We start from the raw sequence: 60,948 nt of genomic DNA, 5'->3' as shown, positions 1-60,948 counted from the left end.
AAAATACATAAATTTATCATGAATTCTGTGTCATTAAACCTAAAAAAATAAGGCTACTAACCAACAGCAATACTTTGTATAACTTAATGGGGCCATGGCCCATTACCTTTTTAAGATAAATAGCATGTTAAAATTGCCACTTTGTAGGTCTGTGCAAAAATGTGCCGTCTGGGTGTGTCCTTCAACATGCAAATGAGCTGATGAAATTCAAACACTGATAACAATAATGGTGGTTTGATGCAATTAAAACTCAATTGTGCTTTTCTCTGCACTAAATGGCAGTGCTGTGGTTGGATAGTGCAGATTAATGGGTGGTATTATTATAATAAGAGCTCCTTATGACATCATAAGGAGAGCCAAATTTCAACAACCTATTTTTTCATGTGCTTGTAAAGAATGGTTTACCAAAACTACGATTCTGGGTTGTTCTTTTTCACATTTTCTAGGTTGATAGAAGCACTGGAGACGCAAAATGTCAAACAAAGGCCAAAACAATAGGTCCCCACAACATGATAATAGGATTTATGCCCAGCTGCACTACTTCCTGAACTTCAGCCAGCTCCTTGTTTCCTGTCTTCCATTATTGGACAAACTGATTAATCCAGGTGTGCCTGACCTCAGTAGTCACAATAATCAGACACACCTGGATTAATCAGTTTGTCCAATAATGGCAGACAGTAAACAAGGAGCTGGCTGAAGTTCAGGAAGTAGTGCCATTAAAATATAAATGTAATATATATTTTTTTTTCATGTAATGTTTTTTTTAAGGTAGTGTATTGTTACTCATACAGAGAAATGTCCAGCCACGAGACATGGTTAAATAACTCACTTTTTAGATCAACCTTTGGCGTGTCAAAGTCCTTCACACATACTTACACCTGCTAGATAACACCTGAGCAGACGCAGACAGCTGCCTTTATTATGCTGGGACACTGAGGGCACTGCAACTGGTGAGTGACAACCACTTTTATTCAGTACAAGGTAACAGTATAATTTTGCCAATATTAGAAATCTAGAACAGAGTTTAAAAGTGTTTATCTGCATAAATGTGTTTTTTTGCACTTTTATTTGAAAAAATAGAAACTATAGAATAGAATCTGATGCATTTGCTGAATGTCTGATGAATACGGCACACTTACATTGAAAAGTTTAGAATAGGTGGAAGAATGAGTTTAGGAAATGTCTTTCATCCATGAGATGTGCTTGCAATCACGTACAGGAATTTAATCACGTGGCCTCTCAGAAAATAGAACATTTTTTTTTTTCAAACTGCATATAGATAAAGGACAGATAAGAAACAATAACTGACAACCATTGATTATTAAGCAGCAAAAAAAGGTTATTTGGCTACAGTCTGATAATATGAAAGCATTAGCGGTCCATAGAGCAGTCGATGGAGCACTCAGGTGTGAGAAGTGTGCTTGAGCTCGCAGCTGATGTGTGAGCTCTTATGTAATTGATATGCCATCTATGGTGCATGAATTTGTTCTGGATGCTTGTGTTTTCACCTGGTCAAACATTAATCGTAATGAACCAGCGCTGTAGGCAATATTTTAAAATCCTGAGTGCGTGAACCTTCACCGCTGTTTCGTAAGTGTTTCATGGTTCGCGTCCATAAAAACACATACAGGGTATGAACAATTTAAAGCTATCATACATTAATATAAACATTTAATTATCATGCAGTCAGACTCTCTTGCTGTTATATGTCAGATCTATAATATTGTACGGTCTTTCCTTTAAAGTGCTCTCAGAAATAAAGGTACTAATGCTGTCACTGGGGCGGTTCTTACCATTTAACTCCCCCCCCCCTTAAAAAGTACATATTAGGATCATTTGTAAGGGTACCGTCCCAGTGACAACTTTTGTAACTTTATCGCATAGTAGTTGTATCGTCCCGTCTCTTATTATTTTCATTATTATCATGTATATATCTTTAAACCCTTGTCTTTGCTCTAGTCATTGTTTGCCGAACATGGTATGTTGTTCTTCGTCCTGTGATGTGGATTCCAGTATAATGTTTGACACTCCTCAATAAAAGCTGTACTTTGATCCAATCAAAGCCTATAATGTGATAGATGTGTTGTTGTTGCAGTGGTATAATGCTAATGTTATATGGTATATTTGCAAAATAATTATTTCTCAGAATTAATATTAAAATATTATTATTATTAGAGTATTATAATACAAGAAGAAAATACAGGAAATGTGTTTGCAGTATAAAAAAAAACGGATAAACTTAAGTGTCAAGTCAAGTTTGAGCTCTTAAAGTCAAATTCGAGCTCTTAAACCTAAATAAAATGAAATCCTAAAATCCGACTACTCCGGCCTTCAGGACTCCTCAGAAGAGTTCAAGATGTGTTTAAGAGAGGTCACACGAAATACTGACTTGCCAACATTTACTCACACTCATGTTGTTACAAACCTGTATAAACCAAACCAATTCTAAACACCAATGGTATTATTTATTCCTACTATGGAAGTCATTGGGGCCTCTGATTTGGTTACAACATTCCTCAAAATATCTTCCTAACAACATGAGGGTGAGTAAATAATGACAGAGTTTTAATTTTTTGGTGAACTATCCCTTTAAAAAGCCATTTTATTTTGAAAGCTATTTTAGTTTTTTAATACTTCATTACAGTTTTGTTACATTTTATAACTTTCTTCACCTCTGAAACTTTTTTTTCCGGATTAACCTCTGCCCTTCGATCATCTGCCCTATATAGACAACATCACAACCCAATCAGTTCCTAATGGATAAAGTCCACTATACAGATCTTTATTTTTTGCAAATATCCCATTTTACTCATAAAAATGTCGCCTTACGCAAGTAAAACAGATTGTAAATGCTATTTTGTATTGACTCCGCCTCAAGTGCACCCTAACACATACTGCTGATTCAGTGGCCTTTGGTAATTTTATATTACCTCACTTATCTGCTCCATTTCAGATCTTAAGATTACATTATCACGTCAACCAGGACATGTCAGCACTGCTCCACTTCCAGTGTCTACTTCGTAAAACATTTATAAAGATTTAACGTTAAACATCTTGTTATTATAAAATACAGTACTGAGACGTTAAGTCATTATACTTCATAAAGATTTACTCATTCATTATTAGCAACTGTTATCATTACATTCCTTGTATATAATGATGAAGTATGATTATTGCATATATGATAAGATAACACACTGAATGTGATTAAAAGCATATAATTACATGTTCCTAAGCATGAAGTTAACAGCCTATGGATGTTTCCCAATAGAAATATGGCTTGGACTAAACCACGCATCATTACTCTTACCAAGCGTGAGGGACAAAGCTATGGCTTCTACCTCAGAGTTGAGCAAGGAGAGGAGGGTCACCTGATTCGATCCCTGGAGATGGGCGGTGCTGCCGAACTTGCCGGGTTGAAAGATGGAGACCGCATAATCAGAGTCAACGGCACATTTGTGGACAATGTTGAGCACAGCCAGGTATGACAGACCTTTCTATTCATTTTAACTTAGTCTCAAATGTTGTCCATGTTTTGTTTTGTTTTTTATTAAAAGTTGGTTTTATCCAAAATCTTGGTGGTAAAGTTTACACCAAAAATCCACACTGGCAAAAGGTACAAACCCCAAAGTAAAGGATGACGCAAGTAATCGTCTCCAAAGTAAATCTCTTTTCTTGGACTACAACAAACACACGGTTTGTAGGCAACAAGACCGACATTATCATAATTCCACCCGCTTCAGACTCACAGCCTGTAAGTTTACTCCTGTTAGCATTGCAAAGTGAACGAATCTTTCAAACATGGTAAGGAGCGCCACATATACAGCTGATGTCAGAGGTATTCAGGCCAAACATAATGTACAGTTTAGCTGGCCAATCAGGGACCCAGCGCTTTTCAAATCTATTCGTTTTGTACAAAATCTCTATGTTTCAGGAAGAAAGTGAAATCTGGAGATACAAAAATGTACAGTATGTGTATTTTGAACCATAAACCACGAGAACACATTGTAATATACTAAATACACAAAATAATTTTTTTTTAGCAATGAAATAAGTGCACTTTAAATCTGACATCAACCAAACCATAAATTCAGTTTTTAAAGCTCAGCTCATACAATATGTGACTCTGGACCACAAAACCATAAAGGTAATAAAAAAAATTGAGATTCATACATCATCTGAAAGCTGAATATATAAGCTTTCCAATTAAGGATGGTTTGTTATGGCAATATTTGGCCAAACTATTTGAAAATCTGGAATCTGAGGATGCAAAAAATAAAGATTTTGTGAAAATCGTCTTTAAAGTTGCCAAATGAATATAATGTATATTTACAGTAGGAAATTTACCAAATATCTTCATGGAACATGATCATTACTTAATATAATGATTTTTGGCATAAAAAGAACAATAATTTTGACCCATACAGTATATTTTTGGCTATTGCTACAAATATATCTGTGCTGCTTATGACTGTTTTTGTGGTCAGTCATCGGTCTCTTCAGTAGTGTCAGCAGTGTTGTGGAAAGTTACTTTTAAAAGTAATGCATCAAAACATTAAGTTACTCCCCAAAAAAGTAACTAATTGTGTTACTTAGTTACTTTTCATGGAAAGTAATGCTTACGTTACTTTTAAGTTACTTTTAAGTTACTTTTAAGTTACTTTTCTTACTTGGCTGAGGCTTGATCTCTTTCAGGCCTTTGCAGGTGTTTTTTTATGATCGCAAAAATGTCAAGCTCTGGCCTTCCATCTTCGTTTCTGACCCAAACTGTTCCCGCTCATGCGCACAGAGTGCGTAATTCTACATTAATATGTTCAGTTTAATTCAGTAATTTTTTTTTATTGAATTAATTAAACTGAAAAGTAACTCGCATTACTTCTTTAAAAAAGTAAGTCAAATATTAATGTGTACATTTATAAAGTAATGTGTTACTTTACTCGTTACTTCAGAAAAGTAATATTATTACGTAATGCGCGTTACTCGTAATGCATTACCCCCATCACTGATTGTCAGTCTATAGTAATTAACGATTAGCTCTTTTAACTAGAAGTAGGGACATCTGTACCTAAAGTGACTGTAGTAAGCACTGCATATTCAAATTTAAAATAGCACACTCTAAAATAATGGTACTAAATAACACTAAAAGTGTTTCACTGGCTTATAATCATACTGTAGGGGAAACATTTTTTAGTGCTAAAAATAACCTACCTTTTTTTAAGTGAGAACAGTGTGCATACTTCATAATGTAATCATAATTATTAACGTCCATTAATAGAATACATTAAAACCTTTTTATATGCCATGTTCTCATGGACACAGACGAAAAATGTAAGAAGCATTTAGAAGTTAATTTAATTGCTATTTTACAAAATAATGAAAAACGGAGGGGAAAAATACACTTTCACATCGACAACTCATTTAAACGTTACATTTATGCACTCGTCAGTCACGTCTGTACTTGGCTGTAATGATCAACACTTTAAAAACAGGGAATAAAAAGAAACCCTTGATGCAACATAATTAGATCTTAATGTAATGCAGTATTTTGTTTATTTAAAAAAAAACTAGCCTATATTATAATATATTTATATAAAATTATTAGATGAACACATTTTTGCATCATATTTTGACCTCAGAGTCAAAGCAGATGTGATTCCGTGGCCCCTCTAGGGTTGAATCTAGATATAAACATTAGAAAATGGACTCTGAACTAATATCTTTGTACACAAATTAAACTGAACATTGCGGTAGCTGCTGCATTTTGAAAGAGTTGTGAGGATTTGTGATGGCTTTGTAATTTGATCAGAAAAAAAATGCACCAGTAGCAACGTGTCCGCGACTATGCACAATGATGGCACCAGCGCTGTTCTGTTGCATCTGGATTTGTAATTCATATAATAATACATGTGAATAAAACAGCGAAAATCTCAAAGTGAAGTGCAAAACTTGCCGCTTTTTGCCTATTAAACAGATGAAAGATGCTTCACTGATTTTGAGGTTGCATGCAAAAATCCGAAGAGGCACGTACCCCTTCATTTTGAATGGGCATGACGCCTCTGATATTGTGCTTTGTTGAACCATAAGTGGTACTATGCTTTATCATCACTTTTGGTTTTACAGTGGTGCTATGTAGGTGCTAAATATCACTAAAAATGGTTACACTGTCAGAAAAATATGGTCCCTTTGTATCACTGGGGGTGGTACCCTTTTAAAAGTACACCTTTGCCTCTAAAGAGCTTTTAAGGTACCTTAAAGGTGCATAATGGTACAAAATGTATACCTAAATGGTACATATTAAGACCTTTTTAAGTTTACTTCCCAAATGACCCACTCCAGCTTGGGGTGATTTTTTTCTGCCAGTCTAAATATAAATGTGCTGCACTCATTTTGTTCGGCCAGGTTGCAGAAATGGTGAAAAAAAGTGGAATGACTGTCACGTTTCATGTTATTGGAGAAGAGGCATACAAGCAGGCCAAAGCTAACGGAGTGAACCTTGCCGAACCTCAGTCCTCCACTGCTCAGAATCAGCCCACTATGAATGGAGTGTCAACACCAGGTCCTAAAGCCAAACTCTGTTACCTGCAAAAATCCAGCAGTGGTTTTGGTTTCTCCCTACGATCTGTCAAAGGTAGGCAGACTTAACCCTTGCATTTGGTAAATTGTATGAGATTCTAATTTGAAATATTTAATCTAACCTGTTCATCTCTCAGGCAATCCTGGCACATTCATGACAGATGTGATCTCTGGAGGAGTGGCCGATCAGGCTGGCGTGAAGACGGGCGACCGTTTGGTGCAGATAAACGGCGAAAATGTTGAAAGTGCCAAACATGATGTAGTTGTGCAAAAAGTTTGTAACAGCTTTTTATATTTAACCACATCAGGAAATTTCATTTTATAACCAATTCCATAAGATTTGCCCTGTATTGCTACAAATATATAATAAACTTAATTTTCTCTTTGGTAGCTGAAGGCAGCTGGAAATAATATTATGCTTCTGCTGGTGGACGATGACACTGATAAATACTTTAAAAACAAAAGTATTCTGGCAGGTGTGGCTAATGCAACAGTCAGGCACCTCCCGCATAAGCCACGTATTGCAGACATGGTGAAGAGAGAAGATGGTTATGGTTTTATGCTGAAGGCAGAGCCTAATCGTGCAGGTAAGTGGATGCTGGATATTGAGTTATTGAACATAACAAGACTGGGCACTGCTGTTACTATATAGGGGACATCGAAATGCATTTCCAATATAGCCGCTCTTCCAGTGAAAAGAAACCAATCATCAATCAATAAAGACTGATGCTTCTCTGTGGAAGAAGATTTGTACAGAGTCGCATGAGGTGTTTGCCATCATGTGCACATGTGCGGTAGCTGAAACAACCTTGAAAAATGTTAGTTTTTAGCGCATTGTGAACAAAAGTTATGGTCCAGTTGATATAGAGTTGGTTAACTTGAAAGCTCTCTGAAGGGTGATCACAGAGAAAATAGTACAAGATTGTCACTTCAGTTCCTGGGTCCTAAAAAAATGCATCCTGGAGTCAGTTGACCAATGGTGTTACAGTCTAGCATGATTCTGCCTAACAACTGATATTACAAGTTTATTATAGTTTTAAAGCAATGCTTGTCTTCATGTCTAATGAATAATTGACAATGTGGTGATAGTCTTTCACGAAGGAATTTTCATGACACTTTAGAATGATATGCAAAGGTTATCTATGTACTGAAATGGCTCCATAATGCTGTCATTTAAAAGATGATTAGCATTTCAGTGCTTAATACCACATTTTTACCAGTATGTGCTGAACTTTTTAGGGTATGAAGAGATCTAAACAAATGTAAAAATATATTATATATCTTATACTTATCAGGAAATACATAAATATATCAATAGTCCCATAGTCCACTCACTGAAGAATAAAAATATGTAATATATTAGTGTTTTCATTTGAGTGCTTTAAAGCCACAATGTGTAAGATGAAAAATCTTACAGAGTGTGATATTTTAATCCAATTTTGTACTTCTGTTATCCCAAAAGTTATCCCAAGAGAAATTCCTGTTCTCCCAAGAGAATAGCTCGTTGGTTGTCTCCCTTGTAATTGTCGGCCTTTTAGTGACTTAATATCTGTGCTATCCTCAGTTTTCGGTTGTAGAAAATGTGGCAACATGAGTGGACAAATGCTTAAGTGGCGGTTATACTATACAGTATCTAACACGCAGTGTTGTGCTGTGCTGCTAATGGCAGTGTGCGTTGTACTATAAAACTATGGTCAAAGTTAAAATAGTTAACTCAGTTACTATTTGTGAAAAGTAACTAAGACTAATTATTTTTTAAAGTAACATGCCCAACACTGATCACTTCATTTTTGACAGCAATAGTTGGCGTGGCCTGTCGTCGACATCTTAGCATCGAGTCACTGCTCATCAGTCTCGAATAACCAAAAATGGGTAAAGAGGTGGGATGTGGGTGAAGCTGAGGTGGCTGGTTGCTGAAACCACTCCTGCCTAGCTTGACTCTAGTGACAGCAATATCAAGGGCGACGCCCTTAATTATGCAGAACCTTTAAGGAATATTCCATTTTCTTAAAAGAAAAATCCAGATAATTTACTCACCACCATGTCATCCAAAATGTTGATGTCTTTCTTTGTTCAGTCCAGAAGAAATTATGTTTTTTGAGGAAAACATTGCAGGATTTTTCTCATTTTAATGAACTTTAATAGAGCTCAACACTCAATTCTTAACTCAACACTTAACCGTTTTTTCCAACAGAGTTTCAAAGGACTCTAAACGATCCCAAACGAGGCATAAGGGTCTTATCTAGCAAAACGATTGTCATTTTTGACAAGAAAAATAAAAAATATGCTCTTTTGAACTCTTTTAAACTTTTCGTCTAGGTCCGGTCCAGCGCGACCTAACGTAAATGCGTAGTGACGTAGGGAGGTCACGTGTTACATATATAAAACGCACATTTGCGGACCATTGTAAACAATAAACTGACACAAAGACATTAATTAGTATCAGTTGACATACAACAACGTAGGAACGGTCCTCTTTCAACACACTTGTAAACACTGGGGCGGAGTTTCGCGTTCGTCCTCTGTGACCTCTTGACGTCATGACGTATTGCGTGGGGTCGGCTGGTGCATCACGACCGGATCTACATGACGAGAAGTTGTGGTTTAAAAGTGCATATTTTTTATTTTCTTGTCAAAAATGACAATCGTTTCGCTAGATAAGACCCTTATGCCTCGTTTGGGATCATTTATAGTCCTTTGAAACTCTGTTGAAAAAAACTGTTAAGTGTTGAGTTAAGTATTAAGTGTTGGGCTCTATTAAAGTCCATTAAAATGAGAAAAATCCTGCAATGTTTTCCTCAAAAAACATAATTTCTTCTCGACTGAACAAAGACAGACATCAACATTTTGGATGACATGGTGGTGAGAAAATTACCTGGATTTTTCTTTTAAGAAAATTGACTATTCCTTTAAGGCTTAATATAATTTAAACAGATGAGTTACAAAAAATACCCCTGTAAAAAGTAATACCTAGATCTAACTTATAAAAAGTGAGGCAAGTGACTGCATGGAAAGTTTTAGGTTGAGTCAACTTGCAACCTTTTTTAAGTATATTGAACACACTAACATTACTTAATATGAATGCAATAAAATTGAGTTGAGTTAACTTATTGTACTAGTATTTCTCAGTTAGATAAACCTACTGCAGCTGTAAAGCGCGACATACTTCAGTATGCAGTCCATGCACAAGCACCAGTCTTCTGAACAATGGTAACTACAAAACTCAAAGAAGAAACGGAAACTCTTTCAAATATCGAAGATAAATGAACATTAAACACTAACAAGTCTTTCTTTTTAGTTAAAAACAAAACAAAAAAAGTTTCAATTCAAATTTCACTCTCCAAATGCAGTCCCATGCAAAGCATGCTGGGAACTGCAAGTCCACTGCCTAGTTAGTTGTGTTTACTAAAATAATTCATGTAGTTTTAACACAAAATTATTAAGTTAATTTCTTTTTTACAAATTTAAATCGATTCTAATAATAAAATTAAGTTGAATTTACTCAATAATGTGTTCATTTAGAATTAATCAATTTATTTCAATTTTTATTTTATTTTAACTCATATTTTGATTAAAAAACAAGAATTAAAAAATTTTAATACAGTTTACTCAATTTATTTTTGTTAAATCTACTAAGGCACAGAAACACTTTTTACAGTTGTCATGAAGGGCAATATTAGATATATACCAAAAACACTTTTGTACCAGGCATTAAACACATTTATTTCTGCTGTAAAATTGGCCATTTTAACATTTTTCTTATGTTGTCCACCGATTTTTCTGTTTTTTCCTACTTTTTTAATGTAAAGCTGCTTTGAAACAATTAAACAAAGCTATGTAAATAAATTGGATTGAACATGGGGGGTCTATGGGATTAACTCCCTTTTGGAGCCAGTCTTATAGCAGCCAGTTGATAAATTGCAGTTTATGTCACTTCCGTGTTGGCTTCACGATAGAGATCGGAAAGTTGCCCCTTGTAAAAAATCATACTGTACCTTTAAAGCTTCACCTTTTGCGCCCTCTAGTGGTGAAAATCTACATATTGTGGCTTTAATCATAGTAAACTGACATAAATAAATCTGTAAGACTTGAAAGGAACAGGAACTGATCTCACTAACATAGTGTGTATTATATTATTCATTATTAAACGCTAAATAAAATGAATTTGAAGAATAATAACATACTTTTCTGTGAAAACAGGACTAATATGCCTGTTACAGGTAACATTAACATTTTAAAGGAAAATGTAAAGACTTCAGATATGTCACTTGAAAAACATGTTGTGAGGTATGTTAGACATGTAATTATATATTTCTACATAAATAGGTTTAAAATGTGTATGTTAAATTAGATATATAATGTAAGCAATGATAATAATAATAAAATCATCAAGTCTCTGTAAACGTCTGCAAAGGTTTAAATCATTCAAACAGTTTAACATTCAGTATTGTAACATATGTTTGTATCTCTGAACTTATACCTCAGGTCATTACATTGGAGAAATTGACAAAGGCAGCCCAGCCGAGAAAGCAGGACTTAAGGAGGCAGACCGACTAGTGGCTGTGAATGGAGATGAAATACAACAGTGCACACATGAGCAGGTGGTGGATAAAATACGTCAACAAGGAAGCAACTGCTGCCTCCTTGTGATAGATGCTGAAACAGACAAAATGTACAAACTGGTGAGTCTCAAGTGGTTTCAACTGTCATAACCTGTACTTATTCCCTACAAGATTTTCTTATTACTAATAGTACTACATGGTTACATTTTAACTATAACAATATTTTAGTGCACTCTTCAACCCATGTTTGGGCAAAAAAATGAACAAACCCAACCATTTGGTGACCTTATTTAAAGCAACACTATGTAGTTTTCATGTAAAAATGACTTACAGCTCCCCCACGAGGTTGAAAAGCGCAACAGTGCCTGGTATCAGACACTCTTCTGCAGGCAGGTGGAGGGGCGGGGCTCTGTTTCCTACCCTCCACCGCCACTTTCAGAGTGTGCTTGTAGCAGCTAGGAGGCTGCTCGGATTGCAGCAACAGTACAATTTGTCCAGTTAAAAGTTGTTCTATCACTGAAATAATTTTAGAGACATTATTTAAAGGTAAAAAAAACTACATAGTGTTGCTTTAACCCAACCATATCTTGAAATAACCCAGCTTGTTTTTTTTTTTTTTTTTGTATTGTGTACATACTATAATATATGCATGTTTGTTGTCATTTAACCAAATTAAATTATGCTCACAAATATTGTGTATTCATACTTTTTATTGTACACCTAACATATCTACAATTTGTATAATTCTGTAATGTATCCTTGGAACAGACAAACAATTAAAGTAAAAAAATATTATTTATTTTTTTTTGTATTGCATAGGGTGGTGCTTCTCCACTCCTTTACTGGGAGGAAATGAGAGCATCTGTGCCCAGCTATTCAGAGTCTGAATCCACACCCGCTCCAACTCCAGCACCAGCAGTACCTATACCCATCCCAGCAACTCCTACACCCGTACCAGCGGCTGCCACACCCGTCCCAGCAGTTCCTATACCCGTCCCAGCAGAGATGGACCACAAACCTAAACTGTGCAGACTGGAGAAAACTCCTGCTGGATTTGGCTTCCATCTCAATGGCATCCAGGGATTGGATGGACAGTACATCAAAGAGGTGGAGTCTCAGAAATATTGTCTTTGAAGTGCCCTACACTGACATTTAAAACTGCGTTTGTCTAGATCTGTTTGTAGCATCAGTGTTTGATGTAAAAGTAGTAGTGTATCTAAACAAAATTGTGTCATCAGAACCTATTGACTTATTGAGACTTTTTAAGGAATATATAGTGGCAGCGTTTCACGAAAACCTATATGGCAAAAATTCTTCGTACATAAACTCTTAGTAAAACAGGGCTAAATCCAAAAACAAGTCTTACCTTTTGTCGTCGTGCAGTTTTTATTCCACAAGTCGCCATATTCAAAAACGCGCGCAAATAATTAATACAATTCACTTCGACTGCGCTAATTTCCCAGTGTAAGAGAACATGTTTATTTATCCACAGAGAACAAATCAATTTACTTCTGGAATAATGTGCAATATGCAATGCGCGAGTGTGGGGGAGAACCGTGAGTCTGTTTGAATGTTAAAACAAAAAAAGGAGTTTACTTGCGAAAATAAAGATTATAACAACAGCGGTCATCATGAAACCTCCTGCACAATTCAAGCTGCGCTGCAAGAATGACAGGCTGATGACATCAAAGTACCGCGAGGGTGAGGCGAGAAATCATCGGAAGAGTTTGCTTTCAAACCGCTCTCGCGGCACGTTGATGTCATCCACATGTCGGTTCCTTTATTATAGCATGAAGTCGAGCACACGCGTAAATTATCCATATTAGTGATGTACCAATGTTCAAATATGTTCTACTGAAAATATTTAACATTATTTTTCATGAGCTTCATTATAGCTGTTGATTTCTGGTGTTTTGTCTGAATGCTATATGCAAACGCCGCCCCTGGGAACAAATAAATTTTTCTATATAATGACTGAGATTTTTACCTCATAAAAATAATAAAATGTCAAATTTGAACTAAAAGCATGACAGCTCATTTGTTGGTGTACTATTCCCGTGATGGGTCCGTCAGGTGGTGAAAGGTGGAGCAGCAGATAAGGCCGGAGTGGAGGATGAGGATATTGTTGTGGAGGTGAATGGAGTGAATGTGGAAACCAGCACACATGAGGAGGTCGTGAACCTTATCCGTAAAAGCGGTGACACGCTGGTCCTACTATTGGCTGGAAAGGAAGCCTATGACCATCTAAAAGCTCAAGGGATCCCCATCACCCCTCAGCTGCTAAATGTAGAGCCCATCGCTGATATCCCAACACCAGCCATCACCCCTCAGCTGCTAAATGTAGAGCCCATCTCTGATATCCCAACACCAGCCGCTGTACAAGAGGAAGAGAGGGAAGAACAGCAACAGGAAACAGAGACAGAAAAACTTCCCAGTCCACCACGTTCAAGGGTCAGTACGGCTATCCAGCACGACTTATTCTGATTTAGAAAACGTTTTAAGCAAATACAATAAACTACATTATACTCAGGAATAAAAAAATTATATATTTTCCTTTTATTGTTTCATTTACTCCTTTTACTGTTAAACCTCTTCTCAATTTTTTTCCTGATATCCAGACAAACTATTATATTCCTGATCAAAATTAAAAGATACTAACGTTTATCTTCTTTTTATTTTAGAAATCCTCTTCTTCTTCATCATCATCATCATCAGCTGGGAGTGAAGACGAGAGACTCTGAGCTGTGTGCATTTCTCTGTACTGACAGATCCTTTAAATACTCTGATTTAGTGACAGGTCCATACTTACCTGATCAACTACATTAAGAAAACAGGAAAACAGCATTTGAACAATAGACTCGAAGACCAGTGATTAACAATACTGATGTATTTTCAATTTTAGAATATTAAGAGCTAAGCATTATTCATGTACTGTTCTGTTTTCTTGGGGTCTATAATCTATTTAAACATGCTTTAAACCTATGATGCATGAACAGGACAATGTGTTTTTAAATGAAAGCAGCTCAAACATGTATTTTAGTCTGGGACTATGATAAGCCCTGTCTGGGAAACCACCCTATAGTGGTTTAGATATAACACAACCTGAATGATTAAATGTGTCTGTTAAAAAACAGTCTGAAGTCATGCATCAAAGGTTTTAAAAACCTAGAAACCTTAGTCATATTCATTTTGATAGTAATTTAAATAAAACATGCTCTTTTTGAAAAGGTAAAAGCTGTTATCTTTCAGACAATGCATATTGATGTATAATTTATTCTTTCAGAATGGTTTTGTCACTTTGTAGTGGACTCTAAACCTCCCGTTCATTTGTAAGTCACTTTGGATTAAAGTGTCTGACTTGTATGTAAATGTATGGAATAAAACTTCTTTATTTGTTGTGAGGCCACAAATGCCACACAAGATCTGTCGAATTCTGCTAAATTCGTTTTTATCATGTTATGTTATGAAACAGTTTATATAGTTTCATAACATACCCCTTAGTTGTGATATCACTGGCACTGTAAAAGCTTAAATGTACGATCAAATTGGATTCACAAATCATTTCAACTTTCTATTTTAAATATTGACCAGAGTTAAAAAATAAGTTGAAATTGCGTAAGGGGGGCATCTAACTGTATTTCATGCATTCTGAACTATTAACACAGTCAAAGAGTTGGATTCCTCATGCTAAACATGGGCAAAGGTTCAAAAAAGCGTGTGTGTTAAGAGTATTTCTGAGTCAAACACACTCCTCTTTCCTAAAAGTTTTGGAAAGTTTTTATCAACTTCTAAAACTGTTGTGTAAGGAGTCCCAGGGGTACAGCGAAGTCCTTATATGGGCACCTTATATCTGAATAGCGCACGCACACACAAACAAACCAAGAGCTGACACGAAATCAATGTCACCAGAGAAGTGCATTGTTGTTTGTAAAGGACAAGGTAAAAGTTTTTTTAGCTTTCCAAACAGCCCAGTATTATAGAAAAAATGGATATACTTTGTTTGTTCGGGGTAGCAGCAGAGATGTGCATGTGTGTTTGTTTAACGCTGGATTTTTTTTAAATGGAGTGGTGCCAACCAGGGCTGGGTTTCCTGATAACGATTGAACTAAGCACTTAAGTCTACGAGCTACTTAACGAACATTCGTTGTTCCTGTGCGTTTCCCAAAGATGCAAGTGAAACAATCGCTCACAGCTGGGTTTTAAGTGCTACTTAGGAGTCGCTATCCGTTTGTCAAGTCCTGAAATGTCACCAATAGAATGACTCGAATTTGTAGCAGAAGCTTGTTTAGCGCTAATGATCTTCGGTAGATGTGCACTAATATTTAAAAAAAAAAATTCATTATTGTTCAAAGACTTTTTAAATATTTGAATAATTTGTGAATGATGAAATATTATTTTCCGTATTTAGTTAGGACTCGTCCCACTGCGAAATGCCTTCTGCGTTTTATATAATAGATTATTATTATTATTATTTGTTTTTTATTATCTATGTTTATTTATTATTAGGGATTATTGCATTGTACCATACATTTTTATTTGGTTTCTTTAATCAGATGCCATTTCCCTTCAAAACAATTATTTTTACTGTAGTATAGCAGCAATTACTAGGAAACATTTATCAATTTGCTAGTACCAACTTTTACCAAAATTGTACCAACATGTTTTCCTTCTTTATTAATTTATGTTCATTTAAATTTGATTTCTCATTTGAATTTATACTAAAGTAATTTAAACAAATAAACAAAGAAGAACCCAATAAATAAATGGTCATTGCAGGAGTGCAATTTGCTGGTTGTCCTGCAGGTGACTTTGTAACTCTGTTGTTTTACGATGCACTTATGAATTAACGATTACTCCAGAGCACTTGTACATCTACAATGATTTTCAAGTGCTACTTAAGTTACGAAACTTTTGGGAAACGGCCCGTAAATCTAAGATGATTTGTACGATCATTTTTACAATCTACTTAGCCTTTCGATGCTTTTGGGAAACCCGGCCAAGGTCATGAGTCGCAGGCGGTTAGTAAAACTGCATCAAATGTCTTTGTTTTGTTGGCAATGGCACATTAGTGCATAAACTGTAAATAGGGCTGCACAATTATGACAACAATCATAATTCTAGATTATTCACCTTGATATTGTAATTACGATTATTATTGTCGATTAATAGATTTTATATTTAATTTTTTTAATGTTTTATGACTTTCTGTAAAGCAGCTTCATGGTAAATTAGAAAAATCCAAAACTAAATAATACTAAATTCTAAAAAAAATCTGGGATATTTTCAACACAACATTGGATCAAAATGGGTCAAGCCCAGCCTTTGGGTTAAATTAACCCAGAAAATGGTTATATTTAACCCAAACAACCCAGCATAAATTAAGTTACAATCCAAGGGGGCTGGGCTCATTCCTTTTTGACCCAATGCTGGGTTGAAAATAACCCAGCATTTTTAAAGTCTATGTAAATCACAAATAATTATGGGAATTATATGACATTAGTAAAAAATCCAAACAAATGGCTAAATGACATGTCAAATTATGAATTTTAAAATCTCAGATTTGCACAAAAATTAGCACAAATGGACAGCTGTAATTGAGGCTTTTAGCTATTATGTTACTATTTTACGATTAATTGTGCAGCTCTTACTCTAATCAACACAAACATAAATGTTTGTGCAAAAATATCGATACAGCTATCTATCGTGATACAGCTATCTATCGTGATACATTTTCCCCCGATAGTGTGTTGATATTTCAATCTCGACTATCGATATTGTTTAAGAAAAAGTATTGCATTGTATCGCAACATGCAATGCATCGTATCGTACCGCACCGTACCGTGATACACTGTACCATGGGCCATGTATCGTGATATGTATCGTATTGTGAGACCCTTGCCAATACCCAGCCCTAAACATAAGTGAATAATAAGTTCTCGAGACTGTGTGATAATGTTGCTTGCTCGTGACTTGATCGCACACGGTACGCCTCCAGTAGCTTGTTACAGCTGAGTGTTTTGTGAGCTTTAACTCATTTTGATGAGTTATAACAATGTAAAAACATTTTACAAAATTTAAAATAGTAAGTTGAAATGACAATTTGAATAAAAAAAACATCCCCTTGCTGTCCCTAAATCAAATGCACTTATGTTTTGTAATACCCTAAATGAACCAAATAACCTTGTGGACCCTCAGTTGTGTCATGACTTCAGTAGATAAGTATTTCTCACACTAAACAAAGTATTAATATGTGAATCATTACGGTTCTTTAGCAAAAGTGCACAATGTATGGAATGAAATTAACAATTAACCAACCAAAGAGAAAAACGAGTCCAACAGGTCAGCTGATAAAAACGCAGTTGTAGGAGACATAACAATGATTTATACACTGTAAATAATAAAAGATAATCTCATTGTGATGTCATAGCAGGAAAAGTGAAAATACTTTCTTTGTTTTTTATATCATGGTAAAGCTCGATGTCAGCATACACAGGCCAATACAGACGCTCTCATTCAGACAAACACAATAATACCTGATTTAGGATGATTTTTACTCGTTCCATAAAAAACACTTGACACCAACCATAAAAAATTAAACCCACAATATCGTTCCCTTCATTAACATAGGCCATTCCAAAAAAAAGAACCAAATCAGCATTACTGATTTGAACCAAGACCCACATAAACAGGTCCCTCCTGATTCAGGATATACAGTCCTTTAAAAGGATTCAGTCCTTTGAAAGGAGAGACGAAAGAAGATTCCGTTTTGTCCCCATTGATGAGGTCACTTGTGATGTCACAGGTTCATGTGCTTCTCAGGTGCCTGTTTATGAGCCAGGTAGAGGAAGAGGATGCTGGAGAGGGCACTGACCAGGAAGATCACATCGAACCATCGGTGGTAGAAGTTGAACTGGAGTTCCCCCAGTACCTCAGTCACTATAGTGCGGTACTCCAGAGGCATGCTCATACGCATAAGGAGCACAGATGAGACGAAATACATTCCCTGTAGAGACACGAGAGATGTCACACTCGCTTTGTTTATCATTTACATTACAAGTAAATCATCTTTCAAATGTAAATGTAATGCGGATGTGCATGCCAAGGGAATCAAACCCATGATTATGGTGCTACCAAATGAGCTACATGAACGTTTAATCAGATTATATTAGTAAGGGACGGGGATTAATAAAGTTATTTAAAACATAATGTAACTAAATAACAATCAATATTGGGCAAGCTTTTCATATTTGCACATTGTTGCTTTATGAATGTGTCTTACATTGTGGCCAATCAATGTTGTTTTTAAATAGCTGAGGACAAAAATTGATATCTAGAGTGCAGGTTGGCAGATGAGCGATATCTGTTAAACAGACGACTCAATTATCAACTAAAGCCATTATTTTCAAGTATCGGCAAACAAAATGGCCTAGGGATTAAACAGTCATGGGTAATTTTAATAAAAGTGTCTCACCATGATCTGTGCCAAGACGAGTACAATGACATTGGAGGACTTGCTGCTGGATATGGCATAGAAAAACTGTAAGCAAAACAAACAGATTAGCCCAAACCGCATCTTTTTATGTTTAAAATGCCTAAAAAGCTTTTTGAATTCGGCAAAAGCGTGCCGCAGATGTTCAAAGAGGATAATCCCTTCCCATTACACACACACGCCTTCATGAACACGTGTAATATGTGACATTTTCACCTAAAGTGATAAGATTGAACGAGAACGAAAAGCACTTTGGTGTCTCAATACCTTGGTAAGTGTGATTAAAAGGCCTCGTATGGACGTGACTATGATGATTCCCACCAGGATAAAGGAAATGTGCTGCGACCAGAACTTTACCTGTGGGAAAACAGAGAATTAAGAGGGTTTATCCATTAGGAGGGGACGAGTCGCATTTGCTCTTATCAGGAGTGAGAGAGAAGCCGAACACAGATGTTACAAGAGGCTGAATCATTAGCTCCTCACGGGGAAAGATTAAACCATCATTATGAGCGCTATGCTGACTGAGATTTAAACAGGTCGGGAAACCATTTACTGCCAACGAAAGCGGTAAATGTCAGCTGACACAGCACCTGATTGTGTCAGGAGTATAAAGTCTATTAGGGAGGTACAATGTTATTGCATTTATAAGAGAGCAGGGCAAATGCACTCATATGAAATAAATGAATCGTAATTATTATTTTAAATGACTTTATGACGATATGAAGTTATTGCTTTAATCAGATTTGTGTACTGGCCAAAGGAGGAAAGCAGGACTTTCAGTTTAAAGTCTTTAAAATGAAAGCTAAAATAAAAAAAACTATCAATCAGATTATTAAAATAATTTAAAGGTGTAGTGTATAGATTTTAGCGCCATTTAGTGGTGAGATTGAGAATTGCAACCAATGGCTCAAACATATCATTGTCTAAGACAACAGTAACGAAATATGCTCTGTAGAGCAGTTTGTCCTTTTAGGGCTTCTGTAGAAACATGGTGGTGCAAAATGGCGACATCCATGTATGGGGACCCACGGTGGATGTTAATAGAAACGTCTCTTTTCAAGGTAATAAAAACATAAAAGTTCATTGTGTAAGGTCTTTATACACCACTGAAAATATAATATATTATATTGCACTTCTTTCAATAGGCTTCCTAAAATGTACACACTGCACCTTTAAAAACCCTCACGTCACATCTGTGGATGCTTAGCTAACTTGTTCAAGATATGTTTAGTCTACTTTAGCTATGTACAGGCATTTGTAATGTAAAGACAATTTGTGAAATATATCTAAAAGGTTTAGAAGCAGGTCAGGTCTGTAGCACATACGTCAAATTGAATTCCCAGATAGTTGACTGTGATCTCAATTCCTCTCGTCACAGGATCAGTCTTTCCCACACGGTCAAACACAATGTTTATGGTGGCCTAAGTGGGAAACATTTCATTACATGACATTATATAATTTACCACTAGGGGTGTAACGATATACACAATACATTTTATAATACCTGTCCGATATCGATTCTGGATCGCAAAATGGCGATATTATGCATTCTTATGTGCACTAAGGCTATTTAATAATTAGAAAGAGTTGTTTACAAAAACCTGTATTTGAAAAAGCAACATTCGTCAAACATATTCATTATTAATATTCTTTATTATCATGAAAATACCTGTAAATGTTTAAAAGAACAGCGATATAAATAAATATTAATTATTATAATGTGACACACGATTAATTGTTTCAGCCCTAATAAATATGCTTATACATTTCCTGGAGCTACCTGTGTAATGGTACTTTGCGGCGCATATTGAGGTTATGCACCACAGCGCCATCTGGCTTTTGGATGTAGCGTCATTTCACCATAATTCATTGAGAATTGCATTGAGAAAATGCAGAATTGCATTATGTATCGTTACACCCCTATTAACCACACACTTTTTAAATGTTTTATAAAACATGCAAGTATGCAAAGCTAAATAATTCTTACCATGAATGTTTTCCACACACAGTAGATGGAGAAGAAGTAACCTAAAAAGTTGAAGTATTTTCCTTGAAACGTTTTTGAATATTCTATCCGTTCCTTGGGATACAGAGACACAAGAAAATTTTTAAAATGTTTTTATTAATTATTTTATTTATATGAATTTACACTGAAAACAATTATAAACGCTTATATATACATATAAAACGTATACGACAGCGTGTTTCAGTTTCTGCCAATATCCAGCGACATCGCACAGACATTGAAAAGGAGTGGACCAACATTCCTGATCAACTCAATGTGATGGCGATTAGACGTGAGGCAAATTGTGGTCACACCAGATACTGAGTGCGTTTACATGCACAGAATAAGCGGATAACTATTAAAAATCTGCTTATTATAGAAAACTGTTTTCATGCGTTTACACGCAAATAAAAAAACGGCTATGCAGACAACTGCGTTTACATGGGACATGGAGATTTGTCAGGTTTCTCGTAGACAGTCACGTCCCCGCTTATAGTACATAGTCTAGATGTTCAAATACCTGACGGCATATCTGTCTTGAGCTATACTGTTGTATCTCTTCTCGTGTCTGCAAAACCTGTAATTATAATATCAGCTTTTATTTTTGCAGTTTCTCTGCCAACTGCTTTAGTCAAGCCTCTGAGACTTTTATGCGTTCCTTTGCGCTTACTTCTCCGTGTGACCTTTATCTTTTACACGCGAAGACATGCGCACATGAACAAAACTGTGAGAAAGCCAGTTAAAGGTGACATAGAATGATTGAACGGGGTATTTATCCTTGTTCTGTGATTTGTTTGGGTCTGTAATGCCTTAGAAGCTTCCTAAAAACCTCTCTCAGATAGCTCTATTAGGGTGGGGGATTTTAAACAAGTGGTTTCGCACCTATTTGGCTCCCCCTACTGGTTTAACTTGCAATCTCATTACTGATTGGCTGACTTTGCTGCCACTCAAAAAATGTAGCCAATTATTTTAAAGTGGAGGGGCAGTGAGATGCCTGTGATGTCATAAGCATCAGTTTTTCAGATTGGGCCGTTTTCTGGCTGACATTTCTAAAAGAGGAATTTCTATGAGACTGAGATGTTTAGCATGTCTAGCACTTTTGTATGTTTGTGAATGCGGGTAGACTACCATTATTCAACAAAGACAAGGTAAAAATGTTTTTTCATTCTCTGTCCCCTTTAAGGTGTTTACATGGCACCCGAAATCGGGGTAATGAGCAAAAAACTACCGGTGCCGATCGGTTTTTACCTACATCATTTATGGGCTTTCCCCAATAAAAGAAAACCGTTTTACACGTTTACATGACCCCACATTATCAGTTTATTAAGCGTAATCTGTGTAAAACTGTGCATGTAAACGCACTCACTGACTCCCCAATATAGTAAAACTGCACATTTTAAAGTGGCCTTTTATTGTGTCCAGCCTTAGGCACACCTGTGCAATAATCATGCTGTCTAATCAGCATCTTGATACGCCACACCTGTGAGGTGGATGGATTATCTCTGCAAATGAGTGCTCACTAATACAGATTTAGACAGATTTGTGAACAATATTTGAGAGAAATAGGCATTTTGTGTACATAGAAAAATATCTTGAGTTCAGCTCATGAAAATGGGGGCACAAACAAAAGTGTTGCGTTTATAATTTTGTTTAGTGTATATGACTCAAAATATTTTGGGGTTACTATAAAATAATTGACAAATATATTTTAGCAATATACATTGAACATCAATATTCAATAAAAGTATATCATACATGTCAATTATGAAAACTACCTTGGTAGCCTGTAGGTCCACAGTCTCCAGAAAGAGCTGTCTACTGAGTTCCTCAAGAGCATCTACTTCCTGCTGGATCAGACACAGGTCTACAGTGTCACAGTTAAGGAAAATCACGCACCAGATCCAGGTTAACATTTATCCTACTTAAAGGGTTCATGTGACGTTGCAAAAAAAAAAAAAAAACATAATATTGTGCATTTGGTAATGCAATGCGTTTACAAATTAAGGTTAAAAAAATATATTATTTTCCTCATACCACACATTATTGTAGCTTCTCTATCCTCCTCCTTTCTAAAAAGCATTCTGAAAAGAACACCTCAAACGTGTGACAAAAATGTTACTGCCCTTACCTAGGGCTGGGCGGTATGACGGTATATTCCGTTACCGCGGAATAAAATGTCAGACGTAAAATAATTTTCTATTCTGTCTATTCCGCAGATAAGTGGGCGTGGCTAACTCTGCCCTCCAGCATGTTAGACTGAGTGTGACGGAGAAACATGTAAAATAGTTCACTTATAAAAAATGAACAAGTTTTCTGAACTTTAAGCAAGCTAAGACAAAACTCGCGTTTATATCAGTGACACGTGCGATGATGGAGCGATGTAGTTTGACGCGCCATTTGCTTGTACAAACATATTTGATCGGAAAGACGAGAAAGAGATGCAAGTGTTGAGGTCTAATAGAAAGTAAAGGCCTTAAAACAAACTTTATGATCATCACATCATAGCACCTGTCACATTTATACAACCCCAAATCAGAAAAAGTTGGGACATTGTAGAAATTGTGAGTAAAAAAAGGAACGGAATAATTTACAAATCTCCTAAACTTATATTTTATCCACAATAAAATATAAATAACATATCAAATGTAGAAAGTGAGACATTTTGAAATGTCATGCCAAATATTGGCTCATTTTGGATTTCATGAGAGCTACACATTCCAAAAAAAGTTGGGACAGGTAGCAATAAGAGGCCAGAAAATTTAAATGTGCATATAAGGAACAGCTGGAGGAGGACCAATATTTAGGAATGGGAATGTTGTCCCATTCTTGTCTAAAACAGGCTTCTAGTTGCTCAACTGTCTTAGATCTTCTTTGTCACATCTTCCTCTTTATGATGTGCTGAATGTTTTCTATGGGTAAAAGATCTGGACTGCAGGCTGGCCATTTCAGTACTCAGATCCGTCTTCTACGCAGTCTTAATGTTGTAATTGATGCAGTATGTGGTCTGGCATTGTCATGTTGGAAAATGCAGGGTCTTCCCTGAAAGAAACGACGGCGGAATGGGAGCATATGTTGCTCTAAAACTTGGATAAACCTTTCAGCATTGATGATGCCTTTCCAGATGTGTAAGCTGCCCATGCCACACGCACTCATGCAACCCCAAACCATCAGAGATGCAGGTTTCTGAAATGAGAGCTAATAACAACTTGTGTTGTCATTGTCCTCTTTGGTCTGGATGAAATGGCGTCCCAGTTTTCCAAAAAGAACTTTAAATTTTAATTCGTCTTACCACAGAACAGTTTTCAACTTTGCCAAAGTCCATTTTAAATGATCATTGGCCCAGAGAAAACGTCTCAGGTTACGTATGTAACCCTGGTTCCCTGAGAAGGGAACGAGACGCTGCGTCGCCATAGCAACGCTTTGGGGAACGCCTCGGCGTGACTAATCTGAAGCACGTGTAAAACATAATCAATAATTTGATGATTGGATACTGACCGTGATGCCGTGCGGACCAGGGGTATAAGGAGGCATCCCACACAAACACACTCGCTTCCAAGTGCCGAAGCAAGTGCCTGCAGGGATGCAGGGAGTATGGCATGGAGACGCAGCGTCTCGTTCCCTTCTCAGGGAACCAGGGTTACATACGTAACCTGAGACGTTCCCTTTCGAGGAACTCGAGCTGCGTCGCCATAGCAACGCTTTGGGGAACGAGATGCCCACGCTTCCATACTACCAAATGCCTGTAGCGTGTATAACTGAACACAGTCAAGGCAAAGAACCTGGGACCCTAAAGAGGGGTCTAGGTCTAAATTATAAATCTGACGAAGGTGAGCGATGAAAATCAACCGGCCGCATCACATACGTCTTGGAGCGAAACGCCTGACCCTAAGGCCTTAGGGGCAGCCATACCCCGAGTAGAGTGGGCACTCACAGCGACGGGTGAGTGTATACCCTGATGTTCATAATCCAGTGAGATAGCATCCACTATCCATCTGCTCAAAGTCTGCTTGGTCACCGGTAAACCTTTTCTGGGTGAACCAAAGCACACAAATAACTGCTTGGACTCCTCCACTGAGCAGTCCTGTAAACATATGTATCCAGTGCTCACACAGGACACACCAAATTTAGCTTTTCCTGGTCCGCACTCCTGAATGGGGGAGGACAAAGGGCCTGCAGAACAATGGGCCTCGACACATTGTTCAGCACCTTGGGAACATAACCTGGCCTTGGGTGTAGAAAAGCCTTAGCCATCCCAGGTGCAAAGTCAAGACATGTCGGGGATACCGACAGGGCCTGAAGGTCCCCCACTCGCTTTAAATAAGTACTTATGGGTGTCTACCCACTGATGAGCCTTCCACATGAGTATGGTAGGCAGAAACTGCTGCCGTTAAACCTTAATGGTGGAAGGAGTAAACTCATCAGAGAACGCTCCTGCAGAAACCTCAGAACTACGTCGACAGGGCAGTAAACTGGGTCTGTCAGATGAGCTGAACACCAAGAGGTGAAAATTTCCCACTTAAGGGAATAAAGTTTCCCCGTGGAAGGACAAACACAACCAGGGGGGAAAGGCATACAGACGTAGCCTCGGCCATGCCTGTACCATGGAAAACCACAGTGGGTAAAGTGTGGTGTCCTGGGATGCAAACAGATCTACCTCTGCGCGTCCAAACCTTTTCCAGATGTGGTTCACCACATCTAGATGAAGTCTCCACTCCTATCGGAGATGTCTTTTGTCTCGAAGGGGCATCTGCCACATTCAGGTGGCGTGGTATGTAGACTGCCCTCAGAGAGTCCAGAAGTGTATGGTAGGCAGAAACTGCTGCCACCTATACCTTAAAGGTGGAGTAATGATATGGTCTCCACAACCTCAGTTGGTAGCATGACATTCTTCCAAAGGAGTATGGTAGGCAGAGACTGCTGCCACCTAAACCTTAGGGTGGAAGGAGTTAACCCAGCAGAGAATTGCTCCTGCAGAAACCTCAGTACCACGTCAAGGGGCAGTTGACTGGGTCTGTCAGTTGAGCTGAGCACCGAAAGGTGAAATTTCTCTACTTTAGGGCATAAGCTTCCTCTTTGAGGGAGCTCTGAAGTAATCATCTGGTTCCCACAACCTCATTCGGGAGCATGAGGTCCTTACAAAGGAGCATGGTAGGCAGAGACTGCTGCCACCTAGACCTTAAGGGTGGAAGGAGTTAAGCCAGCAGAGGATTGCTGCTGCAGAAACCTCAGTACCACATAAACAGGGCAGTTGACTGGGTTTGTAAGAGGAGTTAAACACCAATAGGTGAAATATTCTCCACTTAAGGGCATAAAGCTCTCTTGAGGGTTGTCCAGATGAGATATGAGGTCCTTCTAGAAGGAGTATGGTAGAGGCAGAAACTGCTGCCATCTAAGCCTTAAGAGTGGAAGGAATTAAGCCAGCAGATAATTGCTCCAGCAGAAACCTCAGTACCACATAAACAGGGCAGTTGACTGGGTCTGTCAGGTGAGCTGAACACCATGACGTTAAGTTTCTCCACATGGGGCCTAAGCTCCTGATGGAGCTCTGGAGTAATCATATGGTCTCCACAACCTCAGTTGGGAGCATGAAATCCTTCCAAAGGAGTATGGTAGGCAGAAACTGCTGCCACCTAAGCCTTAAGAGTAGAAGGAAGTAAGCCAGCAGAGAATTGCTCCTGCAGAAACCTCAGTACCACATAAACAGGGCAGTTGACTGGGTCTGTCAGGTGAGCTGAACACCATGAGGTGAAGTTTCTCCACTTAGTGCCTAAGCTCCTGGGGGAGCTCTGGAGTAATCATATGGTCTCCACAACCTCAGTTGGGAACATGACATCCTTCCAAAGGAGTATGGTAGGCAGAGACTGCTGCCACCTAAACCTTAAGAGTGGAAGGAGTTAAACCAGCAGGGAATTGCTCCTACAGAAACCTCAGCACCACATAAACAGGGCAGTTAACTGGGTTTGTCAGGAGTAAAGTATGGTCTCCACAACCTCAGTTGGGAGACCTGAGCCTACGAGCCTGGCCCCCTCAGAGGCCAAACTGACAGGCCATACCTCTGGCAAGCTTCCTCCAGAACTTCTGTGGCAGAGAGATTGGGGAAAAGAGAAAGCCACATTGGGCAGTGTGTGCGGTCCTGAGACGCAAACAGATCCACCTCTGCGCGTCCAAATCCTCTCCAAATGGGGTTCACCACATTTGGCCGGAGTCTCAACTCCCTAGCAATGGGTGTTGCCATACAGGGCATCTGCCATATCCAAGTGGCCTGGGATCTAAATTGTCGTCAACGAGCACAGTTTGTCCAGAGACCACAGTGCCATTATCCCAAAATCAATAATGTAGTGATTTTGGACCTCTCGGCCTTCCATACTGTACTCCAACCTGTGGGGAGTGCGTTCTGGTGTCAGTGTCACACACCAGTAGCACGCACCCAAAAACAGGCCTTAGGATGGAAACCAAGGTTTTCTCCACACCACCAGAGCACGCAGGCAACGATGCGTGACTTTGATAGCAGATCTCCTTAATAATTTATTAATCAACCACTGATGTGATGTCTATCTGGACAAGCACATGATGGCTCATCAGGTCTGGACGGAAATGGGAGTCCAACCCATACCACCATATTTCCAAGGCAATTTCAGTGCCATATCCGATGATGCGATTTTGATCCTTTTGGCTTTCCATAATCGCAACAACCTGTGAGGGATGCGTCTGTTGTCAGCGCCACACATCGACAACGCGCACCCAACACAGGACCTTGGGACAGAAGCCATGGCTTTCTTCCTGTTACCAGAGCACGCAAACAACGATGCGCGACTTTGATCATGCGAGAGGGGAAACCCCCCCCCCCATGTTGAATGGAGACATAAGCTCTAATGTAAGGAATCAGTCCTCGGATCTGATTGCATCACAATCGGTTTCAGTAACAGCATAGAACTGAGCCGCATCACTGAACGATTCCCCTACTTTTGGAACATTAAAGTAAAGGCTGTAAGCTGTCATTTCTCATGTGGAGGTTCTACAGCCTCCTGCACAAGAATGTAGCCATGCTCCACTACTGGAGCCAGCTGTATGCAGGTGAAGGTTAATGGGGGCTGCCTGTCGTACTACGCACCAAAGGGAAGCAGGCACCATAAATGAGGTGTGAGCTGCTTTGCTTCAATAAGAAAGTGAGTGCCACGAACGAAGACGTCACCCGCCTCAGCAGATGAGGATCTCGAATCGTAACACACAAAATCATTATCTGAATTATGGCGCACCAGCGGCCGATCAGGAGAATAAATGCTGTGCACAGCTGTACAAGCAACACACAGCATAGACACAAAATCACTGTTTGACTCATCAAACAATGACAAACAGCTCATGCAGGCTGTGACAGGCAGATATACATACATAGCCTACACATACAGGTGTAAAAACGTATGTATATATAATACCTTCATACTGTAAAAAGAGGAGGCTTCACGTGGAAACTGCACGTTTAGCCTTAAACAGTAGGCGGATTATGAAGATGATCCGTCTCTCCGGAGAAAGACAGCTGAAAATATATGGCTCTCACGCAGGGCGCCTTCCCGATCCGGCGAGTGAGAGAGAGGGACTTCACGTGCAGGCGGAGATACCGCCGCCTGCGCGAAATCATATGGCGACTCCCACGAGTGCAACCGCCACTGAGAAGCGGGATCGCAGCCGCGAACCCAAGCTTCCTAGAGAGCGAGAGACAGATGTCACGGGTGTAGGCGGGGATACCGCCGCCTGCACGCATGAGTGCAGTCACCGCTCTGCCTCGACAGAAGCGGGACCGGACCCGTGAGGGCGCGAGCCTGAGATATCCTTCTCTAAGCGCGAAGCTGGAGCGCAACACGTGCACGGGAATGCTCACAGTGCACACAGCCAGTTTCCTCAAAAGCCAACTGTGCGTGCTGCGCTCGAAGACACATATACATGTGTATCCTTGTCTGTGATATCGCGCTGACAGGGAGATACACATACTTGAACTTCTTAAACACACTTCAGATTTATGCAAACATACACGTAGTCACTTGCTGAGGCACTAAAAGCGAGTGTGTTTGTGTGGGATGCCTCCTTATACCCCTGGTCCGCACGGCATCACGGTCAGTATCCAATCATCAAATTATTGATTATGTTTTACACGTGCTTCAGATTAGTCACGCCGAGGCGTTCCCCAAAGCGTTGCTATGGCGACGCAGCTCGAGTTCCTCGAAAGGGAACCCCTGCGCTTCTTTGTCATGTTTAGATATGGCTTCTTGTTTGACCTATAGAGTTTTAGCCAGCAACAGTGAATGGCATGGTGGATTGTATTCACCGACAATGTTTTCTGGAAGTATTCCAGAGCCCATGTTAAGATTTTCATTACAGTAGCATTCCTATATGGGCCCGAAGATCACGGGCATCCAGTATGATTTTCCAGCCTTGACCCTTACGCACAGAGATTGTTCCAGATTCTCTGAATCTTTGAATGATTTTCTGCACTGTAGATGATGATAACTTCAAACTCTTTGCAATTTTTCTCTGAGAAATTCAGAAAACTCTTTCTCGCCACAGCATTGGGGGAATTGGTGATTCTTTGCCCATCTTGACCTCTGACAGACACTGCCACTCTGACAGGCTTTTTTATACCCAATCATGTTGCCAATTGACCTAATCAGTTGCAAATTAGTCCTTAAGCTTTTTCTTATATGTACATTTAAATTTTCTGGCCTCTTATTGCTACCTGTCCCAACTTTTTTGGAATGTGTAGCTCCCATGAAATCCAAAATGAGTCAATATTTGGCATGACATTTCAAAATATCTCACTTTCAACATTTGATATGTTATTAATATTCTTTTGTGAATAAAATATAAGTTTATGAGATTAGTTAATTATTCCATTCCTTTTTTACTCACAATTTCTACAGTGTCCCAACTTTTTCTGATTTGGGGTTGTAATATCTAGAGCTTCTTCTCTCATATACAGGTATTTATCCTGTCTGTAGGTTTTTGCATATATTTATACCTGTTCATTTTACATATTGCATATGTTTAATGTAATGTATAAATACAAAATACAATGAAGCCATACTATAGCTTCAATAGTCTATAAAATTAATAACTGAATAAAAAACAAGATTCAATGCTCATATTTTAAAACTGTGGTGAGCATTTAGTTAAAAGCTAAAGTGAGTGGTGTATTTCTGTACATTTTTATCATCAAAAAACAATATAAACTGAAAAACATGTATACCGTGAAATATTCCGTTCCGTGAAATAAAATGACTCATTCCGTGAAATAGATTTTGGTCATTCCGCCCACCCCTACCCTTACCATATTTGGACTATCAACTCCCATAGCACAGCGGCAACAACACTACAGCGAGAATAAAAGTTACACATTTGTAGGGCCCTATAATTTGGCAAATTAACACGGAATCTAGTGTTAACGCGGAATTTCGCAGAATTTGACATATTTTGAATAAAATTCAGTTTTTGTGTGGGAGAAGAAATGTCTGGGTGAAATGCAGACCGTGGAAAGTAAATCTGAGCGACACACCCCCTCCCGTCGTTTCAGACCCCCTCCAAAACACTGAAACCATGGCGAAGCGGCTCACCACAACTCTGCTTTCGTCAGCAAAAAAATTAAGAAATTTGACGCTAAGCACTTAGTTCTGAGCAGTTCTCACATGACATTTATGTGACCGGAGAACTTTTATTTTGTAACTTTTGTCAATATTCCGTTCACTGTGAGTGCAAAGATACATGAACTCTTATCATCCACGTCTGTCTCACTGCACCTCTCACACGTGCACGCGCTCACGCATCTGTCCAAAGTATGAACACAAATCCTCATGTATTTGTTCAGTTTTATGCATTTCAAGCGAGCTGAGGCAAACTAACTATCCCTCGCATTTAAAATATAATCATCTGCATCATGGCGCCGCTCTCTGTCTCTCTTTCGCTCGCACGTGCAAAGAGCTGCGAGCTCATGCTGTCCGAAGTCAGATCAGTAATACTGTGTATGTTTGTAAAGTTATATGCATTTCAAGCGATCGTGTTTAAAACGTCGATCGCGTTCCGCTGGACCGATGTGTTTAAGGCACTTCTGAAGGCACCACTGCATTTACACGTGTAGCCTTCTGCAACAACACTAAACAATGCATTGAATTGAAGTGTGTGTGTGTGTGTGTGTGTGTGTGTGTGTGCGTGTGTGTGTGTGTGTGTGTGCGTGCGTGCGTGTGTGTGCGCGTGTGTAAATGCATGTGTTACAGTCATTAAGTAATCGTGTTATCGTGACTAAAATAACAGTAAAATGTAAAAAAAAATAATTGCCAAAAATTTAAACGGATAAAACGGAATTTGGGAAAAAAATAAAACGGAATTTGGAAAAAAATAACATGGATTTTATAGGGCCCTACATTTGCGTATACATTTGGGCGATATTGTGCAAATCACCCCACACAGTGACAAAGATATGTGGGGATGAGTTTGACACGGCATTTTAGGAAGGCATGGATATTTGGGTTTGAGACTTTAATCTTTGTGACTTTACGGATCTTCTATATGCATGAACAGATTTTTACACTCCAAAGACAAAGGAAAACATGAAATCACATTATATGACCCCTTTAACAAGCAAATCCTCATAAACATGACTACCGGTATTAGTTACTCTCCATTTAACTACTGCTTTTTCAACCAAACTTGAAATGCTATGAGAGTCCCACAGGAGCAATCTGGGGTTAAATGTCTTGCTCTGACACTTTAGACACAAGGGTGATGAAATGTGATTCTTGTAATTGTACAGTTCACTCCTAAATGGGTTTTAAGGGTTTGCATTACCGGTTCAGGACCTGAATTAGTCAAGCACTTTGCATGAACCTGCTGGTTAAGGATACTTTCACTGCCTGATGGTGAGGAGGTCACACTCTTGATCATCCCCCAGAATCCCGTCTGTTTATTCTGCTCCTCTCCACGCTGGTATATCTGCCTTCTTGTCATTGCAATTCTACAAAGAGATATTTGAAATACCATGCTGTACCATTATGCCAAAATTATTGACAGCAAGTGATATTTTTATGCCACATAAAAATGCTCATAATACCAGAATTACATGAGTAAAACAGGCACCTAAAGAAATCACACCAAAATAATAAATTAAAGGGGACAGATAATAAAAAACATTTTAACCTTGTCTTTGTTGAATAATGGTAGTCTACCCGCATTCAGGAACATGCAAAAAGTGCTAGACATGCTAAACATCTCAGTCTCATAGAAATTCCTCTTTTAGAAATGTTAGCCAGAAAACGGCCCAATCTGAAAAACTGATGCTTATGACATCACAGGCATCTCACTGCCCCACCACTTTAAAATAATTGGCAACATTTTTTGAGTGGCAGCAAAGTCAGCCAATCAGTAATGAGATTGCAAGTGAAGCCAGTAGGGGGAGCCAAATAGGTGCAAAACCACTTGTTGAAAATCCCCCACCCAAATAGAGCTATCTGAGAGAGGTTTTTAGGAAGCTTCTAAGGCATTACAGACCCAAAAAAAAATTGTCTACATGTCACATCACAGAACAAGGATAAATACCCCGTTCAATCATTCTATGTCACCTTTAAAAAAGGGGAATGGTTCTTGTTCTTTTAGCCAATCAGAACACAGAACAGATTCTGGTTTCTGTCATAAGCTTTGCTGACATATTATATTTTTTCAGATCTTACCTTTTCTTTTTACTGACAATCATGTCCATGGTCTGGAGCAGCCTTCTCTCCAGGGCCAGTATATCACTGTCAGTCACATTTCTAAAGACATAAAAAAGATCCTGTATCTTACATATACTTAAAAAACATCCATCCAGCCACTTGAAAGTGTGTGCGATATTTTATTTATCTGAGAGAAGTTACCTTAGGAAATAGGACATATAGGTATATGGGCAGTTTACAGCACCAAATCCTGAAAGTAAAGCCATCAGTGTGACCCCAATGACCCCAACACGACTGATCAGCTGCTCTATAGACAGAATGCCTGAGGAGACACAAGAACGATGCATGTAAATGTTTGGCTATAATAAAGTTGAAATAAATAGTGGTGAAATTAAATGTGCCATGTTTTAAAAAGCTCTCTTACAGTCAACAAATTAAACTTCCAATCAGATTACTTTATGCACATATTGTGCATAATTAATCAGTGCAAATTATTTCAAATCAAAAGAAAGTTTGCCTTTGCAATTAATCATCAAAATGTAAAAACCTCCAAAACAACATTTCTGTTCAGCTCACATTACAAATCACTTTTTTCAACCCTTTGGTCCTGTTATGTTATGTACATTTCTAAATGGCTACTCTTTCTACTATTTTATTGTTATTTCGAAATTTTAAACTCTGCAGACCTGCTGACGGGTCCAAAACTGCATCAACAAAATAAAAAATAAAATATCTTAGTTGTGAAGCACAAAGTTTTCTGTAAAATAAGACAATTTTTATCAATTTACTCCAAAGTATGTGGGTAGATGACTTTTAAATTCAGGCCATGCCCAATTCTGCAAAATAAATTTTACTCTTTCCCAGCATGTTTTCGCCAGCATTTCTTATGAGTTTTAACAAAAGTTAAATGCCTTAGAGAAAATTTTCTTAAGGAAATAGAAGAGTTTGGTTCCAAAACGCAATAAATCCATTTTTACTAATTTGGGTAAAAACTTGTTTTCTATACAAAGAAAGTGACAAGATGAAAACCAATATTTTCTGTTACAAACTTTCACATAGCATCTTTAGGTTATAATAACATTAAAAATTCTAATCCATAATTAGTTTTTTAAAGATTTATAATAAAAACTGATCATTTTATTTTGGCAAATTGCAAATAAATCCATGAAAAGTTTTTTTTTTTCAAAATGCTATTGAATTAATATATAAATTTGCAGTCATCTTTGCCAAGTTATATTCATTTAGTTGACTAGTGGTATACACTGATTAAAAAAAAAAAACATTAATGCTATTAATCAAAACACAGACTTTGTCATTTTATTAACACTGTCATTGCTGCTGTCATCCTTGGGACCTCGCCACTAAACTTTTTTGACAGAGATCAGCTGTAAAATGTTTTGGTCCTGTTCGATTTTCATTGGCTTCAAGTAAAATAATGGAAAGTTTTCATAAGATCCCCTGGGGTCAATGTGTTAGCATGACAGAAGCTTGATGCTGTAAGAAGAAAAAGGGATTTTTCTTCGCCCGAGTGCCTCTCATGTAAATGATTCGATTTTGATGGCTTACGTTTCTTCCCCACCACAGGTATATCAATGCCATCAAAGTATTATTTTGTTTGTTTGTTGATCACGAAGTACAAAGTAGAAAAGGAAAACTAGAATTCTGTATGTATTCAATATGCCGCCATTGCTGTTTACAATGCGTAGAATGGTGCGCTGTGATTTGTTAAGTGGATTTATTACATTCTGCAGAAAAGGAGGACTGGTGTTTATCGCATTTTGGGAAAAAGGGAGAAAAGATGACAGAATAACATGGCGGATATTGGATTTTGCATAAAATTAGGAATTTTCTTTTTAATACTGACCTGATACAATACTGATTTTTAGAGTAACTTTTTTTAAATCGTGTTTTGGAACCAAACTCTTCATATAAACATACAATATGCCAAATGAAAGAAAAGACCCTCTGCTTTAAAAAACAAAACCCCTGTTTTATCCTAACTCTTCTTATCACCTCTCAAATGTGGGTAGGTTTCTTCAAAAATACCAAACTTGTCTTTGGCATAACTCATCAATGGCAGGGAAATAGTTAATTATAGTCCAGAGAATAAATACATATCATTTAGAAATCCATCTGATTACAAAGGTAAAATATGTTGTGAATTGCGTTTCATCTAAAGTCACAAGCAATGGTGTTTCTTACCATGTTTTGGACTAAGTATAGGGAAAGGATCTCCCAGTTTCCAGAAGAAATACATAAACGTGAACCAGACCACACACGAGAAAAGCAGTCTTTGTCGCTGCACTATAAGAGAGAAGAAAGCAAAAACATGGATTTAAAGCTCGATCATTTTGCAAATACTTCTGCAAAAGCAACAGAACCATTGATACAGGACAGAGCTACTTACACAAACGTATATTACTGACTACAAAGTAGCCAATGTAGAAAGGCACCACAAATATTAGAACTAGCAATATCACATACAAATTCAGCTTCCAGTGGAAATACCTGGACCTGTAAAAACAAACATTACGTAACTGAGATCATCTAATGTATTGTACAGTTCTCAATAAAGGATGGTTTCGTACTAAGGTTGGCAACTTTCTTATCAGCAACCCTATTTTTACAGTGGATGAGTATACTTACGTGCTGCTTAATACACCAAGGATCTCAAAGATAATGAGCTCAAACATGGTGCAAGAGAAGGCAAATGTGACAGAAAACACCACCTGCACAACATACTGTCGAACCTGAGAAGAAATTGAGACAAATCATGTGTAAGAGAGATTCTGAACAGCCAGAGGTAATAAAACACAAATCTACACCACTACACATGATACCTCATAATCTTTAAACAACTGCCGCATGAAAAAGAGCCACCCAAACCCGAAAAACAGCACCTGTGTACAGGAAACATGTGACATTCATAAAAATAAACAATTAAAGCTAAAACTTTAAAAAAAACACATTACAAATATTTTTAAGCAGACAAAAAAATATTTATATTACAGCAAAAACATACACACTTGGAATTAACTTTTTATTATTAATTCAAGTAACTTATTTATGACGGTGAAAGTCCTGAAACCAATTATACAAGAAGTACACAAAGCGAAATGATATGGCTCCAAAGTATTTTTTTTATAAATAATAATAATAATGTTGTGTTTTGTAAACATGTAAAAGCTAAACTGCTTTTGGATTTTGTATTATTATTATTCTGTATCATCTACGGAAGTGGCACCATTTCCATCGTTTTATTTTAACTACAGTTACACACTGACACTTCATTCACTTATTGTTTGCGAAAATGTTAAACATGCAAACGTGGTATGCTACTCACTGCATAATAAATGTAACTTTAACATAAGCGTTGTTCATGTTATTATGTATACAATAATGACATAGAAGAGGTAGCAAGGATGCACTTACCTGAGAAGTGAACATAATCACTGAATCTATGAAGAACGACATGTCGCGGTAAGCAGTAATATTGCTGTTATTATAAGAAAAGGATCAACGTAACCTCAGCTCATTGTGTTTAAAATGTTACATTAATACAGAGAAACAAATACTGAACAGAACATCACAAAAACTGCTCAACAGAACTGTCACGATGATTGCGTCACGCCACCGGGCGCACAGTAATGTCGTCATCAACAGTTTTCTCACTTTGCCACACGAGGGCGATATCGTCACAAAAAAAAGGAACAACAGCAGGAATAAACACATTTAAATTCTGTGTAAAGAATAATGAAAATAAGAATATATAATATTTTTAGCTCACTATAAAACAAAAGAGTCTCCAGTAAAATACACAAATAAACGTGTGTGTACTTGTATTCAGGTGCATAAATGCTTTGACAATGCAGCCTTTTAATAGGCCCTTAAATCTCCCAAATGAATAGTTGTGCCATCTGTGATTTAGAGCTGGGAGTGGGTGTTTCATTATACACATACAAAATCTCACTGGACTGACATGAAGTATGGAGCAAAGAATGTTGCAGATGTACATCTTGTCTTGTGATAGCTTTCACCACACGTCAGTCCCTGTGGCATTTGTAGTAAACTGACAACACTTCCACTCAAAATGTGCTGTAATATTAAAAATGTACTATACAGAGGTATAATTATACAACAACAGAATTTGTAAGTTTACTTTACTAATACACACACACACACACACATGCACACACACGCACACACACACACGTAATGCATGTAAAATGTGTATTATGAAAGTGGCATATTTTGAGTTTGGGCGAGACAGGGTCATTGAGCCACTTTTGATGGCCATGGGCTAGTTTTATTTTGCAGACCTAACCCTGATCATGCTTGTGCACAATTCAGAATTTCAGAATTGGCCTCCATTCAATTCATGAATTGGAATTTGAATGGCATTGACTCCGCCCTACAGGAAGTTGATTTAGAATTGGAATTGGAATGCAGAAGTGGAATTAAATTAATGGCAATTCAAAGAAATTCCACAGTCACACAACAAAAGAATCTCACATACATTCAGTGTTAGGAAAGTTACTTTGGAAAATTGTTTGGCAACCATTTTAAATACTTGGTTAAAGTAAAGCATTTTGGGAAATGAAGTCATGTTCCATTGTATGCCACAAAATTACAATTACAAAAAATCTAACTGTTTTGTTAGAGTTTTTAACATTAATTGCTGGGGGAAAACATTTCCTGTTAATGTAATCTGTAGTTCAAACTAATATAATTTATTATGTAATGCAATTATATCTGACATATACTGAAGGCTTCATTTTTAACACTTCACTTACTGTATAATATGTATATGAAATTCTTTGAATTTCTATTGAATTGCAATTCTGCTTCCTTTAATTCAAATTCGAATTGTAATTCTAGATCCTGTTTTTGACATCAATTCAAATTCAAGAGTCATTCTCAATTCAATTCTGAATTGTGCACAAGCCTGACCCTGATCTTGACCTTTATTGACATCAAGGCAAGCCGTTGTCCAAAGCAATACTTGTAATAATACCCCCCCACACACACACACACACACACACACACACAAACACACAAACACACACACACACACTTACAATTTACATTTATGCATTTGGCAGGCACTTTTATCCAAATTGACTTACATTGCATTCAAGCTATATAATAAATTTGCTTGGCATAAATAGAATTTACATTTAAGCATTTGACAGATGCTTTTATCCAAAGCGACTTACCGTGCATTACAAAGCTATACATTTTTATTAGGATTTGTGTTACCTGGGCTTGAACCCATGACATGTTGCCCTGCAATTCAGAACGATGTATTTCTATATAAATATTATTTGTATTTATATAGAAATATGCCTTCTCTTAAATATCATCTCATCATCTTCATGATTTTACTGTACTGTATATGTAATTAATAAATTTGTAACAATTTTTATTTATGTGTTAAGGTTGCCAGTCTGGCTCCTTTCCATGGGAACTTAATCTGGGGAATTTTGGAAATATTCCAAATTGGAAACTTGACAGGAATTTATGGGAATTATTTGGAAATTCAGGGAAATTTAAATAAACTATATCATATAGCCTACAACTGAAGTTGCATTAAATCTTGTTGTTTTAAACAAATTATGCGGCAATATTTTTTATTTAAGTTCCCTGTTACAGGCAACAATGCATTTTATAAATTTCCAGTTAATTCCCATATATTCCCGTTAATTCCCATGGAAGTTTCCAGCCTTAAAAATTCCTGGATTTTGCAACCCTACTCCTGACCCAAGAAGCCAAGGTCCACGATTTTAACACACCTCATCAGTACTGCAGTCACCTTTTCACCATCACTCTTCCTGTATACCCACTCATCCTAAGAAAAACAGAATAAACTCAAGACCACCCACAACACCTCAATATAGGCTTCAGTTCATCTCAGCCCCTGAAGTGTTCTCTGACAGTGCTGAGGTGTGAATTGAAACAGATGCTCAGGTGTCCCACGGCCCTCTCAGCAGACGATTTGAGTTGACAGAGAGTTTTCTAATTCATTGGCTGATTTATTTATACATGAGTGTAGGATTGGGGCTTGCTGGTTGGGGAAGACTGCTGAGACTATGAAGGCTGAAAGTGATAAAATGTTTCTGATGAGCTTTGGGAGCTATTAGGTCGGAGATATTATGTGGATGTATGAGAGTTAAAATGCACATACATTTACATATGTACATTCAAACACATGTTTACATGCATGCACACACAACACAAGTTTGCTGTTATATGTTGTTATATTTTCCCCCCTTGACCTAAATTATTTACCCCTTAGATTTTAACTAGGCTATTTCAATCATTTTAAAGCACATGAATTTTTAACTTTAAAAACATTTATTTTTCATCTGTTTATAAGTTTCAATTAGTAGTATGAGTAGTAGTGTTTTTGGACCTTCATCTGTTCAAGTTTTCTGATGTAATGTAGTGTTGTGGAATGGTCACATCACGTTTTTTTTTTTTTTTTTTGCAATATCAAAATTGTATTTATTTTTATGACTTAATTGTTATTAATTTATTGCTATTCATAAACTTACGAACTCCCTGCAATGCCCTTTTTTCGCAAACTCCAGGTTGGTAAACCCTGGCATTGGTGAATCTGATTCCCCCTACACACACACACACACACACACACACACACACACACACACACACACACACACACACACACACACACACACACACACACACACACACACACACACACACACACACACACACACACACACACACACACACACACACACACACACATTTTCACCCTTAATTATTTTCATATTCACAAACAAAAATATGCAAACATATGATATTATGTTATTTCATATTATGATATGATCTCTTATCTAGCAGTGGATCACCTTTGACTTGTCAAATTTAAACAAATTCCTTACTTATTTCGTCCATATATTTCTCATGTCTCATATCAGTGACTTCTTTTTTCGAGGGCTCTTCATGCAAATTTCGTCACAACATGTATGTAGTCTGTCATGTGTGTGGTTCGTAATTTCAAAATACGTGTTCGCGCATCAATTGATCCTGTGTGCATCACGTGTCTTGTCAAAATAAGTGCCTGCTGCAGACGCGTCTAAAGGGTTTATGATAAAAGAGACGCTCGCGTTTGCCAGATAGCCTACTCGTATAATCTCATGCGTACTCAGAGTTTACTGTTACAGTTTTTTTCGATTGCTAAACGACAGTGGGCACAACTGGAGTCCCATGTGCAAAACTCTAACTACAGTCTGCACAGCAGCAGTTCATGTGGACCAAACTCTAGTTCGTTTTTCATTGGTTAAACACAGTTTTCAAAACTTTACACACTTATCCCATGACTTTAACCACAACCTGCACAACACTGTGGATTTACAGCACTTTGTTCAAATGCTAACACACTGCTGTCAAAACTGTGAACCACACATTCAAAACAGAATTGATTTCAGCCTTGTGCCTTTCAAACAGTGCTGATTGCAATTTCATATAAATATAAATTCCAATTTCATTTATATATTTCATTTATATATAATATTACTTTTTATATAAATATGATAGGTAGAGCTTAGAAAGACAAATTTTGGAAATGGAACAAGGAAGACGGGTTCGTGGAGGGAGAAGGGTGGCAGGTAGTGGTCTGATGCTAGAGAAAGGCAGGATTAGCTCCTCAATTATTTGTTTGAATTACAGTATGTACTTTTAGTTTCTACCTTTTTTCCTCATTACTATAATTCCATAAACTACTACAGACTATTGAAGCAAACTGCAAATTTTCATTTACCTTAAAGAATTGTTCTGGTCAAAAAATTTCAATAAATCATGTGATAAATCAATCAATAAATATATCATTATTTGAAGAAAATATTACTTTGTATGAAGTCACTGAAATTGTTCAAACTGTAAAGATAAAAAGTTAGTAATTTTTTCTGTATTGGTGTTTGATGTTAGTGTTTTTCCTCTCAGTGTGTTGTGAGTGACAGTGTGTGTTATCTCAGTGAGGGTTGTGTTTAGTGTTTGGCTGCACTGAGCTGTTTTGAGTCATGTGTTAAGAGTTGTGCTCAGGTGACTTTTGGTATTGCAGGTTGTAGTTAGAGTTTTGCACATGTAGCTCCATTTGTGCCCACTGACGTTTAGCAATCGAAAAAAACTGTAAGTGAATGTCTTGCGTGTATTTTGTGAATGTGAGCATATCTTTATCATAAACGGTTTTGATGAGTGTGCAGCAGGCACTTATATTGACAAAACACGTATTCACATGGTTCACATGACGCAACAAACACATATTTTGAAAACACCAGCAACACACATGACACTCCGAACATTTGTTTTGAATTTGTGCCCCTCGGATGAGCAGTCACGAGCCGCCACTGTACATGATGCGGTACATTACACTATGCTACGTATGCTATTTATAGTATATGTACAATAACAACATTTACTAATTTTCATATGTAAATGTTTTTACAAATGTATGTTTTTATCTTAGTAGGGGTTGTGCAGGCTATGTGTGTGTGTGTGAGGAAATGAAAGTGAGAGTCTGGAAACATGTTTGTGTACAGTATGAGTGGGAGGAAACAGCTGTCGCAGACAATCTCTGTCAGAATCCTCTTCTGTATGAGATAAATTTAGCTTGTCCCACATGGACGCTCCTAAGACACCTCTATACCAGTGCACTCAAAACTCACGCATCCATTGAATGGCTCAGAAGTTTGGCTTTAACATTCAGCTCTATTTTATAATTATTGTATACACTAGTCGATGCTAATGTACTATGTTTTTTATTTGTTTGAGGTGAAGTGTGCGAACATCCTCTCCGTCTGCCATTGGTTGGCCAAACAGATAGTTCTGGCACATGCTTTCATAATTGACTATGCTGCTTAAATGGATGATCAAATCTATTTATAAATAGCTTACTAATAGTTGCCTATTTATATTAAAATTGGATGGATGGGATTTATTTGATCTACACAACATTATAGGGTTATTGATGTCGAGTTGAACAATCGTTCATAAATTGGCTGCAAAGAATACTTACGTGCTGCTTTATACACCAAGGATGTTGTGATATTGATATTAAATATTAACAAGGTACAGAAATCTATTTTTGTACTACACTTGAATCAATAGGCTAGTGCATTTATTTTTGCATTAATTATTTGACTTTTTTTCAGAATTATTTAATAATACAGCAAAAAATTTGCTGTTAAACATCTAAACTCAGAATAAGATCTTATCTGTTTAGTAACAATAGTGATATAACACAATGAAAGAAAACAGTCCATGTTAAAGCTATATATTGCTTGATAGAAAACTGTTTATTGCAGCTATATTATTAGATTAATATCTGTAACTTTTTATTTGGGATTGATGTCTTTACTCATTCATGAAGTCAATAAGCCTTTATAACCCATAAAAATCAATAAAAGGGAAAATCATTCACACAAAACCACGAATTGATTCATATATCATTTTCTGCTTTAATAAAAAAGGTTGTAAATTATGTAACGCGGTGAGGTGTTTGTTCTTGCTTTGTCGCAGGTACAGCTATACAAAGTGTGACAGAGGACATGTTGAGGCAGCGAAAAGCATCAAACACACTGTCAAATACAGAGAGATGCTGCTATAGATAGAGAGCTGGGGTGCATGGAGGGGGGGGGGGTAAGTAGACGGTCTGCTGTTGTTTTACACATCACAAAAATATAACAGTCCCCAAGGCTTGACACCTTAGAGATTCAATGCAAGTAGGAGGAACCTAGACTTGGTTTCTCATCCTGGGGCTGTGCAGAAGGAGATATTTCAATCAGCTTGTTTGCGGTAATTACAAAGCCAAATGGGTCTTGTAAATTCTTTAAGATCCTACAAGGAGTTTATGAGGTTAGAGGGAGGATTTTAGCTTCTGGGCAGAAAATGCACTGAGTACTAGACTGAGTATTAAGGTTAAGACTGTGTGGTTTTCTGGAAATCTGTGTTGAAATTCTTATTTTGTTTATAATTGTGTATGGCGTACGTGATTGTTATTGTTTTCTAGGGTTAATGCTGGATTTGCATTGAAGTCGTGGCACTTGACCTTGATTTTTGCATTTGTTTTTTGGATGTCTACCTGTTATATTTATTTATTCTTAAAGATATTCCAGCAACTAAGTCTATTATGAAAAGAACCAGTTAATCTATAGACAAGAGAATTCATACAAGTTGATCCATACAATATCTCCAATTTAAGGAGCTCACATGCAGAAGAGGCTAAAGTCACCTCCATTAAGAATGAGATCATGATATTGACTGAATGCTCTCGGCACGTATTATATGTACATCAAATACTGTAGCTTCAAATCTGCTCAATCCTGGCCTCAGGCCATTCACAAATACCGCTTTGTTGGCAGACGTGGATCACATTCAAACTTGGGTCCCTTGTGGGTACTTAGACCTGAATACAGCCCGAATGTGCAGCCACATGCATGCATCCCTAAGGTGTGGATCAGTTTCTTCATTTTTACATTCTGACTTTCATTATTTGCAATGTTACTAGTTGCATCTTTAGTGATTTTGCAACTGGTTATTATGGACAATTTGCCAAAATAAAGCTTGCGTGCCCTTGCAGCGAAAGATGTTAAATAACACTGTAAATGACTAAAGTGACATTTGTTAAAATAAAGCATTTCACTTACTTCTAATAACCTTTTTATTACAATTAAGGCGTTCTAAGCGAATCTGCGAGACGATAGTTTTTGTTGACGTTTGGATTGTTTTCAAACAGACGGAGCGTAGTTAACTCCTCCCCCTCCCTTCCATGCTTTCATGGACGCGCCCAACCCCCACCCCCAAATCCTTCTTGTCGTTTATTGGCTGGAATACTTTGTTATGGTTTCTGTTTGTAGGTTTGGCCACTGTGTTGTTATTGCCGTTTGTGAAGCCTGGGCTGTCTACAGAGATCGCGTTTTTTTACAGTTTGATCAGCGGACAGGCAGCAAGCAGATAGTGAGGAGATGTTTGCTGTATGTAACAAAAAAATTTTTATGGTCTAAAACGCGTCAATTCGCTTAGAGCACCTTTAAAGTAAAATTACAAAAGCTTCAGTCTCCTACTGACCACAGGTTTGCAAAAGTAAATGTGGGTAGGAGGGTACAGATCAAGTGGTTGTTCTGCATGCAGGTATCCGTATACGTGATGTGGACAGTGACTGGTAACTGCATATGTAAATAAGACGGGAGATGTTTTTGATCCAAATCAAGTGGATTAAGTGGTTTTATAACTTCATCTAGACATACCGGATCATTGCCTAGTGTAGGACATCTCCCATCTTATTTACATATGCAGTAACCAGTCGCTGTACACATCACGTATACGGATAAGTCAGTGCAGTACAACCACTGGTTCTGCACCCTCCCCACGTTCCCTTTTGCAAACTTGCGGTCAGTGAGAGACTGAAGCTTTTGTGGTGTCAGCACAAACAGGCACACAATCACATCTGCTGACTTTTAATTTCACTATGTGTCTATAATCTATCACTGGAGCAGTAGTGGATGATGGTAAACGGATATGCTTTTCCCTTTTAAATGGGGGTGGCCTTCTGTCAAACTGCTAACATTTGGTGTTCCAGTATGCCTCACTATGTCGGCAACAGACCTTCTATTCATATGTCAAAAAAAAAAAACTTGTGTCTCATTGTGACTTTTCTTTTATACGGAACAGACTCGATTCGATAAATCGCTTAAGGGCTCAGTATAGTTGTGCGTACGTCCTACGGCATAGCCACGACAGCTTAGGCTACGCATCAGTTTTCATATATAGTTCTGCATCGTCATCTGTGTCGACGTGCAAACATACAGGCAGACGTAGAACCCACGTAGAACTGACGCTGTTCAAATTTTGGAGAGGTGCATGTCAGGCTACGCAGAGCTATGCACAGGCTACGGATAACCTATGGCGTAGCTACGGCACCTTACGCATGACTATAACATGGGCTTTATGGTGCTGATTTCCTAATTTGTGAATGACTTTGCGTAAAACATTCAAATGCAAATGAGCTCAAATGCCAAAGGTAAACCAGTGTTTCTCAACCAGGGGGCCAGAACATGTTTTCAAGAGGGCCTTTTGTGACTTCAATATACTGAAAGCATGTAAATCTTTTTATGTGTAATATTAGGAGAAAAAAATAATAAAACTTATCTGTAATATTGAGAAGTATCAACAATATCAATCTGTATATGCAGTTGACATTGGTTGTGCTTATCTTTGAAGGCATCTTGAGTAAAACATATCTATATATAATAAAGCACACGCAAAAGCAGGGGTGTAAATCCAAAAAGTGGCCCTGGACTTTTTCACCCAAAGCAGCCCACCACACCCTTCTCGCAACACACCAAAGCACATTGCCCAACATAAATGCTACTTACAAATTTTCTATAAAATAATGCATTTTAACTACCTGCAAATGATATCTCACCAACCATGACATAAAACAAGGTTAAACCTGAGGCTTTGACTCTCTGTTCTGTTTTTGTGTCAGATATGAGGGTGTAGATCTCCCACATTAAGTGTTATAAATCATTATCAAGAACAAATGTATTTACTAAAAGCTACTAGAAAAGCCAGGTAACCAAAGGTGTGAACAGACTTTGCTAACATAAGAAGGAAATTTATTTATGGATACACATACTGTTTTATACTTTCCAAAATCAAAAATATTACTAAATATAATTCTATAACTTATATATAACTTAACAAAAAGGAACAAATAAAACATACTCAAAAAATCTCTTTTCAAAGTAAACATAAAAAATTGAACTAAAACAAACGGTGATAGCTTTAATAAGATTTATAAAATTTTACTAACACAAACTTAGACCTAAATGTTATTTCATTACTTGTGGTTACAGTTCTGCCTTCTTGTGAATTCTTAATCCATAATCAGAGATGGGGACTCGAGTTTGTGACTCGGACTCAAGTGCGACTTAAGTCGCACACACTGTGACTTCAGACTCGACTTGAGACTTGTCCTCAAAGACTTCAGACTCGACTCGGACTCGAGCCGCGCGACTTGTGAACAATGTTTATTTTTAGGAAACGTCTGATGAGCTCGCTGTCATACCCCTCCCTCCGTTACCTACAACCTGCCCACGACGTAACACGTGACGTATCTGCTCAGCGCGGGCGGTTGCGAACATACATGTCGACTGCACCAGCTGCTGTCCCATTCATCTGAAGCTTTGGGTAGTGCTGTGACGGATCCGCGGTTCGGCTCGCATGCGATTCACGGATTGATATGCAATTTAAATAGGGTAAGTTTATCATTAACGTGTTTCAAAGGCTTGCAATTGTTTAAATGGTTAAACAATTTAACCGCAAAAAGGCGCTCAAGTGAGCAGATTTCTGTTAGCACATGTGGTTAAATGTGTCCGGTCCAGCTCCAGTCAGGTCCAGAGTTGCGCTACTTTGTGTCATATGTAGTCCATTAACATACATTTTGTTAATAGAGCAATGAAAAACAACTTAACGTTTTTATGTGAAGCGACTGCTGCATCTTCTTCCTGAAGCGCTGTTTAGAATTCGCCCTCTGTCTGTGTTTGAGCACGCGTTTAAGTGCCCTCAGTAGTGCACATACTGTACAGAGAGAAGTGTTTCAAAAGTTTAGCCAACATAAAATGTTTCTTTTCTTGACAGGGCACATACACACAAAATGATCTCACAGTATTCTTTTTTTAATAAAAACATTTTTGTTTATATCTTAAGAATCCAGTCTGGGCTTATTTGTTCTAAAAGAGACAGTAACCTCATTTAACCTACTTAAGTCTGTGTCATTTATGTTAATAAAACAACCCAAGACAAACAGAAAATCACTTCTATTGCTCTAAAAATAATAATAATAATATTTAATTTGTACAATAAAGACAGTGTTATTATCCATTTAATTTAATTTCTGTACCTAATGCTAATTTTAGACCTTACTTAATGTGCAACTTTGTTCTTTTTTATAAATGTTTATAATTTCTTTATTTGTTATTAGAGTTTTATTTGTTACAACGAGACTTCAGACTTGACTTGGACTCAAGCTCAAAGACTTCAGACTTGACTCGGACTCGAGCTCAGAGACTTGTGAGCATCTCTGTCCATTATGTACACACATTTATACATTATCTTATGCTGTATGCTATAAACATCAGATGTTTCTATTTGCTTGACTGACAGTTACTGCAGCAATAGTGTTACATGACAAATAATCAGAATTACATATTTTAATGAAAATGGCGAAATTCACCTATAGTCAAGTAGTTTGCATCCCTGGACAAGCAAAGTAAAGCAATGAATTCAAGCAATCAAGTAATAAAACAAAGCCACACAAACATCGTTAAGATGATCAGATTGCATACTTTGGATTTGGAACGTAAATAATTATTCAGTCTAAAGAAATAAGAAGTAAAATGTGTCAATATTTCTCCAAATGTGCACACAATTACAATAAATAGGAGCAGATGCAAATTAATAGGTATGTCTCGTTATTTTAGTTAAAAATGTCCAGGTGTCTAACATATTTCTTGATAATAGGAAATTCAAAAAAAAAATCATTTGTAACATTATTCCATTATTTTCAACTAACACCTAAACTGACAATATCTGCTATTGTTATTTTTAGCACATAAATTCATGCTTGGGGAAAAAACAAGCAGCTGTCAGTCCATTATTATATTGAATGAGATCGTAGTGGTGCAACAGGAAGTAAGTATTCCCTACTTCCAGTCAAAGCCGCCATATCGTGAAATAGGCCTATAAAAACTCTTGCTTTTTTAATTTTGATTTGTCAACATTTTGACACTGATGTGTGGACCGCTGCACTGTGACTGTGTGTTTTGAAAGAGGCAGCAACGGCATGACCAGTTTGCCCCTGCATCCGTGTAGGCTCTGATATAAAAGATCTCACCGACTCACATAAAAAGAAAATGGTCAGGCCCCTCGGGAATTTGTCAGAATTGCCAGATGGCCAATCTGTCCATGTGCAAAATACCTGAGCCAGTGGTGACCTAAAGAAGTGATGTAACCTGCTTTACTGAATATGGAAGTTTGTTGCGCAAACCCCCATAGACAACAGTGGCGTAACAAGTGCACAAGAGGCTATGATGGTTCTTTTGTGATGTTTGACATGGATTGCATCACAATTGTTAAACTTACTTCACCAATCCCTAAATAGTTAACTGTTGCCCTACTTTGAGCCACCCCCGGACATATGAGCACATTATTGTCCACTCCTATCCTCATGAAGGCTTTGGCAGTAAAGCAGTTCTCAATTCATGCATTCTTGTTATAATCACAAGAAGTGCTGAATTAGATAGGTGTGTTTTTCTGTGGGCTGTTAAAGGGTATCAGAGAGACACAGCGGGTGAGAGTTCACAGTAGATTTCATGTCATTATCACCCACTACATTCCTTTAAAATAATAGATTGAAAAGGACTGGATGTATTTTAATCAGAGACACTAAACACAGCTAACACTGTTGCTGTTGTTATGAACGAAGATTTGTGATTAAATATTAAAACACTCTTTGGGGCCTTGTGTAAATTAAAAGTCACTGAATTACACCAATTATACTGTACAAAAAAATCAGCTACCAGAACCTGAGAATAAAGGAAATCTGGAAAAAACATGATATTATCATAGTTACAGTGGTGCAGGAATATTTTCACACTAAGAGATGTGCTAATATTACCCAAAAAATTAAAGAAAAATAAATGTTTATAAATGTACTCAGTGTGCATAGACCCTTTTACAGCCACGTGATCAATTAGTTGCGCGCGCATTTTGGCAACAGAAGTTGTGTTGTTCCCCAGTGGTTAACGTGTCTAATGTAGCAACTCAGAAAGTTTATCAAAACAGTTTCCCAGCATCAAAAAATATAATATTTGTATATTTTTATTATATATTTTATATTTATATTATATATTTGCTAACGTCTTCTATCCACTCCACTATAGTACACGGATCTGGTAGCCCGATACCATTTGATAAAGTCAACTTTTTAAATAACTTTCTGTGTCTGTGTTGCTGTCTTGCTTAGCTTGACACGCTGCTGATTCTCACCATATATCCGTTCCCAAAATGCGGGCGCATGCGTTGCTACGTCATCATTGCGTATAAACAGTAAAAGGGTCTACTGTATAGTTAATGCAATGGAGTAGATTTATGTGACTTGAGTATATTTTACACAACTAGCCACATAATAACCACAATGAAGTTTGCAAATAAATAAAAATAAAACAAAATGCTTGTGTTATGACTGGGTTTTATATGTTTTTATATAATGCTGAGTTCCAGTCCTTGTTTGTATTTAGACCAGATGATCACTGTACCCAGGCTGCGTCCGAAACCACCTATTCCATACTATATAGTAGGCGAAAGCAGTAGACGAGTAGTATGGCTGAATTCATAGTATTCCAAAAACAGTAGGCGAAATGTACCTGGATGACCTACTACTTCAGGCAAGATCCCAAAGTGTTCAGTTGATGGACACTGTGCTATCCCATGAGCGCCCATGACAAGAGTTATCCATGAAGAAGGAGACGCGTTGTTTTCTGCAAAAATGTTTTTACTCAATGCAAATACATACACTCACCGGCCACTTTATTAGGTACACCTTACTAGTACCGGGTTGGACCCCCTTTTGCCTTCAGAACTGCCTCAATCCTTCGTGGCACAGATTCAACAAGGTACTGGAAACATTCCTCAGAGATCTTGCTCCATATTGAAATGATAACATCACGCAGTTGCTGCAGATTTGTCGGCTGCACATCCATGATGCGAATCTCCCATTCCACCACATCCTAAAGATGCTGTCAGGTGTGGTGGTGGATAGAACCCAATCGCAGACAGCTCGTAACTTAAAGACGTTTAATAAAACATAAATACCCTCGAGGGGGCAAACAATGACAATAACTAGAAAAATAACCACGACAAGACAAAGTGCACACACGACATGGTATCATTGGATACACAAGGAACCAGCACAAGACATAAGACACAATGGCTTTAAATAGGGAAAACTAAACTAGGGAACAATGACAAACAGGTGAAGGGAATAAACCAATCATGAATAATTAACAAGGAAACGAGGGGGCAGGGTCAAGACTTAAGACAGGAGAGCATGCGGTACACAAAACATAAACACAGACCACATGACTCTCCACACAACCACAGAACACGTATACGGGGGTGTCAGGATCCCGGCACCAGAAACAAGACTAAATACACTTAATAAAATTCGGGATCCTGACAGATGCTCTATTGGATTGAGATCTGGTGACTGTGGAGGCCATTTGAGTACAGTGAACTCATTGTCATGTTCAAGAAACCAGTCTGAGATGATTTGCGCTTTATGACATGGCACGTTATCCTGCTGGAAGGAGCCATCAGAGGATGGGTACACTGTGGTCATAAAGGGAAGAACATGGTCAGAAACAATACACAATGCTCAATTGGTACTAATGGGCCCAAATGTGCCAAGAAAATATCCCCCACATCATTACACCACCACCACCAGCCTGAACCGTTGATACAAGGATCCATGCTTTCATGTTGTTGACACCAAATTCTGACTTCTGAATGTCGCAGCAGAAATCAAGACTCATCAGACCAGACAATGTTTTTCCAATCTTCTATTGTCCAATTTTGGTGACCTTGTGCAAGTTGTAGCCTTAGTTTCCTTTTCTTAGCTGTCAGGAGTGGCACCCGGTGTGGTCTTCTGCTGCTGTAGCCCATCCGCCTCAAGGTTCGAGGTGTTGTGCGTTCAGAGATGCTCTTCTGTATATCTTGCTTGTAATGAGTGGTTATTTGAGTTACTGTTGCCTTTCTATCAGATCGAACCAAGCTGGCCATTCTTCTCTGACCTCTGGCATCAACAAGGCATTTGCGCCCACAGAACTGCCACTCACTGGATATTTTCTCTTTTTCGGACCATTCTCTGTAAACCCTTGAGATGGTTGTGTGTGAAAATCCCAGTAGATCAGCAGTTTCTGAAATACTCAGACCAGCATTTCTTCCCCATTCTGACACTTGGTTTGAACTGCAGCAGATCGACTTGACCATGTCTACATGCCTAAATGCATTGAGTTGCTGCCATGTGATTTGCTGATTATAAATTTGCATTAACGCGCAATTGGACAGGTGTACCTAATAAAGTGGCCGGTGAGTGTATATTAAACAGCTGTCCCTTGTGGTTAAATTGTGCTAGTTTAACGTCATTCCAGTTAACAACTAACTTGTTGTTATGACGAAGTATGTCTCGTGATGTATCAACATGGCGGATGTAGTACGTCCGAATAGTCCTACTGTGTTAAAGATCAATAAGTAGGTACTGCATCTAATCCAGTACTTTCACAGTATGTGATTTCGGATGCAGCTCCAGTGATTCTGTAGCTGTGTCCCAAATCAAAGGACGTATCCTTCAACGCCAAGGACTCTGTCATTCAAGGTTGCAATCTTTGAAGTCCATGAAGAGAACCGAAATGAAACGGTTATATCCAGCCACTGCATGCATGCATGCAATAAACTCGAGATAGCTGAGGCTGTGAAGTTTCTTTTTGTTATATCCTTCGCAGCCCGAAGGAAGGGCACATTCTAATGCTACATTTTAAGCATCCTTCGAATACAGCCTTACTAGCCTTCAGTTGTGCTGCTGTGACGCAATTGGTCTGGAATGCAACCTTCGGGGGTCGAAGTCCCGAATTGGGACACAACTATTCTGTTGCTCTTCACAGTCGGTCAGCAATATTTTGTCCAGCAAAGGAATGCTTTTAGTGATTTTACTGCAAGAACTGATATAGTCATGTGACTTCCATGAAACAGCACAACCATTTCTACCTTATAGCTTTCTTGGAGTACAAAGATGATCTACAGTAAACCAAAGTTCTTTTAAGGAAGTTGTGCCACCGCGCCAACATTTTTGCAACACATCCAGGTCTTGCTAAAGCAAGATCTAGGCGGCACTAGAGCGGCCATCATGACTGTTGCAATGTCCCCCATTCAAATTATACAAGTCAACATTTGTGGATCAAAAAAGTTTATGAAAGTTGTCCTAAGACAAGAAAAGGTATTAGGGATTGATTTTATGTAAACTTTAATTAAAAGTGTTGATCCACTTTGAATGTTGACTAGTGCCTAATACAGTATATATGTGGAATTTCAGACACACTTTGAAATCTGTTAGGGATTTCAAAAGCGATAAATAAAAAGTTATTTGCGTTATTTTTTTTATCAGTTTTGCATTTATAAGAAAGTGTGGGAGTTGTATTGAAATGGTTCAAATTTATTCCATTCAAATGAATATACTTTATTCTCCTTGAACTTCACAAAATACAGTGTTTCTTAATGAGAAAGTGAACCATCAAATCTCTCTCTCTCTCTCTCTCTCTCTCTCTCTCTCTCTCTCTCTCTCTCTCTCTCTCTCTCTCTCTCTCTCTCTCTCTCTCTCTCTCTCTCTCTCTCTCTCTCTCTCTCTCTCTCTCTCTCTCTCTCTCTCTCTCTCTCTCTCTCTTTCTCTATCTATCTCTCTCTCTTTGCTGACGTTTGTCTGAGAGATTATAGAGTCAAAATTGCTTAATGCAGTCTATCTCCTAATCTACCACTCATCTCGATTTATGCTTCATGATTAACCTTTGCCTACGTATGTGTCTCTCACTCTAATCCAAATGTTAAGCTAGTAGGAACGATGTTGAGTGGTTTCTCTAATGCATTAGTTGGTAAGGCACAAAGCCGTACACAGCTCAGATAATATGCACTCTGGTAAGAATATGCTCTGAGATACTAATATGAACTCTTCAAAGCTGTCATTTTTGAAAGGGCACTGTCCCAGTGACAGCTGGGGTGTATATTTTGACCATTTTTTCTGACAGTGTACATTATTTGAATCTACACAAAAACATTGTCATCAATAACAAATGATTAATGAAAGTTTAATTTATTTTAATGCGAATTTCGCATAAATAACATTTGTTTCAGTTATTAAAACAATAGATAAACTGTTCAACAAAGAAATTAAGTGTGACTCTTTCTGCTTGCCAGATGTTATAGTTATATAATCCAATAAAAAATTATGTTTGCACATGATGTCACGTCATCATGTAATGGCACGCAATGCAGATGGAGGGGAGGAAGTGATTTTCTACATAGAGACAGCACTATCACAAACTCAAAGAGCCTGTGTTCGGGAGGAGCCGAGTTTTAAGATATTATAAAGTATAAAGGCATTCAGATATATTTTAAACAAAATATATTATATAAGCAACACCACATTAAAGGAGCAGTGTGTAATTTTTAGGAGGATCACTTAACAGAAATGCAAAATAATATACCAAACTATATCATTAGGGGTGTATAAAGACTTTTTTATAATGAACCATTATGTTTTTATTTCCTTAGAATGAGACTTTTTTATCTACATACACAGAGGGTACCTTACGTGGAAGTCACCATTTTGTGGCGCCATGTTTCTACAGAAGCCCTTAAAGGACAAACTTTTTTTATTAAGTTGTCTCCGACGATTACATGTTTTTCTGGTGGCGGCTACCGTAGCTTCTCTATGCGATTCAAAAGTGAGGGGTGAGCAGCGGACTGTTATGCAGCTGTTTACCAGTAACTTACTGTAGATTTAAATTTATGTTATTTACTGGCAACAGTTTGTTCAAAGTTAATGAAAATTAAACATTAACAAGTCAAACTTATTTATATAATGCCTTTTTACAGTGTTTTACAGTGTCTATGTCTAGTCTATTTAAGTAATAAGAAAGCGTGTTTTTATTCCAGTTCACAAGAGAGATCACAAAATTCCCAATGCCCAACTTCAGCTTTGCTTTCATGATCTTCAAAAACATCAGATTTTCCCAAAAAAATCATTCTGTTTTATTTATAAGCTTGTTTCTTCATTGGGACCCAAATGTCACTCATGGTCAAAAAATGACTGGTACTACTATTTTTGAACCGGTTCACGGAACGAAAACAAAAAACAGAAACTTTTGATGTTTTGCAAGGAACAAAAGCCAAACTAGAAACTTTAAAAAAAGATATGCTCCGGAAAAGAATTGTTTATTTAAAATAATACTAACCGGTTAACCGGACAAGATTTCTGTGCAATATGACTCCGTAAAGTTTACTTCCAGTTGTCATTGACTCATCGAAGAAGTGAGAAGATTGTCACTAGGAAGTAGCCATCTCAAGCCTAAGGCTCTAATGTTCAATCATAAGAGGTAAATATTGAAAATATAATTTTCACTTTATGTTGAGCAATTGTTTATGCTGCTTCTTCTTCCCGAAGCGCCGTTTGGAATTTGTCCTCCATCTCTTTGTGTGCGCGTGTTTAAGTGCACTCAAAAGTGCATACACGGAGAGACGCATTTCAAAAAGCAAGCAAACAATCTTTTGGTTCTTGACAGGAAACATACAAACAAAATGACCTCAAAATACCACAGTATTCTTTTTCTAATAAAAACATTTTTAAATTGTTTGCCATTAAATCACATGGCAGAAATTATCCTTGTCTTAAAGGGACACAAGGCAGCATTTTTATGTTAATAAATCATCTTCGTAAGTCGGTATATGGTTAAATGACTCATTACATGACGAATGAAGACTCTCTCGCCCGCCCCTACCGTCTGTAGGAAGAATACCCCACTTGCAAGTTCGCTGTATCCAACCCGGTGTCCTTCAGTCTCGTATAGTCTTAGATATAGAACGCATTTACTCCCAGACACTAGGGGGAGCTAGTAGAGAAATAATACTCAGACTTGCCTTGTGTGCCTTTAATTCATGTATAATGCTGAAACAAATGTAGACATGTCAGAACTACAGTTATGCCGCTTACATAATAAAGCCTTTTTTAATGCTTGATGACAAGATAGAGACTTATTTGTATGTTCAACAGCTAACATGGAACGTTATTAACCGGTTCGGGAACTTTATTTTTTGTTCTAACCGGTTCAGGATCGTCAATTTTAGGGTTGAAATGAAAACCAGAAAAGTTAAAATAATGTTTCTGTTCGGAACGAACCAATTGGGGAAAAATCTAGTTCAAAGCCCTGAGTCAAAAACACACACACACAAAATGTTTAAGATGTCTCAAACTCTGCTGTACCATTGTTTCTCTCTATTCACCTTATTACCCTGATTGAATTTCCAAATGTACATATTTGAGGCTGAAAATGAATTTGGGGATTTCTTCTTCCCAGTGGCATAAGTTGCAGGAGAAAGTGAAGTCTGCAGAAGAGATAAAAGCCACATATTTCACCTGTGATGAATTCTGTGCCTAACGCTGTAAGTCATCCTGAACATCTCAATTTTCATGATACTCAAATCACATAACACTGAGTCTATGAGTGTAATAAAGATCCTGCCCACGAGGAAGAGTCTTTAGATGAAACCGGCTCTTGAACAGTGCGTACTTTAAAAGCCAAAGAAATTGACACTAACTGTGAGGTGACATCTGCTAAACTAACACAAACTCACAATCCCAAAGCATTTATACCTCAGGAGACCTAGTGGAGTGCTCAGATACTGTATAGTTTGTTTCATTAACTTTGCCTCGGATATTTCTGCTTATATTTCTTGAGAGAAACACATACAGGTATGAAACAAATCCTGACACAATGAAAGAATATACTGTATATACACATTCTGTAGGGGATTTACACAGGTTTACATAGTGCTTGTGAGGTTGGTTAACTCATCCAGGGCTGGACTATCCTGTAATCCTGTAATCTAAACAACTATCTACACATAAACAGAAGCCTATACAGTACATATTATATATCCTGTAAGACACACTCAGGGTATCAGATGAAAACTCCCTAGATAAAAAGACAGCTGTAGGATAGGTTTGTGTATGGGGTGTGTAATAAATAACCCTCTGTGTTTTCGATTATAAAAAGCTGTAAATCTGTAAGACCTCTTCAAAAGCCAACTGGTGGCCAAATTTATGGGCTTCATTTTGGAGAGGTAGACTCTATCAGTATCTATATTGTCTTTTACCATGCATCCCTTCTGTTCAAGTCAATACATTGCTCTCTCTCTCTCTCTCTCTCTCTCTCTCTCTCTCTCTCTCTCTCTCTCTCTCTCTCTCTCTCTCTCTCTCTACATCATGCCAAGCCATGTTGTATCACACAATGGAAAAGCCACATATATAAAATGTAGGGTTGTTTTAAAGGTTAATTAAATTCTAATTTAATCCACAATTTACATACATTCATACTTTGGGCCCTATTTTAACGATCAACCCCGTGCCGTGCCCGTCTTCATGGGTAGCCCATGGGTCCAAAAGTATGGAGGGACAGAGTCGGAAGTACGACTAACTGAATGGAAGGCCCAGTTGGAGTATCTGGCCGACTTACAAAGCCTTAGTGCAGCCCAGCGGCTCCAGTTCGTATTGAACTCCCTAGAGGGAGAAGCGCGGCGAGAGGTACAAGCCGCCCCTGAAGCTGTCCGAGCCACCGCCCAAACCATATTCCAGTTCCTCACCGAGCAATATGGTGACCACACCCCAGTAGCCGTCCTCCGCTCCCAATTCTTTAATTGTAAACAAGGCCCCCGACAACCCATTAGAGCTTTTGCCCTGAGACTGCGAGAGCAGTTTACCCGGCTGCAGACCCGCCGTGATCATGGGCTAGGAGATGGGGAGACCTTGCTGCGTGACCAGTTCCTTCTGGGGATGAAAGAGGGCCCCGTGAGACAGAGTCTGAGGGTCCAGTTTCGGAGAGACCCCGGTCTCACATTCGAAGACCTAAGGAAGGAGGCGCTGGCCTTGGAGGGCGATGAGGTCGAAGTGAGTGAGACCCCAGTATGCGCGGCCGTGAGTGAAAATGCACCAACACAACCTGAGCGCGCGGATTGGAAACAGGCTCTGAAAGCAGAACTTTTGAAGGACGTCCAAGAGCAGATGTCGGAACTGTCCAAAACCCTTCTGGGAGAGCTGCATCAAGGAAGGGCGCGGGAGGAACAAAGGCCGGCACCCCGAGAGCAAGTATACTCGGAGAGGGGCCGAGAGCCACCCGGACGCCCGAACCGCTTTAATCGGCCCCGTTTCGAATGGGATGACCAGGGGCGGCTAATCTGCAACCGTTGTGGTGAACCAGGGCATTATAGTCGTCAGTGTGGGCCCCGCCGGGCATCCAAAAAGGGTTTTTAGGTCGACCGGCCACAGTGGGTCGTGTGGCCGGGACCCCTCGAGAAGACCCGGGAAGAAGAGGTAGCTCTAGACACCAGATGGTCGGACATAGCCCGATGGCGGAAGTAAAAGTGTGTGGCAAGATGATTCAGTGCCTGGTGGATACGGGCTCCCAGGTGACGTTGTTTGCAGAAAGTCTCTCCAAAGAAATATTCGGAAGGCAAGGAACACAAGGAGCGGAGGCCCCCTGGCTGACGCTGAAGGGCGCCAACGGCCTAGAGATCCCTTACATTGGTTATCGATTGACAGACCTAGAAGTTCATGGGGTGGTGGTCCCCCAAAAAGGTGTGATCATCGTAGAAGACAGGTGTTTGGGTGCCCACCGATCCCTACTGGGCATGAACGTCCTCTCCGAATGCTGGGAGGAGTTATTCCAGGCTAGGCCTGGCCCAAGGATCTCGCCTACTGAGAGGCCCAAGTGGGAGCGCGTAGTGGCTGACTGCCGCCGGGTCCAGATGAACCAGGTTCGTAGAAATCGGGAGGAAGTAGGAAGAGTAATGTGTCGCTTTGCTTTGTCTATTCCCCCTAGAAGTGAGGCCATCGTGTGGGCAAGAGTGCCCCTTCGAGAAGCTAACCCAGAGGAGTGGGTGTTGGTTGAGCCACACACAGACTGCCTACAAGTAGAGGTAGCACGGGGCCTAGCGGCGGTCCGCGGGGGGAGAATTCCTGTGAGAGTACGTAATGAGCACCCATACGCAGTACACTTACACAGACACCAGCGACTGGCCCGGCTGACGACGGTCGCACCCCACCAGGTGAGGGAAGAAAGAGATGTCAGTTTTCGTCAGGTGTGCCCCACTGTCATTGAGGTGGCCCTGACACAAATGGATGCCCCGTCGAGTAACAAGGAGAGAGAGGTGCCGAAACACCTTGCGGGTGAGTCGTTGCAAGGGGAGGATCTAGAGCGGGCACAGACACAGAAACTACAGGCACTCCTTCGGAGGTGGCAGCATGTGTTTGCAAAACACGACGAGGACTACGGGTGCACCAAGGTGGTAGAACACCACATCCCCACTGGGGACGCAGGGCCAAGTAGGGAGAGATACCGACCGATTCCACCTACCTTGTATGCAGAGGTACGCACACTTTTGCAGGGCATGCTGGGCCGGGGCATCGTCAGGGAGAGCAGTAGCCCCTGGGCGGCCCCCATCGTACTCGTACAGAAGGAGACGGGAGCCTGGAGGTTTTGTGTGGATTATCGCAAGCTGAATCTGGTAACAAAGAAAGATGCTTTCCCCTTGCCACGGATCGAAGACTCTCTCGCCAGCCTCACGCAGTCAGCATGGTATTCCACCCTAGATCTGGCCAGTGGATATTGGCAGGTGCAAGTAGCCGAGGCAGACCGGGAAAAGACCGCCTTCACGACCCCTTTCGGACTATTTGAATGGGACCGGATGCCTTTCGGGCTCTGCAACGCTCCGGCCACTTTCCAACGCCTGATGCAACGCTGCCTTGGAGGTCAGTTAATGGAGTCAGTGTTGGTATATTTGGACGATGTGATTGTCTATTCCCCAGATTTCGATTCGCACCTCCGGCACCTTGAAGAAGTCTTGCAAGCCATGGAAAAGTATGGGCTGAAGCTGCAGCTTGACAAATGCCACTTTTTGCGGCGAGAAGTCAAATTTCTGGGCCATGTGGTCAGCGCAGCAGGGGTGGCCGTAGACCCCGGGAAGGTCTCTGCAGTGAAGGATTGGAACGCACCCAAGACTGTGAGGCAAGTACGATCCTTTTTGGGGTTCGTGGGATATTACAGACGATTTATAAAAGATTTTTCGAAGATTGCTAAACCTCTTAACCAGTTACTGGTTGGCACAGGACGAAGCCGGGGGCGTGGGTCACCCTCCATCAACTGGGATGATAATTGCGAGACGGCTTTTCAGAAGCTGAAGCAGGAACTGTTACAGGCCCCCATTTTGGCGTACGCTGACTTTGCTAAACCTTTTGTCTTATATACAGACGCAAGCAACCTGGGGCTGGGGACGGTATTGGCCCAGCGTCAAGAAGGGAGCCGAAGCCTCCACCGGCCGAGAGGAACGATGCTAATTACAGCTCGTTCAAGCTGGAACTACTGGCCCTGAAGTGGGCCTTGAGCGAAAAGTTCAAGGACTACCTTTGGGGTGCCAAGGTAACAGTAATTACAGACAACAACCCTCTGGTGCATTTACAGACGGCGAAGTTGGGGGCCGTTGAGCAGCGGTGGGTGGCCCAGCTGGCCAACTTTGACTACCAACTACAGTATCGGCCTGGGCGAGAGCATACGAACGCAGATGTCCTTTCGAGACTGCCAGAGGTGGAGAGCCTCGGGCGCCGGGTGCATCAAGAGGAAGATAGCCATGGGGAGGGCTATATGATAGGGGCTGTGGAGGCGCCAGGAGGCCAGCAGGAGGCCGTGCCAGGGAACTGGGGGTGGGACCCCCACCGGTGGATAGAAAGACAGGCCCAGGATCAGGATGTGTGTCAGGTGAAGATGTGGGTGGAACAGGGCCGACGGCCGACGTCATCAGAGAGACTAGCCCAGACGGAGACTGGGAGAAGGCTACTCACCCAATCTCTCTCTCTTCTTGTGCTATTGATGTATGCTGATGGAGATACCGAAAACCTTATAGGTTGAGGAACGAACGAATGTCGACATCTAGAGAGAGAAACAAAGGAGGAAGAAACGTATTGCTGTGAGTATACACCTGTGGAAAAGTGTGTTTTACTGGAAGTGTGGCATACCAGTTGGCGACTGAAAACCGCCCTGCCAGTGCATCTGGAGTGTTTGCAGCGTGGATTAACGTAGAGAAACGTGGGACGAAGGAAGTGCAGCAGCCGTGAGTAACAAAAACCTATTCCATTGGAACGAATTGTGTATCTTTGACTTGTGTATTTTCTGAGTACCTCCAGGAGAAGGAGGGCGGCCCTACCCCTGAGACAGGTGGTGGGTGAGCCGAAGGATTCTTTTTATGAAGCAGCTACAGCGACGAAACAAACACTAGGCCGTGTTATCCATCGCCGTATTCGCCCAGAGCGAAGTAGAGGAAGACGGGCGTCCCTTGTGTGCACCGAGTGTGGTGGGTGAGTCTTTTGATGTAGAAACTTGCACGTTGAAGTGGTGCTGTGTATTGCCGTGTACTGCAGTGAAATTGCTGTGTGTCTTGTCAGACGTACCCCCGCCTTCTCTCACTTCATCGAGGAGAGACGAAGAGGCAAGCGGCCCTAGAGAAACCTGTAGATATTAATGCTGTGAGTGTGTTTCAGTTTCAAACAACGGTGTGGTATCCTGGAGTGACTTTCCATCTGAACATTTGGTGGACCTTATAGAGTGGTGGTGAAGAACTGCAGAGTTAGTAGTGTGTGAGTATGACTTCGGGCCAATAGCATTGCTACCTCACCTGTGTGATTTCCATTGTCGCAGAGCTAGAGGCGAAGGAGATCCGCCGTGTTCGATTGCCCGACGGGTAGTGAGGAAAGGGCAGCGCTCGACCCGGTAGGCGGTGTGACGTTCCCGCCCCTCTGCAGACCAACGAGCTCGCCGACAGGGTCTGTCCCCGGCGCCCGACAGGAACTATTGCTTATTTGACACACTGTGGAAACCAGCTGTCGTAAGTCCACCACCCTGTTAAAGTATACTAACCTGTTCAGCCTGTTTGGTCAGTACGTTACGCCCGGAAAGAGGTGAGAGCTATCCAAGTCAGATTAATTGTGTCCTTGTGTCCCAGCCGCTGCCTGTGGAGAGAGAGAACCAGAGGAGCATTAAGAGCACGAGCTGTGAGAAAACCTGCACTTACCAAGAGCTGTAGCCAGCGAAGAGGTGAGAGCTATCCAAGTCAGGTTAATTGTGTCCTTGTGTCCCAGTCGCCGCCTGTGGAGAGAGAGAACAAGAGGAGCATTAAGAGCACGAGCTGTGAGAGAACCTGTACTTACCAAGAGCTGTAGCCAGCGAAGAGGTGAGAGTCATCCAAGTCAGATTAATTGTGTCCTTGTGTCCCAGCCGCTGCCTGTGGAGAGAGAGAACAAGAGTGAGCATTAAGAGCATGAGCTGTGAGAGAACCTGCACTTACCAAGAGCTGTAGCCAGCGAAGAGGTGAGAGCTATCCAAGTCAGATTAATTGTGTCCTTGTGTCCCAGTCGCCGCCTGTGGAGAGAGAGAACAAGAGGAGCATTAAGAGCACGAGCTGTGAGAGAACCTGCACTTGCCAAGAGCTGTAGCCAGCGAAGAGGTGAGAGCTATCCAAGTCAGATTAATTGTGTCCTTGTGTCCCAGTCGCCGCCTGTGGAGAGAGAGAACAAGAGGAGCATTAAGAGAACGAGCTGTGAGAGAAACTGCACTTACCAAGAGCTGCAGCCAGCGAAGAGGTGAGAGCCATCCAGTCAGATTAATCGTGTCCTTTGTGTCCCAGTCACTGCCTGTGGAGAGAGAGGAAAGGAGAGTGAGCCGACGACAAAGA

At 39.2% G+C, this 60,948-nt stretch overlaps 2 protein-coding genes across 2 annotated transcripts; one reads left to right on the top strand and one right to left on the bottom strand.

The window, feature by feature from the left end:
• Positions 1 to 909: 909 nt before the first annotated feature.
• On the top strand, positions 910 to 14,807 carry pdzk1 (PDZ domain containing 1). Its single transcript, XM_065292926.2, has 9 exons — positions 910 to 950; positions 3,272 to 3,482; positions 6,400 to 6,628; positions 6,711 to 6,847; positions 6,965 to 7,160; positions 11,059 to 11,255; positions 11,955 to 12,242; positions 13,209 to 13,586; positions 13,817 to 14,807. Exons 2-9 carry the CDS (start codon positions 3,276 to 3,278, stop codon positions 13,874 to 13,876), a joined length of 1,692 nt encoding a protein of 563 aa, XP_065148998.1. The 5' UTR covers positions 910 to 950; positions 3,272 to 3,275; the 3' UTR covers positions 13,877 to 14,807.
• A 1,676-nt stretch (positions 14,808 to 16,483) lies between these two features.
• Positions 16,484 to 35,948, bottom strand: LOC135782560 (Golgi pH regulator). The gene is made up of 14 exons (XM_065292925.2): positions 35,752 to 35,948; positions 35,160 to 35,219; positions 34,966 to 35,069; positions 34,727 to 34,833; positions 34,522 to 34,623; positions 32,521 to 32,641; positions 32,338 to 32,418; positions 31,516 to 31,625; positions 22,405 to 22,493; positions 20,612 to 20,704; positions 19,950 to 20,045; positions 18,892 to 18,981; positions 18,607 to 18,672; positions 16,484 to 18,138 (listed from the first exon to the last, which is right to left on the bottom strand). Exons 1-14 carry the CDS (start codon positions 35,791 to 35,793, stop codon positions 17,932 to 17,934), a joined length of 1,368 nt encoding a protein of 455 aa, XP_065148997.1. The 5' UTR covers positions 35,794 to 35,948; the 3' UTR covers positions 16,484 to 17,931.
• Between the last annotated feature and the right edge of the window lie 25,000 nt (positions 35,949 to 60,948).

The sequence above is a fragment of the Paramisgurnus dabryanus genome, chromosome 15, assembly GCF_030506205.2.
Source record: "Paramisgurnus dabryanus chromosome 15, PD_genome_1.1, whole genome shotgun sequence".
NCBI classification, from domain to species: Eukaryota; Metazoa; Chordata; class Actinopteri; order Cypriniformes; family Cobitidae; genus Paramisgurnus; species Paramisgurnus dabryanus.
Note: the sequence above shows the minus strand (reverse complement) of the source record. Positions and strands in the feature narration are given on the sequence as shown.

Excerpts from the sequence above, each read along its gene's own strand:
- pdzk1 (XM_065292926.2), top strand. The coding sequence starts at position 3,276 with ATGGCTTGGACTAAACCACGCATCATTACTCTTACCAAGCGTGAGGGA. Across the intron at positions 7,161-11,058 it reads GGCAGAGCCTAATCGTGCAG|GTCATTACATTGGAGAAATT; the intron begins GTAAGTGGATGC and ends CTTATACCTCAG. Across the intron at positions 12,243-13,208 it reads ATGGACAGTACATCAAAGAG|GTGGTGAAAGGTGGAGCAGC; the intron begins GTGGAGTCTCAG and ends TGGGTCCGTCAG.
- LOC135782560 (XM_065292925.2), bottom strand. The coding sequence starts at position 35,793 with ATGTCGTTCTTCATAGATTCAGTGATTATGTTCACTTCTCAG. Across the intron at positions 18,673-18,891 it reads TTTTAATCACACTTACCAAG|TTTTTCTATGCCATATCCAG; the intron begins GTATTGAGACAC and ends TTTTGCTTACAG. Across the intron at positions 18,139-18,606 it reads TCGTCTTGGCACAGATCATG|GGAATGTATTTCGTCTCATC; the intron begins GTGAGACACTTT and ends GTGTCTCTACAG.